The 72,089-nt window shown below is 35.0% G+C and overlaps 2 long non-coding RNA genes across 2 annotated transcripts in view; one reads left to right on the plus strand and one right to left on the minus strand.

The window, feature by feature from the left end:
• Positions 1-4,145, plus strand: part of LOC145239915 (uncharacterized) — a 6,654-nt gene extending 2,509 nt beyond the window's left edge. Inside the window, exon 2 of the long non-coding RNA XR_013862404.1 lies at positions 3,023-4,145. This is a non-coding gene — a long non-coding RNA (uncharacterized LOC145239915). The remainder of the gene's footprint in view (positions 1-3,022) is intronic.
• A 37,913-nt stretch (positions 4,146-42,058) lies between these two features.
• LOC145239916 (uncharacterized) lies at positions 42,059-54,529 on the minus strand. Its single transcript, XR_013862405.1, has 3 exons — positions 54,237-54,529; positions 53,404-53,488; positions 42,059-42,968 (listed from the first exon to the last, which is right to left on the minus strand). It is a non-coding gene; the product is annotated as an uncharacterized LOC145239916 (long non-coding RNA).
• Between the last annotated feature and the right edge of the window lie 17,560 nt (positions 54,530-72,089).

The following is a 72,089-nucleotide window of genomic DNA, read 5'->3' on the forward strand; positions in this document are numbered from 1 at the left end:
ATTTTGTATTTATGAGCAATTATATGGACTTCAACGATACGATTATCCCGGTGATACTGTCAGGTGAAAAACTGACCTGCATGTACAGATATTACACTTATATGAAACCTGACTAATCGCCGGATAAAAGTAATTATAACAATTTTATAAATATAATCTCCACTTAGAAAAAAAATACTGCCTCCCTCCAAAAAAAAACGGTAAAATTTTACTTTAAGGCCCGTCTCACGTTCGTATCGAAAAATATATATCTTTTGTAGATTTTGGTGTGCTTAAAACGAATCTGCTAACCGTTTCCGTTGCAAAGAAATAGTTTTCAGGATATGAAGAAATTACTTTTTCGAAAAGTCGGTGATCACTTTTCCATGTCAATTTAACTTAAAATGAGCACCCACTTTCTGGCAACCTAGAGAGGAAGGGAATGTTTTTGTTTCTTGGCTAAAAGGGTTTTTTGTTTGTTTTTCTGCTTTCATTTTTCAATAAAGACACGAGGATATTGAAAAATAAAGAAAAATCTATACAGATAAGTGTAATTCCTGATGTTATCAGTGGTAACCATTTCTGTATATGTAAGTGTGAATATTTTTGCTCAAAAAGATTTTGATAAAATGATAGTGAAACATATTAATATATATTCATATAAATAAACATGCTATATATTCTTTTTGCATGTTAATTATTTGCTTGGAAAATGAATGGAGCTGGTTAATAATCTTTAAGCTACACGGATTTTTCTCATTTCATCCTCATGGGGATTCGTCAGTCTACTGCATAATGTTGTTTATATTTGAATATCTACTCATTGTACTGATTTTGCTAGTCAATCAATCATAGTATTTGTTATTTTCAGATACATTTATCGTAGCTAATAATAATAGGTGTGTGTTCATCTGACAGGGGTAATTTACTTTTTAATTTTCCACTTTCTTTGACTATTGGTTATTTGGCATTTTTCCTATGTGAACGTAAATCTGCTTTAATAATAAAATATTAAATAATTGGCGCAATACAAAATAAATTAATAATAAATTAGCACCATAACAACAAAATAACACAAAAAAACGAAAATATAGTAATAGAAATTGTAATGATGCAAATCCTAGAAGAAATAAAAATACTGTAAACAAAAACATTATAAACGCGACTATTCTGTCTCATACAAATGTTACATTTTTAGTAAAAAAAACGTAATTATTTTTTATATGTTGTTCGAAATCGAGAGAGAATAGGAGTTTGTTTGTTTTTATATTTTCATCAATTTTTTTGTTGCCTGCGCTCAGTCAAAAATAATCACAATGAGAGAGGATGCGAAGAGATATATATATAGAGAGAGAGATATAGAGAGTGGACAAAAGAAGAAAAAGAAAGAGAATAGCTAACGAGCACTGACAGTAGAGGAGAAAGAAAGAAAAAAGAAAGTGAACGCTGGCAGGCTGTATAGAGATGGGGAGGTGAAAATATATATATGGAGAGAGGGGGCATTTTAACCTGTGGGCTTACGAAAGACAAAAAACAAAAAGAGAGTCGGCTCCTCACTACTGAGCGAAGCACTCGTCAACGGTGACACTGCGAACAGTTGTAATATTAGCAGTAATATAGCATTGCGGTTAATGAAGCCAAGGACGGCGCGCTTAATAAACATTGAAAAGGAGTCCACTTGATGTATTTGGAATAAGTTTTTTGCAAAAGGAAGCCGGATAAGATGGAAAAGAATTCGATGAATATTGAAAAGGCGTCTAATTAAGATATTTTGGGAACCAGTTTTTTCGGAAGGAAATCGGATAAGAAGAAGAAAGAAGTAAAGACGCTAAGACAGTGAGTGAAACAAAATCTCTCTCTCTCTCTCTCTCTCTCTCTCTCTCACACTCTCTTTTTGTTTTGAACTGAGCAGACGACAATGACCAGTACGAAAATGTTGTATTTAGGTCTGGCATATATTTAATTTGAACATTCTCTCTCGATAAAGACAATTTATTTTCTTTCACGCATTACATTTTAAACTATCAAAACAATTGCATTTTTTTTTTTTAGATATTTTTTTTTGTGTTGTTATAAATAAACTTTCATTCATAATTCCCATCAGCCTTTTGTTTGTCATTTCGGTTGTGTTTTTCTGTCTTGTGTTTTACCGTTGTCTCTGAAGAATTTGGATAATCCCTTCCAATATTCATTTTTTCTAATCCCGGAAAAAAATTATTTTTTTTTATTATTGTTGCGATCCTATCTCTACAGTTCCCAGTGGAGATAGCCGAGTCGTAACACAAAATAAATGATAAAACTCCAGTGATAGAAACCTGAATAACAAAAATCGCAGAGTGGAAAATAAATCCGCACATGTAGAAACTTCACAACCTCTAATAAACTCCAAAATGTATTAAATTGTAGGAGTAAAATAGCAAACGCATGTGTATACAAAACAAACTTTACTGTAAACAAATGAACAAAAATGATAAAAATCATATTTATAATAATAATTAACACAAACAAATTTACTTGTAGGAAATAAAATGTAAGTGTAAAAACATCCACATAAAATTTAGATTAGTTCCCAATACAAAGAAACAGAGGAAAGGGTGAATTACAGGTCAGTTACTATTGTCTGATAAACATGCACCTATTTGTTACCATAAATTGTTTGTTGAATAACAAAGAATCTGATTGGCTGAATAGCAGAACGACATCCATATATAAAACACACAACCACATCGATTTCTTGCATTAACTTTTGGGCATCCTCACAATGATGAAACATGGGAAATATGTTTTCGAAACTTATTACTGTTTTCTAACCAAGATTATAATCATACGTAAATCTTAGACCATATTCTAAACAACAACTGGTTCTCTGTTAAGTAAGAAAATATCCGGCTATTTTTCTGGTATGTATCTATGACTTCCTTGATTATATTAATAGAGTTTGTGAGTTTAATCCTAAGGTATAGACAACAATAACCAAACAGAATACAAATACGTGAATGCAAACATTTAAAATATTGATTTTTTATTTATGCTTTATTTACAGGTGTTCCTGCTTTTAATCGTCATTAAGTTTTAATGGATCGACATTTTTTTAAACATTATTCCAATTACTGACGTGGAAGACAACAGATTTTTTGTGCAAAAATGTATTGCATAAATTCTTTGCAAAAGTAAATCACACATCTTAGATTCAATTATTCTAAATTCTACTAAGAAATATATGTTAAAGACGTAACATAAGATAAATGCTATATTCTTGTGGAGCAGATAACTTTTTTCAAATTTGCTTTCAATCTTTTTTAGAATCAATTTTAGTCAAACATGCAGGTACACAGAAGGGAAAAGCCATATTCTTATAAGGTGTGTGGATATGATTACAAAAATTCAAATTCCGTAAAACATATGAAAATTAACACAAGGGAAAAGCCATATAAATGTGAAGTGTGTGGATATTCTTGTTCTCAAAAGTCAAAGTTAGTGATACATGTTAGAATGCACACTGGGGAAAAACCATATTCTTGTAAAATGTGTGAATATTCTTGTTCGCAAAAATCAATGTTAGTGAGACATATGAAAACTCACACTGGCGAAAGGTTACATTCTTGTGAAGTGTGTGGATATGCATGTAATGAAAATTTTAATTTAGTGAAACATATGAGAACTCACACTGGGGAAAAGCCACATTCCTGTGAAGTGTGTGGATATTCGTGTTCTGAACAATCGGATTTAGTGTGCCATATGAGAACCCACACTGGGGAAAAACCACATTCTTGTGAAGTGTGTGGATATTCATTTTCGCAAAAATCAAATTTAATGAGACATTTGAGAATTCACACTGGGGAAAAGCCACATTCTTGTGAAGTGTGTGGATATTCTTGTTCTGTAAAATCAAGATTAGTGACACATATGAGAACTCACACTGACCAAGCTGTAACGAGATACAAACAGCAGCCATAAAGGGAACAGCATCTATTCTTAAAAGACCCCTCGGATATAAATTTAAATCATAACAGAATCAAGTGTTAACTCCAGGAGGGAGCCTCTTGATATCTTAAAACTTACTGAAGTTAAATAAAAAAAAAAAAGGGAGAGAACTTGATTAGCTCTGGACGAACTTGAATTATACCAGGGCATCATACCAGCGCTTGCCAAAAGAATAAAGAAAAGGGAAAGCAAGAATAGAGAGAAAACTGGAAATAAACGTGTTAAATCAGTGCATGACTTTTCTACCATAGCTATACAAGACAATCAATAACAGTTGGAAAGCTGCCCAGAACAAGCAACTAAATTTCACCCCTTCACAGTAGAGATCCCTAGGTGTAAGAAATCCTTCTACTCCAATAGTTTCCTCCCGAAAACTGCTAAACTTAGGGAACTCGCTTCCGGAATTCTGCTTTCCCAACCGTACTGACATGCAGAAGTTCAAATGTAATGTGAACAGACATCTTGCCATTCATCTCCCTTTATAATACCCCTGTAACTTATGTCCACGATAGTAGCCCCCTACTTCAAAGTGGCACTGTGCCTTGTTTGGGATGAACATTGAATTAAAAAACTCCTTTTTCCTTTTTTCCCTCTTTTTTCACTTCTCTCTTTTATTCTATCCCTCAATTCCCGTACTACCCATTCATTCAACGCAAAAAAAAAAAAAATACAGAAAAAATACTTTTATTAATCTCAACACTAACTTGATTGGTAGAAAGCAGTACGAAATTAAAATAAACTAGCACATTTTACAACGTTGCTCGGACATAAAATACGTTAAAATTTAAATTCATGCAGATTTCCTATTTATTATTATAGACTCCATTCTCTATTGAACATTATATTGTACCCAATATATAATAGTCATTTCTAAAGTATATATATATATATATATATATATATATATATATAGTGCTATCAGCCAAGATCAAAACCAAAATATATGGCTCTCCAGCGTTATTCCATATGATATGAGCTACGTCCATATAGAAATAAAACATTGAAATTAACGTTGTTAAACATATATAAACACATGTGGAGAGATTACGCGTTACGTAGAAATGTGCTTGTAAAGTTCTATTTTTTAATAATTTGTTCCTACCAGCAGTTATTTTTCGGTTAAAATTTAATTCGATCTTTTTCCACATGCAAGAATATCCCATATAATAAGTTTCACGTATGTTGACCAAAAATTTACAAAGTAGATTAGTAGAGACCGTTCCAATCCAGATATAGAGATTTACTTTAAATGCAGCTTGAAAGCCAAAGAAAGGTGAAAAAATGTCATCTACCCCGATTTTTCAGTCAAGCTAAGGTGCGAAACTAGTTCGAAATAGAATGTATTATTATGTAATTTACAAGTTTTTTAGTTTCGAAAAATATTTTCTAAAATAATACAAACTCTTAAATTAATTAGTCATTGAAAAAAATCCTTTTGCCGATTTTCATTGAAAACTCTAAACCCTGTATTTTTTAAATAATTTGCTGACATTCCTTTCATTTTTGAACTGTGAAATAAAATAAGAAAGAAAGGATTAAGTAGTATATATATATATATATATATATATATATATATATATATATATATATATACTAGCAAAAGTACCAGTCGTTGACTAGGTTAAAAAAAACCTACAGAAAATGGACTCTGATTTATGAAAGTATGATAGCTTATGAAAAAGAAGGGTTGAAAAGAGATAACTTCGAATTTGGGGGTATCAAAACCAAAGCAAAATATGATGAAAGTAAAAATAAAATAGATAAACCCCATAATATTTATTATACCATACCTGTTCACACTGAAACACTTATCACAAATGGATCTATATTAAAAAACCTTGTTAAACTTTGTGACATATTTCCATTCTATGGAGGTCAGGCGCGAACAAACACCCCATAATTTTATTATACCATATTTCTTCAAACTGAAACATAATTATCAAAATATACTTAGGCAGATAGATATGAAAAGTCTTTATTAAAGTTTGTGCCTATCTCCAGTCTATGGAGGCCAGGCGCGAACACAGATCCTACAATTTTATTATATATATTTAAGTTAAAACATACTTATCAAAGTATTATTATGTACATCTATATAAAAAACACTTGTAAACGTTTTTTTTTAAATTTTTTATTTCCATACTTTATGGACCAGGCGCGTACGTAGACCCCACAATTTTAATGAATCATCATTATGCCATATCAAACATACCCATTCCTGTGTCTCGATACATCTTCCATCATTATATGTGATCAGTTTTCTATAATAGTCAACCATATAGGAGCCTATTCATGACCAGACACACAGACAGACGTTCAGCTTTATATATATATATATATATATATATATATATATATATCCGAGGTATCCTACTCAGCTTTGGCAAAGCTTATAAGTGGTGGTAAAAAAGTCTGAACAGAAAACCTCTAACAATTTCAAAGTGTTGGCGTCAAATAACTGAATTAGTGACTTCCAACTTCTTTAAAAGGGTCTTTGCTGAAGTGGATACAGAAACCAGAAACTGTCAAAAGTTCTGATTTAATTGAAGTTGAACAACATCGCATGAAAAACAGCTCCAAAGCCATTTTTCAAGTGATAGTGAACAACCGAGAGAAACAGCGACACACAACAAACTGATATTGAAGAACAATATGACACAGCAATTGCAACTTAAGCCTCGACCGCCAGTACTGCCAGTAATTTGTCAACATTCAACGATGTGTCATCATGGCAAATTCCTGTGCCTTATAGTGTCAGAATTGATATCAAAAAGGGAAGCGAGCCATTCAAGAATAAGCAGGGGCCTTTCAAGTCGGTTAAAACGTCAGGTGCAAAGGCTAAATGTAGATTGCAACAACTTTCTACAACCTGGTTTTATTCCTCATTGTCAAATGTCGGCAGGGTGTTATGATCATGTATGGCTTACTCGCTGCGTGACAGGAAGTTGTACTGATTTTGCTATTGGTTGTTTGCCGAAGATAACAAGACGACTGGAACGTCTATTTCATCAATGGTTTTGAAGGCTGCCGGAAGCTAAATCCCCAAAATTATTGAGCATGAACAATCAAAGGGTCATTTGCCACGCTGGGCAGTGTGGAAAACGCTGGCTTCAGGATTCCAGCTGCAAAAAACTATCGATGCAGTACACATTTACCTGATGAGGAAAGAGAAAGGGAAGTGCAGAGTTTTAAACGTGATAGTTTTTCTTGCACGACAGAACCTACCATTTAGAGAACATTGCGAGAATACATCTCTAGAAGTGTAAGCCATGTTTAGTTTCAGAACCGTTTCCGATGGTTCGTTGTTCTACACAAGTCATGGGATGTGACTGGTTTGCAGTAGACAGTTCTCGAGTTGGAATCAACAGGGCAAAAGATTCTTCCCGTGTTGACACGAAGAAGAAAACATATGCGAAATTGTTACGGAAAGGTTTAATATTTATGGAGCAATTCTGGTTTGTAATTGGTTGGTAGCAGAATGTGAATTAATTCGATTCGTCAGTTCCTATTAGCATCGTTTATAAATAGAATCTCCCGACTGCGAGATCATGCCCCATTATAATAAAAATATTGTAACATCCCCCCTATTTTTATAATGGGGGAAATCCATTTGGTCCATTCTGCTCAAAAATAAAAAGATATTTTTATATTCAATTATACATAACAAAATTAGAAATCATTAGAATCTTAAAATTTTAGCATGTAAAAAGACGCCATTTTTAATTTTGTTCAAATGTCAAACATAGATATAGATGTGCACAGAAAAGAGAAATAAAAGAATATGAATTTGTATTTTTACCTTAAAAGGGAATGGATATGCGAAAAGAAGCCATTTCTTAAATTTGATTATGCAGTTTTGTTAAAAAACGCATATATATATATATATATATATATATATATATATATATATACATATAAATAATATGCATATAAATAAACACACATGCCTCCTTTTAATTAAAACAATGCAAAGAAATAGGACATTTTTGATAAATAAGAAAGAAAACTAATGTGCACAAACATAAAAGTCAATTGTAATTTATGCGCGCCTTAAAATAAGCATGCAAAAAGTATTTGTCAAAAAGAAAATTTTCAAAGAAAATGTTTGCAAAAAAATGATTTTTTAACGTTTTTTTTGTGAATTAAAACAATGCAAAGAAACAAAAAAAAACGTAAAAGAAGATGTTCGTTATGTTCGTTAACGGAGCTCTCCATATTTTTAATGGAGTCGGCCTTTAAAGTCCTGTGTCTACATTGGAAATTATATGATCGTCCACAATTATAGCAAATAATGTTTGTACTTTTCTTAGCAGAAAAAAATTGTTTTTGGCGAAAAAACAATTTGTCATGATACCGAGCAAAAGGTTCAATTTTTAGGAAGAAAAGCTAGTAATAAAGATGGGGAAGGAGTGTCGGCGCTTTACATGGAGTTATCTCCCATGGAGTGTTCAAAAATCCAAACAAAATTTTTTTTAAAAATCCAAGATGGCTGCCTTCAACATGCTGTCATAAAAACGTGTTTTTTTTCCGCTCTAAAAAAACTACTTGATCAAATTAAGTGAATTTTTTTGTTCGGAGATCTTTAGTTCAAAACGGATACGTACAATATAACTTTTTTTCAATATTTTCAGGTTGATTTGATTTAATAAAATTGTGGTTGTTTACTTATCAGCGTGGTTTGCCTAAAATAACTATCCTACCTAAGCCAGGAAATATACTATATTAGGTGCCCAGAAAATTCGTACCCAGAAAACTCGTTCATTTTTGCTAGGTAGGAAAACTAGTTAATTATTGAATAAATATCGATTGAAAACACATTATGACTGTTTTTGAAGGTGACTACGCACCCCAATAATATTTTTACAAATTAATTTTACTTGTTTTAAAAAATAAACTTTATCATGGAGTCAAGACACGGAAAATTTATTTGAAAAAATACTTTAGCTTTAACACTTTGCAGCTAATTCTACCCTTTGCGATCAAGGCTGCCAACCCCCAATATTTCCTCCTGTATCAGAAAACACGCTATGTGATATACGCGTATCTGTACGTGATGTTGCCAAGCTAATCAAAAACCTTGATTCCAGTAAAGCAACTGGTCCTGGCGGTATTCCAATTATAGTACTCAAAAAAATTCAACCTGAACTAGCGCCCATACTTACAAAACTATTTAAACGTTGTCTTAAGGAGAATAGTTTCCCATCTTCCTGGAAAATCTCATCAGTATGCCCTGTATTTAAGAATTCAGGTGATCGTTCATCCCCCTCTCAGTACAGGCCAATAAGTCTCCTGTGCGTCATGAGTAAGTTGCTGGAATCTGTGTTAAATACAGAAGTAATCAACCATCTCAACAAAAATAACCTTCTTAGTGACACTCAATATGGTTTCCGTTCTGCTAGATCTACAGCAGATGTGCTTACAGTTATATCTCATAGGATTAGCAAATCTCTCGACGGAGGCAACCTTTCTAGGGCAATTGCTCTTGACATATCTAAGGCCTTTGATAGGGTATGGCATAAATGTTTACTTCATAAGATCTCTAGCTATGGTATTGCTGGAAATGTCTTCTCAATTATTAAATCATTTCTTTCTGATAGGTTCATAAGAGTAGTAGTTGAGGGGCAAAAATCAGAAGCTCACAGTATTAATGCCGGTGTCCCTCAGGGATCCATCCTGGGCCCAACTCTTTTTCTGATCTATATTAATGATCTTCCAAATCACATCCTTACATCATTTGTAGACATCTATGCTGACGACACTACCATTTATGGTAGCAGATCTAAGACAATAAACGACCAAGTTCTCTCCAATTCTCTCTCCTCTGATCTTGAGCACGTAGTACAATGGGGTAAGGAGTGGCTGGTTACTTTTAATGCATCTAAAACCAAGCTTCTCTCTTTACATCATCAACATTCTGATCCACATCTGGCATCAATTGAAATGAATGGCTCTCGTCTTCAGGAGGGCTCAAGTTTTGACAAGCTTCTTGGCTTGAGCATTACTCCTGATCTTAAATGGAACACGTACATCAAATCTGTTGCCAAGGCCGCTGGAAAAATGGTGGGATCTTTCTATCGATCCTGTAGATATCTCACTGCTGATGCTATTCTCTATCTGTATAAGAGCCAGGTACGTCCAAGGATGGAATACTGTTGCCACATCTGGGCAGGAGCTGCTAGAAAGGACTTGGCCTGCCTTGATAGAGTTCAAAATAGACTTCGTAGCCTCGTAGGAGATGTCCTTTTCTTTTCCTTGCAACCTCTATCTCACAGAAGAGATGTTGCGAGTTTGTCTCTGATGTATCGTTATTTTCATGGAAAGTGTTCGACTGAGTTTCAATCTATGGTCCCCCCTCGCCAAACTTTCACAAGAAACACTCGTCTAGCTGTAAACACTATCAAAAATTCCCCCCACTCTTTATCTGTGCCTAAACCTAAACGTAGATTCCATGAACAGAGCTTCTTTCTTAGAACTGCACGCCTGTGGAATTGTCTTCCGTTTTCCTGCTTTCCGGCTGACTACAATATGGTTGTGTTCAAGTAAATAAGTTCTTGATGAGCCGTTCCATATAAGTTATCAAATTTACCAAATTTTCATTACTAATGATTACTATATTGTCCAATTTCTAATGTACACTCTTTAACCCTTATCCTTGAGTGGCCTCTTGGCCTTGATAATGTGGTAATGCCTATGTAAAAAAACAAAAAAAAAAAACACTTTTTGTGTAGAAAGAAAATACTTATGTATTATTAAGGAAAGCAGATATTTTATTCGGAAGAATTAATGCAGTTTAAACGATTCTTGTGTTATTAATACAAAAAAAAAAAACGGTACTTATGTATTTTGGTACCGTGCTGAAATATTAACGTTATTATTTAGGAAGCCATTCTTAACATGAGGAGGATAAGGGTGTTTTGTAACTATTCTGTACTTTAGCCTAACAATTTAATAAAAAAAGATATTGTGAAAATTGAATTTAACCTGAAAAAAACTATTTTAGAATAGCGCGGTACCAAACTATTTTAAAATAGCACGGCACCAAAAATACATAAGCACCGAAAACACTTCTTGTATTATTTGATTATATAAAAAAAATTGTTGTGGTTTAAAAGTCGATGGAGTTCGCACTTCTGCAGTATAACTCCAATTTCATATTGGTCAAATAACGGGGCAAATAAGTAAAAAAAAAAAATTCCAAACAGAAAAATATTTGAAAACCAAAGTATTTATTGTATAAAAATGTATCAATATATAATTGTAAAAACATTTATTTAAAACTCTATGAAATGATAAGTCGAGATAAAAGAAGAATAAACAGGAATGCCTTTCGTAAAGGTTTTATCACCTTAAAAGTATACACGGGTTTTTGAGAAATCAATATGGCGGGATCCTTAATTCCGGACAAGGGGAATAACTACGATTCTTTATTTCCGGAAAAGTCAAAGCAATTTATTCTAACATTTTCCCTTTCAACAATAATTAAGTATGGAATTACAGAAGTTAAATTTAGTCTGTTCAGTACTAGGTTAAGAAGTCCTTATATTTACTTGGAAATCGTCGCATTCTGGACAACCTCCGCACTGACTCACAAAGATTTTGGCCTCAGCGTCCACATCTTGGAGAGCATGGATATTTTCAGGATCAGGTAAGGGATTCTTCTCCTTCACGTAGGTATTGTTTTCGTCAGTTGGCGCTTCTTTAGGGGCTTCAGAGCTTGCAGAATTGTTTTCATTGTGTTGTCTTCTTGATTTGAGGAGTTAGGAGCCAGGTCTCGCACATTGTCAGTAGTTTCCACATCAGAGGGTAGTCGTACATGAGCATAGTAGAGGTTGATGTCTAATAGGGTAACAGGGTCGAGCTTACTAGACTTAATATAGTTTCTGACATATATTGGGCCGGGATTCGCCCAAGTGGGTACAGAAGTTCCGGAGGAAGATTTACAACTATATTTGAACATTCTGTCATGAGGAGTCGTATTAGTGGCAGTGCATAGTAACGACCTAATTGAATGGAGAGCGTTTGGTAGTATATCTTCCCAAAGGGGCAGTTTCATGTTGCTAGAGTGTAAGGTCGTTTGGATGGCCTTCCATAAAGTTCCATTGAGTTTCTCAACTTGCTCATTACCCTCAGGGTGGTATCTACTTGTTTTAGAGGTGGAGATACCTTTGCCACGTAAGTAATCTTTGATTTCTCCTGCAAGGAAGTCGGCAGCCCGGTCAGTGTATATCATATCGGGCATACCAAAAATTGAAAATACTTGGTTTAGGCAGTGGATCCTGGTTTTGCTAGTCATATCCTTACAGGGGAAGGCAAAGGGAAAGTGAGTATATTCATCAATTATAGTGAGTAAGTATTTGTTACCACGCACAGAAGTAGGTAAAGGGCCTTTAAAGTCGATGTTTAATCGCTGGTAAGGTAGTATAGCCTGTATGAGTGTTCATTTGTTACAACTGGCAAATTTAGGTTTCAGATACTGACAGGAGGAGCACAAGTCCCTTATATTTTTAATTTGTTCTAAAGAGAAAGGAAGGTTTCATGTCCTGATGAAGTGGCTGAATCGCGTGACACCAGGATGGTATAGTGTAACATGCAAGTCACAGAGGTCTTGCAAAGTGTGTGTTAATGCAGAGATGCGAGAAAATGTGTCAGCAGCTGTATTTTCCGTTCCTAGATGGTAAACAATACTGAATTTGAATTGTGACAGTTCGATCCGCCAACGACACATCTTATCATTTTTAATTTAAGATTTCCTCTTATTATCAAACATAAAACTGATGCTTTTTTGATCTGTAATAACTTTGAAATGTCTCCAGAGTAGGAAATGTCGCCACTTTTGGAGAGCTTTGCTTTTTCGACAGCATGATGTCTAATCTCATTCGAGTTTAGTGTCCGAGAAAAGAATGCAACAGGTCTACCCTGTTGGTTTAAAGTAGCAACAATGCAGTAATTGCTGGCATCAGTTTCTACTACAAATTCTTTATCCGGGTCAACAGTTATAAGGGTAGCATTTCTCAAGTCGGTCTTCAGCATCTGAAAAGAATTTAGAATAAACGGGGGCAGTGGAAACTCCTTGTTATGGTTGAGAGGCAGTATCTTATCAGAAAAGTTTCGAATGAATTTACTATAGTAACAGAACATACCAATTATTCGTTTTTGAGACCGGAAATTTAGAGGCGGTGGCATTTCAAGGAGTGGTTTTAGCCTCAGGTAATCAGGAGCAATTTGATTGTTTTGGATTGTGTAACCAAGAAGTGTGATAGAAGTAGCAGAAATGGTGCTCTTACTTTGGTTGAGCGTGATGTTGTATCGCTACATTATAAAACCTTTGAAGGTTGTAGTCGCTCTTTTTGATCCTTTCCGCATATTGTGACATTGTCTGCATACACAAAATGTCTGTTGATTTTTCTCTTTCTACAATGCCATCGATGCATTTTTGAAGGCACTTACTCCATTAGTGACACCAAAAGGGATACGAGTAAGTTGGTAAAGTTTTCCATTTACTTCAAATGCTGTGTATTTCCGATCAGCGTGACTAATTGGGATTTGAGGGTAAGCAGACTTCAGGTCGAGTGTTGTAAAAACGTTGTATCGAGTTATGTCATCAATCATTTTATTAATGTTCGGCATGGGATAGGCATCCAGTTCGGTAAATCTATTTATGGTGTCGTTGTAGTCGCCAAGGAGATATAGAGGGCTCTATTATGCCTTCCCTCAACATTCTGGCAGTTTCCTCTCTAATAAATATGTTGTCAGTGATGGAGTGACGATGAGATTTGGTGTCAATAAGGGTCGTCCGTGTAAAAAGATGAGAGAAAAGGGGAGGAGGAGAAATTTTGATACATGGAAAACTGTCCCTCTTACCCAATGCTCTGATAACAAGTTCTTCCCCGGGACCGTCGAATTTCAGAGTCACAGTTTTATATTGTTTTAGGAGGTCTTTTCCGATAATCATATCAATGAACAGATCCTTAATTACTTCCACTGTCATGACATGGTGGATTTTACTGTTTAGGGAGATGTCAACAATAGTTTGCGCCGATGATTTTGGCATGATGATTAGGGTCCGCCAATGCTACGGTTTTCTGTTCGTGAATAATAAAAAGTTTCAGCTTCCTTGCTGTATTTTTGCTGATAAACGTCCCCACGTTGCCGGAGTCTACCATAGTGTTCACTACTTGCCCATTTATTTTGCATTTCGTGTATGTAATGTCTTTGGCACCTGTTCCTAATCAGGAGAGATTGGGTGATTGGGTGGGGGGAGGGAGTCCGGGGTCGTATAACACAGCAGCAGTGGAGGAGGAAGATTTACATACCTTTGCCCAATGGCCATTTTTCTTACATTTCCTACACTTAGCGTTACGCACAGGACACATTGCCCGTGAATGTCATGTGTTCCCACTGAAGAAACAAATTCCTTTTGGTAGGGCATTTCCTTTTATAGCGACTAAGAGAGTGTCTTCTGGTTTAATTACGTTCGGGTGGTTATCGAAGCTTACTCTATGCTTCTCTGCTTGTTCTAGAAACGTAGCCATTGTAAAGGTCTCTTGTAGAGTTGAGAATGGTTTTTCGAGTAGTCGCTGACAAATAGACGAGGAGGAGATGCCGCTAATGAAAGCATCACGGATATATTGCTTTTTGTTCTCCTCAGCGCTTACTACTTGAAATGCGCAAGGTTTGGCAAGAACTTCCAGTTGTTGCATGAAATCGTCAATAGTTTGTGCCAGTTTCTGTTTATTTGTCAGAAGTTGATGTCGGTTAAATATAACGTTTGCCGCTTTTATGTAAACAGCGTCTAGCGTTTTTATAGCGCCATTGTAATCCGTAGCATCATCACTTATTATTTCGAATATTGTCACTGAAACTGAATTAATCAAGGCGAAGAGATTTTGTGCATTATTTTCTATTTCCCCATTGTTTACAATGCGTAAGTAATACTCAAACGTCAATTTCCAGTGTTTATAGATTTTTTTCTGAATTCGGAGCTGTTGGTTCTATGTTGAATCTGTCCGGCCGCAGTAGTTTGTCCATTTTTTTTTTTCAAGTTGATAATATCTGAAATGATAAGTAGAGATAAAAGAAGAGTAAACAGGAATGCCTTTCGTAAAGGTTTTATCAACTTAAAAGTATACACGTGTTTTTGAGAAATCAATATGGCGGAATCCTTAATTTCGGCCAAGGGGAATAACTACGATCCTTTATTTCCAGAAGAGTCAAAGCAATTTATTCTAACAGTCTGCGGAAGAAAATATAATTTTAATAAAACAATCTTGTAATGAAAGTAACATTGGATTTTTATAAAGTAAAATATCTTCTTTTTTTTTTTCAAACAAATAAATAATTTAAATGAAACATTTTTTTTTGTATTAAAGAAACTTTGAACAGTCGAAAACAAATTGATAATTTAGATAAGCGCCAGTTAGCGACAGTTTAATGAAACGCATGAATAAAAGATGGCCACCGTCCGCATACTGCAGAAGTGTTTTTGTTGTTTTGTGAACACAAAACGTTTCAAAACTAAATTAATTTTTTTTAAATAAAATATTTATTTTATTATTTGATAATACAAGAAATGTTTTCGTAATGATGCATAAAAGGAGACACATAACTTTCAAATGGACCGAAAGTTGCCACACATACCTCTCAATTTAGGTATGGAATCACAGAATTTATAAAAATTTCAATTATATTTTATGAGGGGCGTGCAATAAGTAATGCCCCTAACCCACTTTCAGTTGTCTGATCAAGCTGAAATTGTGCATGTGCAATGATTTATATCTCTACGTGTTATGTGGCAAATTACAGCTCTGAACTAAGTGTGGTTTCTGTTTTACAGGTGTTTGAACTGAGTCAGGTGTGAAATGGAGCCTGTTGAATGTCGAGCAGTGATCCGGTTTTTGTATTTGAAAGGACGCACACCACAGGAGACTTTTGATGAAATGAAAGAAACTTATGGTGATAATACCCCATCATATGACCTTGTAAAACGCTGGTATCGTCAATGCAAACATGGCCGGAAGTCTGTGGAAAAAGCTCCCAGACCTGGTCGCCCCCCCCCTTCTGCTACTAATGAGGCATCTGTCCGTCAAGTTGAGGCTGCCATTTTGGAAGATCGGTGCATTACTATTCGCCAAATAGCCCAAGATGTCAAGATTAGTACCGGGTCTGTGGGAATTATCATTCATGACCATTTGCATATGCAAAAGGTGTCTGCCAAATGGATTCCCAGGTTGCTCGCACCATTCCAGAAGCGAGAATGTGTCGAGTGCTCAAGGATGAATTTGGAGATGTGCTGAGTCAAAGTTTTTCAAAAGACTGATTGCACAGGATGAAACCTGGGTCCATCACTATGATCCAGAGGCAAAGCCCAGTTCATGCAGTGGAAGCACTTGGACTCACCACCTCCAAAGAAGGCAAGGGTGCAGCCTTCCACTGGCAAGGTCATGCTCACAGTCTTCTGGGACCAGGATAAAGTAGTGATGACAGATTTCCTGGAAAAGGGTACCACAATTACTGGAGCCTATTATGCTTCACTTTTGAGGAAATTAAGGGAAGCTATCAAAATCAAGAGGTGGGGCTAGATCAGCAAAGGTACCCTCCTCCTTTAGGACAACGCTCTGGTCCACAACTTGCATGTCGCCAGATCAGAAGCATGGCCGTGTGGTTATTAAATTCTTCCCCATCCTCCCTACTCTCCTGACCTTGCACCCTCTGACTTTCACCTCTTCCCAGCAATGAAGTTGTTTTTGAAAGGAAAGTGTTTCCCAGATGATGCAGCCTTGATTTCTGAAGTCACGTCGTGGTTGGAGGGCAAACCTGGGGTGTTCTACAAAAACGGTCTCCAGAACTGCATCAAATGATGGGAGAAATATTTAGAGAGTTGAGTTAATGCTTTTCGGGCACTCCCTAATAAAATAAACATTTCAACACAAGCTACTGAATAAACGAACAAACGACTTCATAAAACTTGCAAGGAAAAGGTTTATTGAAGCAAGGGCATGATGCAAATTTAGATATAGCTAGGATAGAACTCGTCTCCCTTAGCCCAGTAATTAATCCCTAGTGGGAATTGTAGATACCGGTGTAGGCAGAGAGAGAGAGAGAGAGAGAGAGAGAGAGAGTGTGTGAGGAAACAGGTCCGCTCTCTTTGACGTCTCGCTGGAAAAGGGAAGAGTTTTTCTCGTCCGGGACGGAAGCAGTTATAGTTTTTTTTTTTTTTTTTTTTTTTTTTTTTATTACATTTTCACCCCAAACAAGGCAAATTGCCACTTTGGTGTAGGGGGCTACTATCAGGGGCAACAACTACTGGGGTACTATGTAGGGATTTGGGCAGCAAGGTGTCGGTTCACGTTACACTTGAACTTCTGCACGTCAGTACTGTTGGGGAAGCAGGGACCTGGAATGGAATTCCAGAGTCTTGCGGTTCTGGGGAAGAAACTATTGGAGTAAAAAGATCTTTTACATCTAGGGACCTCTACAGTGTGGGGGTGGGATCTAGTAGCCTGTCGGGTTTGTCGAGGGTGCTCGCGTCGTGGGGGCACAAGTGATTGCAGTTCATCAGAGCATTCACCACTAAAATACTTGTAGAACAGGCAGAGGGATGCAACATTTCGTCGATGGGACAGAGGCTGAAGCTTAGATGCCAGTTCAGGGCCTATCAGATTTGCGACTCTCTTTTGAACCTTGTCAAGGAGCGAGAGACTAGTAGCAGATGCACCAGCCCAGATGTGGCAGCAATACTCCATACATGGGCGAATGGTGGCCTTATAGAGGTACAGAATACTTTCGGGTGTTAGTAGTTTTCTAGCACGGTAGAGAGAGCCTACCTTTCTTGCAGCGGCCCTGGCAATGCCTTCAATGTAATTGTTCCAACTCATGTTTCCTGTGAACGTTAGGCCAAGGAGTTTGAAAGATGGACTCTCAGATAAAGAGTCGTTGGCCATTGCTATTGGTGGTAGAGAGGGTTTCTTGTAATTATTGAATGAAACTAGTTTAGTCTTGGCAGCATTGAACGCGACCAACCACTTTTGTCCCCATTCCACTACAGATTGGAGGTCTTCCTCTAGTGTTTCTGCCATTTCTTTAGAAATGTGTTCATTCGTCTTCCTGTCGTGTCTGCCATAGAGTGTAGTGTCATCAGCATATATACCCATCTCAGAGGCAATGTTGTCGGGGAGGTCATTTATGAATATCAGGAACAATAGAGGTCCAAGGATAGAACCCTGGGGCACTCCCGCATTTATATCATATTGTTTAGATGTGCGACCGTCGAGGACTACCTGGATTTTTCTCTTATCTAAGAAGGATTTAATTATGTTAAGTACTCTACCAGTGATACCGTATGATCTGATTTTACTGAGGAGACCCTCATGCCATACCCTGTCAAAAGCCTTAGATATATCTAGAGCTACCGCTCTGCCTTCCCCCGCTTTGTCCAGTGATTGGTATATACGTTCAGAGATCACGGTGAGGATGTCTGCTGTGGAACGGGCTTGTCTAAATCCATATTGTTTGTCAGTCAGTAGTTTAGCATCTGTAGGATGATGGACTAGAGCATGGTTAATTATGGTCTCAAATATTTTGGCAAAAAGTGGGAGGAGGCTAATGGGGCGATAATTTGATGGGTCTGTCCTTTCGCCAGAATTCTTGAATACTGGTACAACAGAAGCAGTTTTCCAACAGCCCGGAAAGCAAGCTTCATTAAGACATTTGTTGTAGAGTTTGGAGAGAACTGGAGCTACTTCGGCTGAGCACTTTTTTAATAGCACAGCTGGGATAAGATCGGGTCCACATGCTTTTGAGGTGTCAAGGTTTTTTATGATAGCATGCACCTGAGCAGGGGTGGTTTTCAGATCGTCTAGTGTGGCGTCTGTCCGCATAGGAAAGTCAGGTAGGGGGTGGTTGGAAGGGTCCAGTGTGGAGTTTGAGGCAAACCGACTGGCAAGCATGTTAGCCTTGTCGGTTGCTGAGGAGACAACCTCGTGATTGTTGGTTAGTGGGGGAATTGTTGATTGCCCATTATTTACTACACTGTTGTAGATTTTCCAGAAGTCTCGAGTTCCTAGTTTTTGTGCTTCGATGCGCTTTTTAGTGGTTTCCGTAAATTCTCTCTTAGCTGTCGCTATTTCTTTCTTAACGTTATTTCTAGCTTCTATATACTTCAGTCTGTTTGAACTGGACTTATGTCGGTTAAACCTACGGTATGCATGCTGCTTTTGAGTAATGGCAGTTGCACAAGTCGACGTAAACCATTGGGGAGAGTGGGGCTTACTGTAAAATTTCCGCATGGGAACATGCGCTTCGATTGCAGTTTTGAACCAGTCAGTGGTCTCGTTTGCACACTGTTCAGCAGGGAGAGAGAAAATATTTTTCCATGGAGCATCTCTAATTAGTTCCCTGATGGCTTCCCAGTCAGCCTTATTATAATATCTCGTTGTTTTGAGCACTGGCTCTTCAGTTTTGGGTCTAGAGTTTAGGGCGATTTCAACCATTATCACTGCATGATCAGCGTTCCCGAGTGGGCTGTGGGCCTTCGCTATGCAGTCATCGGGAACTGTGGTCAAAAACAGATCTAGAAGTGATGCGTGTTGTTCTTCCTGGTCAGGGAAACGGGTTGGAAACTTAACAATTTGTGATAGGGAGTGAGATATAGCGAAGCTATGGGTTGTGCTGCCCGCTGCATCTGTGTGAGTAGAGAATCCAAGCCAGTTTTTGTGGTGGACATTAAAGTCTCCAAACACATGTATTTGTGCGCTAGTGTCGAGGGACAGTGCCGTGTCTATGCTGTCAGATACTTTGTTTATTATGGAGCAGTCCTGAGTCGAGGGAGAGCGGTAGAGAAAATAATAGTAGCTAATACTGTGTTGCACGTTTAGTCTAAAGCACATAAAGGCTTGATCATCTGTTTCTAGGTTTGTTTCTCTAGTCAAGGGAAGGGTATTACGAATGTAAACTCCAAGTCCGTGCATATGTCTGTCAGAGTCCTTACGGCAGAGTGGGAGATATCCATGCATGTTAAAGTGGTTAGAGGGAATGGAGGAGTGTAGGTTAGTCTCACTTAGTGCTAAGATATCCGGGGTATTTGTTAAGAGAAATGCTTCAACATCAGCAGTTCCTTAAGAGGGTAAGGAAGATCCCTGCGCTATGCCTCTGATTGGTCAGTATGTGCCATATCGCACACTCAGGGGAGGCACAAGAAAAGAGTTCTATTTGTTTCTGCTACATAACCCCCTGCTTAGGCTGAAAGCCGACAGAGAAAAAGATAGCAGAACGAATAGCAAAAAAAAAAAAAAAAATTAAATAAAAATGTCAATTTATTCACGTTATTTTTTGTTTTTACGAAGAAAAAAAATGTTCTTAGTTTTCTGTAAAAAGTTGGGGAATTTTTCTTTTTTTTTTATAAAACGTTCTTTTTTGTAGAAACGGGAGAAAGAAAAGTTTCTTTTTTAACAGAAATATACAGTTTTACATAGTTTCTTTGGCCAATGTACCCGTCGGCCACTACGTGTAGTGGTCACATAACTGTTCTCACGTGGAGCATTTACCTCAGGTGTATGACGATGCTGTGTGTATGTTGGAGGAATGTGTGGCTCATGTATTAATGTGTCCAGAAAGGCTCTTTTTACCCTATCTATGGAAACTGTCTCTTTTTTACCACTAATGTCGAGGATAAAGTTTTATCAGTGCGTGAAAGCACGCGATAAGGGCCAGTGTAGGGTGGAGTTAGGGGAGCTTTTACTGCGTCCTTTCTAAGGAACACGTGGGTCCATGTTGATATGTCCTTTGGGACCAAAGATTTTATGGTCTGTTCCCTAGGGTGCATCAGTGGTAGCTTACTGAGATAGGCTCGTAGTCTGTTGACATGCAGAGCTGAGTCAGTTGTTGTATCCTCTATCGGGGTCAGCATCTGACCTGGCAATGATAGAGGTGCTCCATAGACTAGTTCGGCTGCAGAATATCTCGTCCTTTTTGATTGAAGCACGACAGCCAAGAAGGACGACCGGTAAGTACTCACTCCATCGCTGTTAATCAGGATAAGTGCATAATGCTGCTTTCAATTGGCGATGGAAGCGTTCTATCAGCCTGTTAGAAGCTGGGTGATAGCTCGTTGTCCGAATGCGTGCGATCCCTACGATCCTGGACAGTTCCCGGAATAGGTGGGATTCGAATTGTACACCACGATCAGTGGTGATGGTGGTGGGAACTCCATAACGAGATATCCAGCCTGATATAAGGGCTCACCCTACAGACTCAGCCGAAATGTCTGTGAGGAGAATGGCTTCAGGCCACCGTGTAAAACGGTCTATACAGGTCAGGAGATACGTAAATCCCTGATTGACCAGCCAAGGTCCAACCAAGTCTATGTGAACGTGGCTAAACCGAGCGTTTGGGGTGCTTAATGTTCCAAGGGGTGCACGGATATGCTCATCTACCTTTGACTTTTGGCAAGATACACAGGAACGTGTCCAGGCAGTGATATCGCGCCTCATATTTGGCCAGAAAAATCTAGCTGTAATCAGCTTCACTGTGGCTTTGCATCCGTGGTGTGCCAGGTTGTGTAAAGTATTGAAGACAACTCTACGATGAGTCTTTGGAACAAATGGTCGAGGTGAATCCGTTGAGGTGTCGCAGATGATCTGCGTGTCCGAGGTAGGTACGGGGAGGTATGCAAATTTGCAAGTCACAAATTCAGGTGACGATGGATCCAACGTGTCCAGACTAGGCTGGTCTAAGGCCATCTGTTGTAAATCGATATCTGATGGTGAGGACAGAGAATTAATGGGAAGGCGAGACAAGGCGTCTGCCGCTGCGTTCTGCTCACCCAAGATATGTCGGATATCGCTGGTAAATTGCGAAACAAAATCCAAGTGGCACGTTTCGCGAGGAGAATATTTGTTTGGCTTAGAACGAAGTGCATATGTAAGCGGACGGTGATCAGTGTAGATCACAAATTGATGACCCTCGAGTGAATGTTGGAAGTGTTTCACTGCGAGGTACATTGCCAGCAGTTCACGGCCAAATGTGCTGTAACGTTGTTCTGCTGGTTTCAGTTGTCGTGAAAAGTATGCGAGAAGTTGTAACTGTTGTTGGTGCTGCTGTTGCAACACTGCACCTGCAGCTGTGCCTGATGCGTCAACGACCAGTGAAAACTGGGCATCGGGTACAGGATGTGCAAGTAAAGATGTCGCTAGTTTTGTTTTCACTTCATTGAAAGCTTTAAGCTGGGCCTCATTAAGTGAGATTTGCTCATTTTTCTTCTTCCTGTTACGTAATAGGTCAGAAAGAGGAGCTAGAAGGTCCGCACAGTGTGGGATAAAGCGTCTGTAATAGTTCAACGCACCAAGGAAGTGCCTTAATTGGCGAAGTGAAGTAGGTGGTTGAAGGTCTTGCAGAGCCTTCACCTTTTCCGGTAACGGAGATATACCGTCTGGGCTTATAATGTGGCCCAGGAAAACTAGTGACGAAGCACCGAAAACGCATTTACAAGAGTTAATCCTCACCTGGTATTGCTGAAACCGTTCGAACAGTAGGTGGAAGTGAGTGACGTGTTTTTCAGGTGAGGCACTTGCCACAAGAATGTCGTCTATATAGTTATAGACAAAGTTCAAATCACACACTACTTCGTCCATGAAGCATTGAAAAGTACTAGCAGCATTACATAAACCAAAAGGCATAGTTAAATATTCAAACGCTCCGAATGGAGTTGTTACTGTCGTCTTTGGTATGTCAGCCGGATTTACTGGGATTTGATGGTAAGCCTTGACCAAATCTAGTTTGGAAAAGGCCTTACAACCATGCAACGAGGAAGCAAAATCCTGTATATGTGGGATTGGGTGATGATCAGGTACCGTCATGGTATTGACTCATTGGTAGTCCCCAGTCAGACGCCAATCTCCGTCACGTTTTGGGACCATATGCAAAGGGGAAGCCCATGGTCTGGACGAGGGGCGTATTATTCCCAACTGTAGCATATGATTGAATTCAGCCTTTGCTGCTTTAAGTTTATCAGCAGGGAGGCGACGAGGGTGTGAGAACAGAGGAGCACTATGGTGTACGTGGGTTTGCTCACCACGAAATTTAAGTTTATTAACTCCGGGTAGGAGTGTAGCAACTCGTGGTAAGGATCATTTGAAGCGGCAATGAAAAATACCGGGCTGATAGATGGGACATTTCGCATTATGTCAGGGGCGGAAAGTTTCGAACTAGCGTCTATCAGCCAGCGTCTGCGAATATCTACCATTAAATTAAAATGATGCAGGAAGTCCACACCTAGGATGGGGTAAGGTAAATCCGCTATGGTAAAAATCCATGTAAAGTCTCCATAATTCCAAGTCCAGAGAACATGAAATTTGACCGTACGTGGGGATAGGGGAGTGATTTACCGTTTGCAGTGTTATGGGTGAAACTGGCGGCTTCTTTGTGAGGAGTTTCAGGGGCCAAATTTGCAAGCTGCTCCTGTATCAACTAAGCAAAGAGCTTGGGATAAGGAGTCAATGATAAAATAGGCACGGTTGTGGGGGGTCCGTGGAGAATGTGCCATGCTCAGTTCTCCAGATGATCGTTTCCTTGGTTCAAATACGAACAGGGCATTGTACAGCACTGTGCGTCCTTGCCAAAACGACTATGATAAAAGCATAGTCCTGGCTTGCTAGAGTGACAGCGGTGATGTGGGGATGGCGAACAGCTCTTGTAGTGGCGTCGGGGCGAATGTGGCCTGCTTATGTTCAGCTTACTCACCTCTCTGGTGAGGCGTTCGATGGCTGTAAGAATCGCCACCGATGTTGCTTCTTGCGTTACCTTTCTATCTGCTGCAGGGCCCGCGGGTACTTCAGCCTGTTGCTGAGGGATCGCCGTGGTGGTAGGCCCTCTCACAAAATCCATTACCTTATCTGCTGGCGCTGCTACTACGTCGACAGAATGCTTCTTTATCATAGGCACTAGTATTGTCTTTACTTGCGCCGGCAGCCTAGAAAAGAAAAGCTGTTTAATTAGGGTACTGTCAGGGGGACATCTTCTGCCAGTTCCCTCATTCTGCGGAGTAACTCTGTTGGCCTGTGGTCCCCTAAATGTTTGTCATGAACAAACGCTTCAAAACGTTTTTTCGCCGAGACTGACGTCCGGAGCAGTACCTCCCGCTTAATGCTGTCATATGTAGCATTAAGAGGGGTGTCAGTTATTAAGTCCTTGACAACAGGGGTCAAAGATGTGGGGAAAGCACTAAAGAGTATGTGGAGTTGTCGTTGCTCCGAGATGTTATTCGCTGAAAAATAGAATTCGAGTTGAGCAAACCAAACTCGAACGTCGCCTGCGAAGGCAAGTAAAGTCATAGCCATTTTTTTTAAGGTAAGCGACAAAACAGACCAACAAAAAAAAAAAAATTAACTATACGAAATATAGGTAGGACATTGTCACAGGACCACCTGAGGAAAAAGGAAAATATTTAGACAGAGGTAAAAATAATAAAAATATTTAACAGGATAAAAAGAGAGAGGAGAAAAAAACATTTTACCAGAAAATAACCTAGAAAAATGGTTCAAACGAGCAGTGGTAAAAAAAAAAGGCCAATATGTGTGTGTGGGTGTTTTTTTAGGGCTTTTTGGGGGGGGGGCCTGTGTGTGTAACCTATAACCTGGAAGTAGATGAATTCTTTAAACGGGTACTTACGTTTTGGCCGATACATGAATGCAAGTTTTTTTTTTTTTTTTTTTTTTTAAGCCCTTGTAATAAAAAATATAAAATATGTCAACTTTCTTTATCAATTGATGTTGCGTTTTTAATCGTATGGAAATATCGGTAAATGTTACCTAACGCCACAACAGAACACCTAATTTGTTTTTTTTAGAGGTATTCGAGGTCGCTGACAACGAATCTGATAATCAAACCCGCCGCAAATTTACCGTTTGCATGGTATGAACCCCTAGACCTTGAGACTATTTTGTGCGTTTTCACCGCCTTTGGTAGTGTTTTTCTTACATGATACGTTCGCGTGCGAACAGGCGTAGTGGGGTGTCGTATCGCGTAAGAATCTTTCGAATAAGAAAGTAAAAAAAAAAAAAATGTTGTTTTTTAATTTATCAAAAAATAAAGTTTTCACGGGCGGTTTGCAAAAACATAACCAAACATATTTTCATGTTTTTCGTTCTTTTTTGGGGGGACGGGGGGTATTCTATTAACAGGTGGTGCTTGCTTAGGTGTATCAGAATTTTTGACACCTCTAACACGAAACTGCGAATAAAATCTAAAAAAAACCCCGTAATTTCTCTTTTTAAAGTGGGTTGTTTATTTTCTTTATGGAATATACTTCCAAAATAAACTATTAAAGTTGTTTAAAAAATAATAGAAATATTATTTTTATTATTTATAAAATAGTGTTTACAAAGTACAGGCGCGGCGACACGCGCCTTCAATGACGCCATTTTTTACGTAATGAAATCAATTGAAATTTATAAGTTAAATATTTCTCAATTTTAAACTTTAAAAATCTATCCAAATTTTTCTAATGGCTCAATTTTTACGATATTTGCAGGGTCAATGTAAAATTTTATGCTCTTTCCAATAAACCAAAATTTAATATTTTAGACAAACGTTTTTTTGTGAAATTCACCCACCCACCCCATTTTGAAATGTGTATTAAAATTTATATAATTAATTGACTTACTAAAGTTTTATATATGACAAATTGAAGATAAAAGATCAGTAAATAAAAGGTTGGCAACTCTCTGTAGAATACTATCCAGGAGCAAGAGACTAGTAGCAGATGCACAGCCGAAATGTGCAGCAGTACTCGATACATGGGCGAATGGTGGCTTTGTAGAGGTACTTTCAGGCGTAAGTAACTTTCAAGCACGGTAGAGAGAGCCCATTTTCTTCGCAGCAGCCCTGGCAATGATCTCAATGTATTTATTTCAACTCATGTTCCCTGTGAATATTAAGCCAAGGAGTTTGAACGAAGTACTTTCAGGTAATGTATCTTTAGCCATAACTATTGGGGGTTGGTAAGGTTTCATGTAATTATTAAAGGAAACGAGCTTTGTCTTGGCAGCTTTGAACGTTACCATCCATTTCTGACCCCATTCCACTACAGAGTAAAGGTCTTCCTCTAGGGTTTCCCCCATTGCCTTAGATGTGTGCGCATTAGTTTTCCCCACGTGCCTGCTATAGAGCTTGATGTCATCAGCAAATATACCCATGTCAGAGACAATTGTATCTGGTAAGGATCGATTCCTGAGGTACACCTGCATTTATATTATATTGTTTGGATGTATGCCCATCGAGGACAACCTGGACTCTTCTCTCATTTAAGAAGGATTTAATTATGTTAAGTATTCGTCCAGTAATACCATAGATTTTATTTTCATGAGAAGACCATCGTGTCATACCCTGTCAAAAGCCTTAGATATATATAGGGCTACTACTCTCCACTCCCCTGCCTTAATTACAGTTAGAATATCTGCAGTAGAACAGCCTTGCCTAAATCCATATTGATGGTCAAACAGAAGTTTAGCAGGTGTAAGGTAGTGGACTAGAGCTTGATTAATTAAAGACTCAAATATTTTGGCGAAAACCGGGAGGAGATTAATTGGGCGATAATTTAATGGGTCAGTTCGTTTGCCAGAGATTTTGCAGTACCACGGAAGCAATATTCCAGCTGTCAGGAAAGCAAGATTCGGTAAGACATTTGTTAAAGAGTTTAGAGAGAACTGGAGCAACCTCAGCGGAGCATTTTTTTTTAATAGCACAGCTGGCATGAGATCAGGTCTACATGCTTTTGAGGTGTCTATGTTTTTTATGATATCATGTACTTGAGAAGGGGTAATTTTCAGATAATCTAGTGTGGTTTCTGTCCACAGAGGAAAATCAGGGAGGGAATGGTTTGCTGGGTCCAAGGTAGAGTTTGAGGGAAAATAACAGGCAAAAATGTTAGCTTTCTCAGTTGCTGTACAAACAACCTCATGATTGTTGGATAGTGGGAGAATTATTGATTGCCCATTATTCACTACACTATTGTAAATTTTCCAGAAATCATGAATTTCTAATTTCTGCACTTCAATGCATTTTCTGGTGGTTTCAGTATATTCACTCTTAGCTGTTGCTACTTCTTTCTTACAATTACTTCTCGCTTCTATATACTTTGTCTGTTCGTACAGGACTTATGCTGGATAAATCTACGGTATGCATGTTGCCTCTGAGCAATGGCAGCTGCGCAAGTAGAAGTAAACCATTGGGTAGAGTGGGATTTGCTATAGAACTTCCGTGCAGGAACATATGCTTCAATTGCTGCTTTGAACCATTCAGTAGTCTCATTTGCGCACTATTCTGCAGGAAGAGAAAAGATATTTCCCCATATGATTGCTAATGGCATCCCAGACAGCCTTATTTTAGTATGTTGTCGTTTTGAGCAATGGCTCTTCAACTTGGGGTCGAGAGTTTAGAGTGATTCTATCATCATCACAGCATGATCAGCATTCCTAAGTGGGCAATCAGCATTTGTTACACGATCCTCAGGATCTCTTGTCAGAAATAGATCCACAAGTGAGGCTTGCTGGTCCTGGCGATCTGGGAGACGGGTCGGGGATGTTACTGTCTGTGTCAAGGAATGGGATATAGCAAAATTATGGATGATGCTACTATCTGTGTCAGTGAAGTTAGAGAAGCCAAGCAAATTTCTGTGGCGGGCGTTAGAGTCACTAAATACATGTATTTTGGCGCTAGTGTCAAGGGAGAGTGCTACATCTATGCTGTCAGAGACATGATTGATTATAGTGCAGTCCTGGCTGGATGGAGAGCAATAAAGAAAATACAAGTAGCTAACGCTATGTTGTAAATTTAGTTTAAGGCACAGGAAGCCCTGGTCACCTGATTCTAGTTTAAATTCCCTAGACATGGGGAGGGTGTTACAAATATAGACTCCAAGTCTGTTCCTGTTAGTCCTTATGACAAAGTGGAAGATAACCAGGCATGTTAAAGGTTAAAGATGCTAGAGGGGATGGAGAAGTGCAAGTTAGTTTCACTTAGTGCTAAGATATCTGGGGAGTTTGCTAGGAGAAATGATTCTACATCCTCTAAGATAGTTCTAAGTCCTCGGATATGTGTAAATGCAAGCCTCGAGAGGGGAGGCGTGAGTGTGTCTGGTTTGAACATTTTTTTGGATAAAGCTATCATTTCATTCTATTTAGTAGTTTCAGTTCTAGATTGAGGTGCTAGGCAAAACGCATGTGCATAGGCACCATCATGCAATACGAGTAGACCATCAGCCAGTTCCTCATCCACAAGAATGTGGTCTCGGGAACGCCCACCAGAGATGAGTGCAGGGTGCCTTTCCATGCGTGACATGGCACTACAAATATCCCGATATTACACAGCTGATGATAGAACAGCCGCTCTAAGCGCTATCAAAGGGCTTCTGTACTGTCAGTTGGAAACAGCAACCAGCAACTGTCAAACCGGTACCCTCAAACTTGCCCGACAGGAGTGGCCCAGTCCCAATCATGTTAGCATATATGGTAAATAAGCACCCCCAAGATGCCCAGTTATAGGAGAAGGGAATAAGGCAAATATAGGGGACGGCATTTATTGCCCTAGTTAGGAAACAAGGCTAAGCACTGGGCATCTCTAGTGAGTCATTGTGGCTGCACCTCTGCTCCTGGCTAATAGGAAAAGAAGGAATATGGAGTATAGATAGGCAGAGCCTATCTACTCCTTAAGCAGTTTAGGTTTGCAAACCGGTGATTTGATCAAGTCACCAGCTCTAGGGAGGTTGTCGTCCAGGAATGAGGAGGCCTCCCTCCCCTGTTTCGTGCCAAGTCATATGAGGTCAAAGGCTGTAAATGACAAAGTTCTCTCTGATTCTCTCTCCTCTGATCTTGAGCATGTGGTACAATGGGAGAAGAGATGACTGGTTACTTTTAATGCATCTAAAACTAAGCTCCTATCTTTACATCATCAACGCTCTGATCCCGATCTGGCATCAATTGAAATGGATGGCTCTCGTCTTGAGGAGTCTCCATACTTTGATAAGCTTCTGAGTTTGACCTTTACTCCTGATCTGAAATGAAACACGTACATCAAGTCTGTTACCAAGGTCGCTGGAAAAATGGTAGGATCCTTCTACCACTCCAGTAGATATCTCACTGCTGATGCAATTCTCTATCTATATAAAAGCCAAGTACGTCCAAGGATGGAGTACTGCTGCCATATCTGGGCAAAAGCTGCTAAAAAAGCCTATCCTGCCTTGACAGAGTACAAAATAGACTTTGTAATCTAGTGGGGGTGCCCTTTTCTCTTCCCTGCAACCTTTCTCCCACAGAAGGGACGTTGCGAGTCTGTCGTTTTATTGTTATATCCATGGGAAGTGCTCGTCTGAGCTCCAATCTCTGGTCCCCCCTCGCCACTGAACAAAGCTTCTTACTTAGAAGTGCACGTCTGTGGAACTCTTCCGTTTGTCTGTTTCCAACCTGACTACAACTTGGATGTCTTAAAGTCCAACATAAATCGCCCCTTTATGCAAGGCGCTTTATCAGATCTTCATTAATAACGATTACTACGATATTGTTCTATTGATTACTGTACACGCAATAACTCTTATCCCCGAGTGGCCACCGGGACTTGATAAGTGGTAACTTCTATGTAAAAAAAAAAAGACATTGAAGAAAGAAGTCTCTCCTTAAGAAAGTCGTTAAGTGACTCTAAGTAAGGTTAGGGCGTTTAAAGTCAAGTCTACTCTCTTAAGTCGAAGTCTGCACAAACATACTTATGTATATGCTTTGATAATCTTTCAAGAGCATTTGAATTAATATACTAGATTAGTTAGCCTTTGAGAAAGATTAAGGCGTTTAAAATCAAGTCTATTTTATTAAGTCGGAGTCGACACAAACATAAATCTATATGAAAGGTGATAACGTTGGGTTGTGTGAAAGATAACATATGTACAAACATTAATGGGTGAAAGGTGATAACGTAGTATAAATATTAATGTAGGAGAAGGTGAGGACGTTTGTACAAATATAATTTTATGTGAAAAGAAATCTAATTGAGCTTTTTGTTTTAAGTTATTACTTCTTTGCAACAGCGAGTTTAAAAACCCCGTTTTTTTTGTTTTGTTTTTTTACACGGTAGCCACCACATATCAAGGCCCAGAAGCCACTCGGGGATAAGGGTCATTGCGTGTACAGTATGTTAGTATTGGAGATTTGATAAAGTGTCTTACTTAAGGGGGTGGTTCATCAGGAATTTTTTTACATTGGACTTGAAGACATCCAGATTGTAGTCAGGTGGGAAACAGGCAACCGGAACAGAGTTCCACAGTCGTGCACTTCTAAGAAAGAAGCTTTGTTCATGGAATCTACGTTTTGATGTTGGCACAGATAAGGAGTGGGGACAATTTTTGACAGTGGTTTCAGCTAGACGGGTGTTTATTGTGAAAGATTGGCGAGGGGGGGGGCAGAGATTGGAGCTCAGACGAGCACCTGCCATGGAAATAAGGATAAAACAAAGACAGGCTCGCAACGCATCTCCTGTAGGAGAGAGGTTGCAGGGAAGAGAAAAGGGCATCACCTACTAGGCCACAAAGCCTATTTTGTACTCTGTCAAGGCAGGATAAGCTGTTTTTTAAGGGAGTAAGACAGATTTTGCATATTTCACTTACCAAGTGTATATTACCTTTTTAGCATTGTGACCAAACACACATATATGTAAAACGAATATAAAATTATGTGAAAAGGTTTAACATATGTACAAACATAAATGTGCCTGAAACGTGATAATATTGCACATGTGGCTTATTTAAAACTGTTAACTTCTGAAATGCCAATATCATTGTTTACATATTGTTGGCATAGTAACATAACAATGATTAGTGAATTCGGTTTCTTTTATGTGATAAAGGGTTCGAGGTTGTCACCTAAACTCAAGTGTTGCTATGGAAGGTGAGTTTGTTTTACACTTTATAAAAAATTCATTCAATAACGGTATATATGCACTTATTGTACCGTGCTAAAATAATAGTGATATTATCGTAGTCTCACAATTGCCTTGGGAAACAACGGCGAGATCTACTCCTACTCAACCAGAATAATCGCACCCAGCATGTGTTTGTTCATAAAACCCAGTTGCACACACGGCTTTGTAAAGATCGTTTCAGCTATGCACATATCCACCTTTCTACACCCACGCACATTTATTATAGAATTGATTTTTCCAATCAATTTTCTAAAGAGAGGGCCATATCGTAGCTTCGCAGTCACTCTGGGAAACAACAGCAAGATCTACTCAACCAGAATAATCATGCGCACAGCACATGTTTGCTCCCCAAACATAAACCCCAGTTGCGCGTGAGGCTTTCCAAAATCGTTTCAGCTACACGCTCATCTGGCTTTCTCAACCCATGCAAATTCTGCAGCCATAAAAAAGTAAGATTTTTCTTTTTGCCCGGACGTATTCGTAAGCACTCCACATGACACAGGCTCTGACTTTTCGTCTAATCGTTGTTAAAAAATAGATTCATTTTTGTAAATGTGTTTTTTTTTCACTATCTCCATGAGTCGGTCGAGATCTTTAAAAACTCATCACACACAAAAAGAGCAAGTCGATGCCAGCACATAAACAAACACATAAACAGTACAGAACACCATAAACAAATAGCATGCCATAAACAAATAGCATGCCATAAACAAACAGCATGCCATAAACAGCACAGCACGCCATAAACAAATAGCACGCCATAAACAAATAGCACGCCATAAACAAATAGCACGCCATAAACAAATAGCATGCCATAAACAAACACATAAACAGCACAGCAGTCAGCACGCCATAAACAATTAGCATGCCATAAACAAATAGCATGCCATAAACAAACAGCATGCCATAAACAAACAGCATGCCATAAACAAATAGCATGCCATAAACAAACACATAAAGAGCACAGCACGCCCTAAACAAACAGCATGCCATAAACAAATAGCATGCCATAAACAAACACATAAACAGCACAGCACGCCATAAACAAACAGCATGCCATAAACAAATAGTATGCCATAAACAAATAGCATGCCATAAACAAACACATAAACAGCACAGTACGCCATAAACAAATAGTATGCCATAAACAAATAGTATGCCATAAACAAATAGTATGCCATAAACAAATAGTATGCCATAAACAAATAGTATGCCATAAACAAATAGCATGCCATAAACAAATAGCATGCCATAAACAAATAGTATGCCATAAACAAATAGCATGCAATAAACAAGCACATAAACAGCACAGCACGCCATAAACAAATAGTATGCCATAAACAAATAGTATGCCATAAACAAACACATAAACAGCACAGCACGCCATAAACAAATAGTATGCCATAAACAAATAGTATGCCATAAACAAATAGTATGCCATAAACAAATAGCATGCCATAAACAAATAGTATGCCATAAACAAATAGTATGCCATAAACAAATAGTATGCCATAAACAAATAGTATGCCATAAACAAACACATAAACAGCACAGCACACCATAAACAAATAGTATGCCATAAACAAATACTATGCCATAAACAAATAGTATGCCATAAACAAATAGCATGCCATAAACAAATAGTATGCCATACACAAATAGTATGCCATAAACAAATAGTATGCCATAAACAAATAGTATGCCATAAACAAATAGCATGCCATAAACAAATAGTATGCCATAAACAAATAGTATGCCATAAACAAATAGCATGCCATAAACAAACACATAAACAGCACAGCACACCATAAACAAATAGTATGCCATAAACAAATACCACACCATAAACAAATAGTATGCCATAAACAAATAGCATGCCATAAACAAATAGCATGCCATAAACAAATAGCATGCCATAAACAAATAGTATGCCATAAACAAATAGTATGCCATAAACAAATAGTATGCCATAAACAAATAGCATGCCATAAACAAACACATAAACAGCACAGCACGCCATAAACAAATAGTATGCCATAAACAAATAGTATGCCATAAACAAATAGCATGCCATAAACAAATAGTAAGCCATAAACAAATAGCATGCCATAAACAAATAGTATGCCATAAACAAATAGCATGCCATAAGCAAATAGTATGCAATAAACAAATAGCATGCCATAAACAAACACATAAACAGCACAGCACGCCATAAACAAATAGTATGCCATAAACAAATAGTATGCCATAAACAAATAGTATGCCATAAACAAATAGTATGCCATAAACAAATAGTATGCCATAAACAAATAGCATGCCATAAACAAATAGTATGCCATAAACAAATAGCATGCCATAAACAAACACATAAACAGCACAGCGCGCCATAAACAAATAGTATGCCATAAACAAATAGTATGCCATAAACAAATAGCATGCCATAAACAAACACATAAACAGCACATCACGCCATAAACAAATAGTATGCCATAAACAAATAGTATGCCATAAACAAATAGTATGCCATAAACAAATAGCATGCCATAAACAAACACATAAACAGCACAGCACGCCATAAACAAATAGTATGCCATAAACAAATAGTATGCCATAAAAAAATAGCATGCCATAAACAAACACATAAATAGCACAGCACGCCATAAACAAATAGTATGCCATAAACAAATAGTATGCCATAAACAAACAGCATGCCATAAACAAATAGTATGCCATAAACAAATAGCATGCCATAAACAAACACATAAACAGCACAGCACGCCATAAACAAATAGTATGCCATAAACAAATAGTATGCCATAAACAAATAGTATGCCATAAACAAATAGTATGCCATAAACAAATAGCATGCCATAAATAAATAGTATGCCATAAACAAATAGCATGCCATAAACAAACACATAAACAGCACAGCACGCCATAAACAAATAGTATGCCATAAACAAATAGTATGCCATAAATAAATAGCATGCCATAAACAAACACATAAACAGCACAGCACGCCATAAACAAATAGTATGCCATAAACAAATAGTATGCCATAAACAAACAGCATGCCATAAACAAATAGTATGCCATAAACAAATAGCATGCCATAAACAAACACATAAACAGCACAGCACGCCATAAACAAATAGTATGCCATAAACAAATAGTATGCCATAAACAAACAGCATGCCATAAACAAATAGTATGCCATAAACAAATTGTATGCCATAAACAAATAGTATGCCATAAACAAATAGCATGCCATAAACAAATAGTATGCCATAAACAAATAGCATGCCATAAACAAACACATAAACAGCACAGCACGCCATAAACAAATAGTATGCCATAAACAAATAGCATGCCATAAACAAACACATAAACAGCACAGCACGCCATAAACAAATAGCACGCCATAAACAAATAGCATGCCATAAACAAACACATAAACAGCACAGCACGCCATAAACAAATAGAATTCCATAAACAAATAGCACGCCATAAACAAATAGCATGCCATAAACAAACACATAAACAGCACAGCACGCCATAAACAAATAGCACGCCATAAACAAATAGCATGCCATAAACAAATAGCACGCCATAAACAAATAGCATGCCATAAACAAACAGCACGCCATAAAAAATTAGCATGCCATAAAAAAACAGAACGCCATAAAAAAATAGCATGCCATAAAAAACAGAACGCCATAAAAAAATAGCACGCCATAAACAAACTGTAGGGAAAATTTTAGTGTGCCTGCAGTCATGGAGGCGGACTGCTAAGGGTGGCATGTGCGAACTCACAACCCGACCGACGAGACACAGAAAGGCGACAAAGCATCAGGTTCGATCACATCTTAATTTGCATGAATGAGACAATATAAGGCTGGCAGTGAAGAGATTGAGTTGAGTTGAGTCGGGTTCTTGAGAACCGGACTGAAGGGGGTTAGAGCGGAGAATGTTGCCAAGAATCCAGTCCAGGTTTTTTTTTTCTATTAGAAGGTATTTTGGCTTTAAATATGGAGCCGATGCGGCCGAGATGAAATGGGAAATTTGAAATGTTTCGCGTCGAACCTGGAAAAGTAAAAGTCGAATTGAAAATTGAAAAGCGTTTTCAAAGTAAGAATTGAATGAGTCATGTCAAACTGCGAAGGTTGAAGATATGAAGTGAGTTGGACATTTTTGTCTTTTTGTTTGTTTGTTATTCCCAGTGGGATACATTGGATTTCTTTAACTATCGTCGTCAAATGAATGTGTTAAAATGCGATTTGGACGACTTGTGTGCATTAAATTCGTTTTCCCCTGAGGAATTTAAAATGAAATCCTGTTGTGTTGAAAATAAAAAAATGTGTCGTTTTTAAACAAAAATTATTTTATGAAAGTACAATTCGAGTCGTATTTTATTTTGTTTGAAAAACGTTGTCACTGTTAAAAGAACTTAAAATGTGATTCAAACGATGTGGTATGTATCTAAAAGTTATTTTTCAATGTGGAATTTAAAATGAAATCGTGTTGTGCTGAAAAAAAAGGGTGTCGTTTTTTTTAACATGAAGGCAGACTGCTAAGGGTGGCATATGCGAACTCAAAACCCGACCGACGGGACACAGGAAGGCGACAAATCATCAGGTTCGATCGCGTCAATTTGCATGAATGAGACAATATAAGGCTGGCAGTGAAGAGGTCGGAATCGAGTTGAGTTGAATCGAGTTCTCGCAAACCGGATTGAAGGGGGTTAGAGCGGAGAATGTTGCCAAGAATCCAGTCCAGGTTTTTTTTTTCCTTTTAGACAAACAGCATGCCATAAACAAACAGCATGCCATAAACAAACAGCAGACAATAAATAAACAGTATGCCATAAACAAACAGCAGACAATAAATAAACAGTATGCCATAAACAAACAGCAGACAATAAATAAACAGCATGCCATAAACAAACAGCAGACAATAAATAAACAGTATGCCATAAACAAACAGCAGACAATAAATAAACAGTATGCCATAAACAAACAGCATGCCATAAACAAACAGCATGCCATAAACAAACAGCAGACAATAAATAAACAGTATGCCATAAACAAACAGCATGCCATAAACAAACAGCAGACAATAAATAAACAGTATGCCATAAACAAACAGCATGCCATAAACAAACAGCATGCCATAAACAAACAGCAGACAATAAATAAACAGTATGCCATAAACAAACAGTATGCCATAACCAAATAGCATGCCATAAACAAATAGCATGCCATAAACATATGGTCAACGTGTGTGCATATAAAATTACATGGCTTAATATTTGGAAAATTACTTGTTTTTCATCTAATTTTAATTTTTTGCCAATACTACACTATGACAAGGCAGTTTGGTACACGAGTGCACATTTAACAGTCTTTGTTTATGCTCATGTGTAGCTTAAATGAAGGCTAGGCTGTGAAATGGAAAATAGTCACAGAGTTAAGGAGTTAATACCATGCAAAAGAAATCAAACAAAAAACTTTTAAGCCAATAAACACACAAAAATACCCCTCTCTTATGTGGCCAGAAAGTGGGTGTTCATTTTAAATTAAATTTACTTGAACTCACTTTTCGCAAAAGTAAGTTCTTCATATCATGAAAGCTATTTTCGCGATGGAAACGGTTTGCAGATTCGTTTTTTAGCACACCGAAATCTACAAAAAAAAATATTTTGTTATATACGAACGTCAGACGGTCCTTAAAGTAAAATAATACCAAAAATATTATTTCAAAAAGGATAAATATTTCAAATTTGGAGTATTACTTTCCTATATAAATTTTATGGAAAATGATCACACACTTTATGGTCAATGAGGCCTGCAATCGTCCACAGTTATCATTTTTTGTTTCTTACATTTTGTTTTGTGCGAGGCGGGGTAAGAGCTCACATGTTGTTAAGGTAATCTCCAAAAATACTGTTAGGGCTTACAACATGGCCGCCAGAAGAGTCACGTGATCCGGTTGATCCAAAACATGAATCGTGCAAATGGAAAACGCAGCCTTGAAGGCAAACTTTGACAAACAATCACAATTTTTTTTTATTTAATTTTTTGTTGATATAATGTTGTTATAAAAATAGGCAAACTTTGAGAAACAATCTTAGGTTGTTTTTAGTTAAAACAGTGTTTATAAAAAGTATTTTATTCAGAACAAACAAGTGGTCGACTAGGTGTATCAGAATTTTAGGCGGAATTTTTGACACCCCCAACAAAAAACTGCGAATAAAATATATAAAACTCGTAATTTCTGTTTTTAAAGTGGGTTGTCAATTTTCTTTATGAAATATACTTCCAAAATAAACTATTACAGTCGTTTAAAACATAATAGAAGTATTATTTTTTATTTTTGAAAAACAATGTTTACAAAATGTCTACGCACGTTCGTAGACATTGTTTGTTTGTCAAAGTTTGCTTTAAATTTGCGTTTTCCGGTTTCGTAATACGGCGATTCATGTTTTGGATCAACCGGATCACGTGACTCTTCTGGCGGCCATGTTGTAAGCCCCAACGGTATTTTTGGAGATTGCCTGTTGTTAACTATTCTGTACTTTCACCTAATAAATTAGTACATAAAATATAGCGTTAAAATATAAAACTTTGCAAAACGTATCATCGTGACGTTTATTGGGTGCGTTTCTACCCGTATTTTGTTTAATTTTTGCTACAGAATTCCGTTTGATTTTTTTATGTTTTATTTTAGGATGAGTCCCCATTTATTGGTCATCACCAATTAATCGAAACTTAATGTAGAAAAAATATTTTGTTTAATCTTTATAATCTAGTGTGCTTTAGTGCTTTACTCCCTAAAAGAATTCAAAATTCATTTTTTTTTTGTTTTTTGCTATTACGTATCAATAGCTTTACAAAATATCTGCAAAGAAAGAATTACAAAAATAACAATTGATCACTTTAATATACGCTTTTCGTGTTAATCTATATAATTTGGTTGACTTGACTGTTTGTACAATATATTCCTCTTATTTAAATTGTTTATGTAAAATATTCAGTTTCGCAATCTTTTATATAAAAAAGTTATTTGGATTATTGGGAATACTGTTTGAAATGTTTTAATGGTGTGAGGGGATGCGAGAAAAATAGAACATAACACAATATCGATTAAGGGGCAGGTAACTCTTTTAGGAGTTATGTCCCTTTGATGACAACATTATATTTTTCTTATATTGGACGTCAATCGTATTTTGACAAATCCCAATTATGTAACATAAACATATTTTTTTTTTAATCTTCATATTTCTTATTCTTTAATGAATTGGACACACAAAAGAGAAATTTACATAATACACCGTAACAAATATAATCTGAACTTGATAGAACAGTTTTTATACGAAGAACGAAATAATGATTATACCGTGTTATGGGAGGCCTTAATTCATTATTCTTTAGTAATTTATTTTGTCTTTTAATAATTTCACATTTAAATCGAGCTTTTCATGTTTTAATTTTGATTCTTTTATATTTTCATATATTTTATTTCTTAATGAATTGGCCACACAAAAGTTGTATCAATTTACTAAAGAAATCCTTATTTATTCCTCTAGTTAAAGCTAATTATTATCCACATCTAGTTGTTTCACAGCGTTTCGGCCAACTATTCCTATGGCCTTCATCATTTTGTTTACCATGATGGGATAAGAATGCTGAATTTTCTAACTGTATCCTCAGAAATTATTGCCTTCCGTTGTTGTTGTCGTCTCACCACGTTTTGCCAACTAAACCTCTAGCCGGCTCTGGGTAGTGTAACACCTCCCTCGAGGAGGTGGTTAGGACTCTTATTTCTCTGGATTCTCGGCACGCGTAGTCTAGTCTCCTCTGAGGCTGTTACATAAAATCTGGCATGCTGAAAGCGAATATCGAAGTGCCAGGCAGGAAGAAGGACAAACGATTGTAGTCTATCTACAAAAGCTTAATTCTCATAAAATTATGTACAAAAATCTTTTTACAATTCTCGTTCAGATTTTGTAAGTTCTTTTCAAAGTTTCAACTCTCTTCACAGACAGTGACCGACGGATGGATGAGGTGGGGAGGGGTCAAGTCTCTGCTCTACTCTTATCTGAAACTCTCTGCGACTCAACTCTTCTGGAACTCTTCTCTGGCTAATTTTCGCACGACAGTCGTATATATAGTAAGTTAAGTGGCTGGGGGTGGAAATTCTCCCCAGCCAATAGGATTTTGCCACAAAATCTCCACGAAATCTAAAGCCCCAGGTCCCTGGGTGAGCACCGTTCCCACACCTGAAATTCTCTCACCATTTTCAAGGACAGATGTCAATTCTGACACCGACCCTGGGTTCATTTAAGGCCAGACAAGGTTCTAAGTGAAATTTCCTGTCGTCAACTTTTAGCCGTAAAAATATATTTCTCTGGTTTTCAAACACTATCTATTTTGACATGAAATAAAATATGTATATTTATCTTCTCTATCTTAAATCCTTGGGTTATCTGACGTCACCTGGGAATACAAAGCTACCTCAGTGTAGTTCTAACGCTCCTCAATGGGGAATTACGTTACAGTAGAATTTAAAAGGTTATCTTCAGACAATGCTCACCTGGAACCGTAGAGATTCCACATCTTTATCGTCTGAAGATCAATGTTGGATTTGTTTTTGGTCTTATAAATCCACGTTTTATTTGTTATCAGATCTTCCATTGTCGGGTCGTTACCCGGATATAATAGTATATTATTTAATTATTTTAATCATTGAATGTTGGTCGACCTCTAGCCATAATTGACTGAAAATCCTGAGGATCCGTCAAATTCTGCAAGAGTATCGAACTGTGTGTTATTTTCACCACAATTTATTTTTTTGTTGATTGTTTATTCAAGAAAAAAAAAATGAATTACAAAAACACTATTATTTCGCTTTTATTTTTTATAACCCTTTATTTACAAAATAAATACATTGTGTATAAGAATCGTTTTTTTTACGAGAATATTGACATAGTTTGTGAGGAGTAAACAGGTACAGATGAAATTTTCTGGATTATATGAATAGACCGTTAAATTTATATATACATATATTTATGTAAATATAAATATGTACATATATATATATATACATATATAAATATGTACATATATATATATATATACATACATATATATACATATATGTATGCATATATATGTCTATGAGTGCATATATATATGCATTTATATCTATTTATACATATATATATATGTCAATGTATACACTTATACACATATATCTATGTCTACATATATATGTACACATATATTTAAATATATATACGTATATCTACATGTATACATATATATGTATACATATATTTATATATATGTATGCATATATAAGTATACACATATATGTATAATTATATATATATGTATACACATATGTATACATGTGTGTACATACGTATATACATATACGCATATATATATATATGTATATATATATGTGCGTATAGATACGTATATATATATGTATATATATATATATATATCTATATATATATATATATATATATATATATATGTCTGTACATACATATGTATGTACATGTTTTGGAGAAGTAAATATGCACAAGATAGCAAGTCCTCCAAACATTATAAATCGACTGTTGCTTCATATTTTAATCCCATTTAAATTATTTTTTTCACAAACTTATTTCCAAGGAATATTAGCTAAGTGTGCAAGAATATTGCTAACTGTTTTTTTATGTTATTTGATAACAAGAATATTGCACATGGTTCTCTACATGTCGGGAAAACAATGCGGAGGTTAGAAATAGAATATAAGCAAAACTCTAAAACAAACATAATCCAAACTTATAGAAACTTGTAGAGGATTGACAGTGAGAAACGATTCTGAGAATGTAGAAGGATTGGGCATATCGTACGTCTGGAAAGTAAAAAGCCCATAAAAAAATGACAACATTAACGAAGAAAAATATGAACATGTTTATTTACAATCTCAGTATAAAGTAAAGAATTACTTTGGCGAGAATATCTGATTTCTCATACGAGTCCGTAAAACAAGAATATTCACACAATACATACTTTCAGGCTTGTTCCATATTACAATGTCTGATTTGATAACTTTGTCATTTATATATCTGCCTGCCTGCCTATATGTCTTTGTCATAGAACATTATCACTTTTCCATTTGATGTTATCGGTGATGGTTTCCAGATGTTCGATGATCTGTCAAGCAACATCTCTCCATGGATCTTTCAATGATGGTATTTACATACTTTGTTACCATCTGCTAATAGATTTTAGGTGGCTCTAGTTCTCAATTGCTGATTGGAAAATCTTCACTGGCCAATTGCTTGTAGGTCAGCTATCTTTTTAAATCCATTTTTGAGTAAGCCTGACCTGATTCTCAATTTCTGATATGAAAAACCTGCACTGGCTATTTGAAAGCCAGCTATTTTTAAACATATTTTAATAAGACATGACTTTGTCTGATTATAGTGAGTCTTTCCTTATCAAATGGAAGTTTCCCATTCTTCAGCAATTGGAGTGAAACATCCTTGTCTATATATTCCTGGTAAAAATCCTCCAGGATCTTCCCTGCTCTCTTGTGTTGTTTCTATTCTTGCTTTTTGTTTCTATCTCGATTTCCGTGAATTCTTTTTTTTCTCGCAATCTGTGTTGCTGGTTCATCATATACCTTGATAAGATTCTCTAGCACAGCACCCCCAATTTTATCAGTGACGCTGAGTGTGAGTCCTCATATGTATAACTAAATGTGATTTTCGAGAAAAAGCATATCCACACACTTCACAAGAATGTGACTTTTCCCCAGTGTGAGTTCTTATATGTCTCACTAGCTTTGATTTTTCAGAACATGAATATCCACACACTTCACAAGAATGTGGCTTTTCTCCAGTGTGAATTCTAACATGTGTGACTAGATGTGATTTTCGAGAAAAAGAATACCCACACTCTTCACAAGAATATGGCTTTTCCCCAGTGTGAATTTGCATATGTCTGACAAAATTTGATTTTTCAGAACAGGAATATCCACACACTTCACAAGAATGTGGCTTTTCCCCAGTATGAGTTCTCACATGCGTCACTAAATGTGATTTCCGAGAACAAGAATATCCACACACGTCACAAGAATATGGCTTTTCCCCAGTGTGAATTTTCATATGTCTTACTAAATTTGACTTTTTAGAACAAGAATATAGGCAAAACTCACAGGTATTTAACTTGTTCTTATTGTGTACCTCCATTTATAGCAAAAATTTGATATTGTATATTTAGTCAAAATTTACAAATGATGAAGATTTGAGAAATTTATCTAGTATTACACCTGTAATAAACATTTATTTCTATAGTTTTTCGTACTGTATGTCTCACTAACTTTGATTTTTCATAACATAAATATCCGCACAATTAACTTAATGTGTACCTACTTTTTCCACTAAAATTGATCTCCGTATGAATAATACTTAATAATATGGATTTTTATAAAAAATGTACGAATTTGAGAAACTTTACCAAAAGATTATAAGATGTACATAGTGTTACTTTTTTAATGTTTTTAATCTGTCTGTAATGTATAAAATGTTGTCTGTACAAAAGTCTAAATTTCAATACTTGTATAAAATAATGTCTGTACAAAAGTCACATGCAGTTTGTAATTCTATTTATATTTTGTTATTTGTTAGAACATGAAACATGTGAAAAACTTTACAACTTCAAAAGAATATAACATTTGCGTAGTGTTACATTTGTAATAGATGTTTGTTACTTGTTCGTAGTGTATAAAATGTTTGTACAAAAGCCACAAACATTTATCAAATTTGTGATTCCATCTATTAATACTTGCTTATTTATTTGAACATGAAACAGCCTACGTGAGAAATATTATCATCAGAATGAGTGATTTTCGTTGAATTTATTAAATATTAGTATTTAGATAAAATCAATTACATGTAGATGCTTCCGTTGTCTTCCACATGTCTCCAGGAAAAAGTGTTAAAGAAAATGATCAATTGAACATTTATAAAAACGTTCAAGCAGGAACACCTGTGAATAAAAATAAAATCCATTATTATTATTATTATTATTATTATTATTATTATTATCCTTGTTCAAATATATTTTTTATATCATAATTTTAGTGACAATCTCTAGTTTAATTCAATCGAAACATATCGAATAAGATCTACTACATTGCTTAGCATAAAGTCTAGAGCCACTTGTACCAATACCTTTTTATATCATTCGGATCATGGGACATAAAGAAATATTGATATGTACATGCATATATATATATATATACATATATATATATACACACATACATATATATCTGTATACACACACACATATATATATTTATATATATACGTATATACATATATATATATAGAAGTAAACATGTATATATATGTATACATATATAGATTTATATATTTATGCAAAGATGAGTATATTTATATAGATTTATCTCTGTATACATCTATATATATATATGTATATATATATGCATGTATACGTATCAAAATATTTGTATATTTTGGCAGCAAGTCATTATTCAAGCACGTCTGATTGAACACAGTAGAGTTATTCTTTTCCGAATTTTAGATATATTTTAAATTCGCCAAGCAGTCTTTTTTATTTCAGCTGGCATGTTATATATTATGGAACCCAAAAGCTGTACTTCGACCATATTCGTCTAAAGTGCTTATATTCCTATGTATACATATATATGTTTGCACGTGCATATATATATACATATATTTTTTATTTATATGTACATACATCTATACACATCTATGTATACACACACATATATATATATCTATACATATATGAAAATACGTATATATACATGTGTATATACATATGTATATAGATATATATATAAATACGTACGTATATATACATATGTAATCACATATGCATATGTGCATCCATATATGTATATGCATACATATATGTGTATACATATGTACAAATATATATGTTTATATATGTATGTGTATACATATATATGTATACACGGATCTATATGTATGTACATGTACTTATGTATACATATATATATGTGTGTATATATACATATATGTACAATTATATGTATACATATATATATGTGTGTATATATACATATATGTACAATTATATGTATACATATATATATGTGTGTATATATACATATATGTACAATTATATGTATACATATATATATGTGTATATATACATATATGTACAATTATATGTATACATATATATATGTGTATATATACATATATGTACAATTATATGTATACATATATATATGTGTATATATACATATATGTACAATTATATGTATACATATATATATGTGTATATATACATATATGTACAATTATATGTATACATATATATGTGTATATATACATATATGTACAATTATATGTATACATATATATGTGTATATATACATATATGTACAATTATATGTATACATATATATATATGTATATATATATATGTACACTTATATGTGTACATATATATATATGTGTACATATATATATATGTGTATACATATGTACACTTATATGTGTACATATATATATGTATGTATATATATATATGTACACTTATATGTGTACATATATATATACATATATATATACATACATATATACATACATATATACATATATATATATATAAAATGGACTATCTCGTCATATGATGTTCACACTAAGATTTTTCAGTTTCACTTAAATTGTGGCTGACATTTTAATTTGCATTTTAACCCCTGTCGACTGAAGAAATTGTTTAATGTGTAGTTGCATATTTTCATATTTTCTTAGATTGTGCAGGTAAGAAATCATTGTCAGATGTTCATTTGTAGCTCCGGTCAGATACTTTAACTTGCATGAACACCTCATGAATGTTTCTCAGATATTTACGGACACAATTTTTAATTCAGCTCATAACACTTTGTAATTTGCCATCAAAGTAAAAAATCTCAACAAAAATCGCATTAAGTTCAGCAAACATCAGATATTTTGAAGTTCTACCATAGTTCATTCTCAATATATTTGTGCTGCTCCTAATTCCAGTAATGTTACATTTGGAAATGAATTCAGGTTTGCAACCTTATAATGGAGAGACACACCACATATTCTTTACAGACAACTTTTGTAAAAGATAGTCTGTTCTATCGTCAATTTTGTGATTCATATTAAACAATGAGTTGATTGTTGCAATTTTATAAAAAATATCATCATCCCGTGTGCAAGATTAATTTATTCTGCTTTTGCTTCTAAGATCTAGGGCGTAGGCTGATGTAATTTTAATTGCCGATCTGAACACAGTTGCACCATTGAACAAAAATCCAGAAATGACTGAGCTTTTTCGTAAGATGCACCAACGAGAGCAACAATATCAGCAATAAGATCTCTGATTATGTTTTTTTTTGGACAAAAGTTTTTCCTTAAAACGCTAGTTGTTGAACCTAAAAGTGAAAAGCTACACTGTAGTTCAGAATTAAAATTTAACGCATGATTAAAAATCACCAAACACTTGATTGAGCATCACTGAAAATAAATAAGAACCCTATGTAGCTTTCATAACTTCATGAAAGTATATGAAATCTTCAATATGTTATCAAGAAATATTGTGGTGATGGATAGGGGTTACTGGATAATCTTCTATGGACCCTATCCAAGGAGAGGCTAGTGGTAAATGCTCCAGACGTGGCATCAATACTCCATACAAAGGCGAATGGTGGCTTTGTAGAGGTAGAGAAAACTTTCAGGTGTGATTAGTCTTCTAGCTAGATAGAGGGAACCTACCTTCTTTACAGCAGCCTTCGCAATGTGCTCAATGTATTTGTTCTAATTAATATTGCCTGTTATTGTTAAACCAAAGAGTTTGAAGGATGAATTCTCAGGTATATTTGTCATGGATATCGGTGGTTGAAGGGATTTCTTTTAAGTGTTTATTGTTAGCATTAAAATTTATCATCCATTCATGGTCCTATTCCACTATGCTTTGTCTTAAATTTGTGTAGATCTTTTCTTCCCTCCTGCACATTATAGAGCATGGTATCATCAGCATTTCAAATACAATATTATAAAGGAGGTCGTTAATGGATATCAAAAATAATAGTGGTTCAAGGATAAACCTCTGAGGCACTCCCGTATTAATGTTATGCTGCTTGGATGAACGTCCATCAATAACAACCTAGATAGTCCTATTGTCTACGAAGGCTTTAATTATATTTAGTATACGTCCAGTTATACTGTAGCATTTAATTTTTATTAGCAGACCTTCATGCCATACTTTATCAAAGGCCTAGGATATATCAAAGGCTACAGAGAATGGTATATGCATTCAGAAATGACTGTTAAAATATCTGCAGTAGAACAGCATCGTCTAAATCCATACCATTTGATCAATTAATGTTTCAAAGATTTTCACAAAATGGAAGATACTGATAGGGCGATAATTGAGAGGGTCGGTACTTTTACCACTTGTATCACAGAGGCAGTTTACTATTAGGGGAGCAAGCGTCAACAAGACATTTGTTGTATAGTTTGGAAAGTATGAGAGCTAGCTCAGTTGAGCATTTCCTAATTAGTATAGATCAGGTCTACATGCTTTGGAGGTGAAAAATTTTTTATGATATGGGACAGAAGAAATGGTAATTTTCAGATCATCAAGTGTGGTTTCTGTTTGAATAGGAAAATTTGACAGGGAGTTGTTAGCTTTTATCTTATTAGAAACAGATTGCCGGGCAAGCAGTTTTGCTTTTTCGATTAAGGAATTTCTGATTGTTCTTTATTCCAGAAATCAGTAGTTACTATCTTCTACAATTCTATGTGTTTCCTAGTTATTTTGTCTATTTAATGCTTACAATGATTTTTAGTATCAGTAATTTTTTTGTCTATTTGTATTTGACTTATGACAAACAAACCAGAAAAAGACTTGTTGTCTTTGTGTCATGACAATTACACAATCTGTGATGAATCAAAGGCGCTATAATACTTTGGGACATGTGCTTCAATGCCTACCGGTTGTCTCATTGGCACATTGTTCAGAGAGAAAAGATCTTCGTCAATGGGGCATCTCTGATGTTTACTCTAATGATTTTCCAATACACTCACACACATATATATGTGGTACTTGTGCGGAATGCGAGCTAGATATAACCAACTATCAGCTCGGCTTTGCTCAGAACGTGACGTTATACACTTGGGTTTGGTAATGATCCTTTTATCTTTATTAGAAAACTACCTGGTCGGTGAAGTTTCTTCCACATTCACTGTGTCTGCTCACTACACTTGGACATCGCCTGATACAATTGTAAAAACGTCTACCTAATCTGGCTGTCTTAATTTAATTAAAAAAAACACTTGCCCAATCTCAACCTACAAGAGAAAAAATTGTTCATGAAAAGAAAAAAAAGTTTTAGTCTACTTTAAATTAGTTACATCAATAAAGAAAAATGCAAAAAAAAAATACATGAAAACTACATAAAAAGGTGCTTTTTATGGTGAATTTATTATATTCAATTGTTTCTTTATTATCTTTATTGAGAAACGTTTGATAATCGGCAGTTGACGTTATGTTTCAAGAAAAGTTGAGCGACCAAATTCAAATTCTGGACAAATATAATAAATCTTAATGCAATGTTAACCGGTGTTAAAATGAGAGTAAATATGTTCATTTAAAAATCTTATTACCTTTCTCAATTACATACATATAACAATACTCAAAATAATAAGAAAATATCGACATTTTCTTAAAATGGCACTAATTTGGGTTGAAAAGGTACAGTAATATTCTATCATTTTTTAAAAAAATGATTATTCTTTATATATTTTTTATATATTTCTCAATAATGTTTTGATCGAATTTGAGAAGAAATATCAGTTCAATCCTACTTCATCTAAATATTAAAATGTAACTACAAGTGTATAACTCATCAGTGTGTGGAATGTGTAAATATTGCTTTGCACAATTTTTAAATTTCTAATTATCAAATACATTACATAATACGTTTAGGACATTATTAAGACTGCTTAAAATTTTGTACATTTTCAAAGCCAACATTTGCACATGTATTGAATATTCTTTCCACATTTGGGCTGGTGCAACTAGTGTAGAAATTTTATTTTCCTTTTTCTCTATTTACCTCTCCTTCCTTTTTTCCCACTATTATTGTCTTTCTACTCTCTCCATCCCCTTCCTTTCCCCCCTCTAATTGGTGTATTTTCTTCTCTCTTTCTCCCCTTCTTTTCTTCTCCTCTCTTGGTGTATCTGGTGCTACTACTTCTTGCTGTGTCATGCGGGATTTGATTGGCTAAAACATTGAGCGCGCCATTTTAAAAAGAGTGAAATCAGCAGAAGCTGCAGGAAGAAAAAAAAAACACCAGAGACTGGCAGGATACTAAAAAGCACCAGAGCAGTGTAGCGTCGAATTAAATTACACCAGAGCGATGTTGCGTCGAACTGAAAGAACCAGAGCGTTTTTGCGACCTTTTAATTACACCAGAGCAGTGTTGCGATGTTCGAAATACAAGAAGAAAGTAATATTAACCATCGAGATTATTAAACTTACCAAACAAATCCTGAACAGAATCGAAATCCGATAAAATTATAAATTCGAGAAACAAGCAAAACAAAGTCTTTTTTTAATTTCCCATGACAACAGTTGGAATTACTATTTTATTCCATAAAATAGTATCTATACGTTATTTCAGGATGAATATTAATTCGATGTTAACCCGAGAAAGGGTTGATATGCTGTGAAAAAAAAAAGCAAAGTAAAAGAAATAAATTTTGGTAACGGATCCTACGCCGAATTTATTTTGTAAAATTATAATTGTTAAAAGAGTTCTTAAGAACAGCCAGAGGGACTGATTTGGCAGGCCAGTTTTTTGATAAAATTTTATACCAGTTTACCGTGGTCTCTTTATTTTTTATTAAATTTCTTTTAGAACTCTTAGTCTCGTGCAACGAGATAAACTTCGTTGAACGTAACGATAAAATTTCAATTACTGGTACTACTATCTCTGTTTTTGTCAAAGTTTAAAAAGAGTGTCAAACCTAATAGGCCCTGCACCGATGTCTAAGATCCACTCTCTGTCCTATTGCATCCCTATGTTAGTTTTACAAGTGCTCTGATAAACTCATAACACATGTATCTCCTTGATGTCTCAATCAACCTGACAAACAGCAAAATCCTACGCTTCACTGTTGATGTCTCTAAATGCTAAAAAGTCTTCCACAAAATAATGTTTCCATTAAACCATTAAACTTTGGAATTCCTCCCTGCAACCTGCTTCTCTGATTGTACTGAAATGCAGAAATTTAAATTAATGTGAACAGACCTTTCAGTACTCAACTTTCCCAAATACCCTGTTAGACATGGTTGCAAATAGTAGCCCCTTTTATAAATGTGGTAATGTGCCTAGTTGGGTGAAAATAAGTTTTAAATAATGTATTGAATGTTTTATCTTTAAATATTGTTGGTTGTTTTTGTTTTACGGCATATTAACCATTTTCGGGTTATTTAATGACAAATCCAAAGATTTTAAAAAAAAATTTTTTAATAGAATATATTTGTTGTTTTCAAGTCAGTTTCTATTTAACCCATAGTTGGGACCCTAACTGGTACTACCACTCCGAGTCAGAGTGGACCTGGGAGCAATAGTAATTAAAGGGTGGCTCCACACTCCCCTAAGCCCGGGGCCAAAGCTGGGGCCTCACCACTGGATATAGTTTAAGGTCATATCCAGGACCCCCATTGAGGGACTTCTCCCTCTGCAGGGGGGCAGTCGGCATATTCTAATGCCCCACTGACAGGGCCAGTTTTCTTAAGTATTTACATTGTCGATTTTAAAACTTTTATCTGTTCTTGCAACAGGTTGGTCTCTCAGGAATTGTGTCTAAGTAATCCGTAAGATTTTTATTAGTCCACTTGCTCTTACAACAACTGAAGTGACTAAGTCTATTTAAAACTATCATTTAGTTCTTCATATTGGAATATATTCTCATTTTAAAAACTAAATTGTTACATACTATAACAAATAAGAAGCATGCTAACTAATTGAATTTCTTTATGTTTTATGTCTAAACTTCTTCTTTCCTGCAGTATTTAGTTCTTTAATTTGAGTCTTTTATTCATGTTTTATATTTGTATGTACAGCAAACGATGAGCATATGTCATAATCAATGTAACTCAGTTTGAAATGTAACCAAATATTTATTCAAATTATTATTTTAAATTACTCACATGTAAAATAAACATATGAAATAATAAAGTTGTGAAATTTTACTTTAATTTTTTTTACTTCTTAATGTTATATTTTCTAATTTTTAAGAATGCATAATCAAGCGATAATACTAATTGCCTTCTTTAAATATTTCTTAGTTCTTTGAAACGACGCGTTCCTTTTTAATCACAGGATAATATCATTGCCTTCTGTAGCGGAATTGACAATAACCGAAATGAGGGGAAATAAAGAGATTACCTCGGATAAGTCTGTTGCTGTGTTGCTGGCCGAGCAGAAGAGAGTTCCAAAATGGGGTCCATGGGTTTTTATTGGCTTTGACCCCATGTGGATCTCGCAGAATCGCGTGTGCTCTCGCACAATTATGCAAATATATAATTCCCAGCCGCTATAAAGGCAGGACGCTGGGAAGCAGTCAGGCAGTGTTTTGCAGATTGTGCGTAGGTGGTTCGGCCGGTTGGATTGGTCTTTGTGACGAACCACGAATCTGCGTGAAGCGAGTTTTCTTCTGCCTTTTTTCTGTCTCCTTCTTCTTTCTCTACAGTCATTACAGCCAAGAAATCTCTCTCTTCTAGAGGTGGGCGGTGCAGGGTGAAACTGATTATTCCTATCTTTGTTCCTGATTTTTGCCTACTACGTTTTGCTACACCTTCTTAAAATCCACTTCAATCAATTTTATTAATGAGACACACAGTAAGCTTTCTTTTACATTGAAGTCGCTACAGACGAGGTATGAAACCACTTGATATAAGAAACAAAAAATAACTAAAGATGTTCAACACAAAGGCAGCAGCTAGCTATTTAATTTAGTCTGAAAAAGACAAAGAACACAGTAGGAATAGATTTTCATAATTCGCTAGTTTATTACTGTTCGAGAGAATCTGCTGAAAACAATTCGCAGGAATATTGTGATAGTATAATATTTAAGAGTTGTTAAGTTGATAAGGATGTTGTGATAGTATAATATTTAAGAGTTGTTAAGTCGATAAGTATGTTGTGATACTATAATATTTAAGAGTTGTGAAGTTGATAAGGATGTTGTAATACTATAATATTTAAGAGTTGTGAAGTTGATAAGGATGCTGTAATACTATAATATTTAAGAGTTGTGAAGTTGATAAGGATGTTGTAATACTATAATATTTAAGAGTTGTTAAGTTGATAAGGATGTTGTAATACTATAATATTTAAGAGTTGTTAAGTTGACAAGGATGTTGTGATGCTATAATATTTAAGAGTTGTTAAGTTGATAAGGATGTTGTAATACTATAATATTTAAGAGTTGTTAAGTTGGTAAGGATGTTGTGATACAATAATATTTAAGAGTTAAGTTGATAAGGATGTTGCAATACTATAATATTTAAGAGTTGTTAAGTTGATAAGGATGTTGTGATACTATAATATTTATGAGTTGTTAAGTTCATAAGGATGTTGTGATACTATAATATTTAAGAGTTGTTAGGTTGATAAGGATGTTGTGATACTATAATATTTAAGAGTTGTTAGGTTGATACGAATGTTGTGATACTGTGATATTTAAGAGTTGTTACGTTGATAAGGATGTTGTGATACTATAATATTTAAGAGTTGTGAAGTTGATAAGGATATTGTGATACTATATTTAAGAGTTGTTAGGTTGATACGGATGTTGTGATACTGTAATATTTACGAGTTGTTAAGTTGATAAGAATGTTGTGATACTATAATATTTAAGAGTTATTAGGTTGATAAGGATGTTGTGATACTATAATATTTAAGAGTTGTTAAGTTGATACAGATGTTGTGATACTGTAATATTTAAGAGTTGTGAAGTTGATAAGGATGTTGTGATACTATAATATTTACAGGTTGTTAAGTTGATAAGGATGTTGTGATACTATATTTAAGAGTTGTTAAGTTGATAAGGATGTTGTGATACTGTAATATTGTAATATTTACGAGTTGTTAAGTTGATAAGGATGTTGTAATACTATAATATTTACAGGTTGTTAAGTTGATAAGGATGTTGTGATACTATAATATTTAAGAGTTATTAGGTTGATACGGATGTTGTGATACTATAATATTTAAGAGTTGTTAAGGATGTTGTGATAGTATAATATTTAAGAGTTGTTAAGGTGATATGGATGTTGCATACATATGATGTGTTGTGTTCTCTATGAAACTGTTTAGATGTTCTACCACCCTATAATAATACCGGTGCGGTGAGAGTGGACACTGGGCTCAGAATTGCTTGGGAAACGAGCAAGAGGAGGACACATAAGCGCCAATTTTCTTCCCTACCAAAATGCAAACACAACGCTCCCAGTGACAGGTATCTATGTTGACGTGGTGCGATGTTCACACTTATTGATACAAGATGCTCTAGGATAATTTTACATGCAGACTGGTGACGGCCTTGGAGAAAAACAAACATGAATGTCGAAACGATTGGTGGAATATCCCATGTGTGCTGCAGCGTTGGAGCGGTCTCTGTGTCCACTGATGAAGGTGTGTCTGCCAGAATCAATGTCTTGGTGGTGCATAGCAAACCGCTGGAGTTTGACTTACTTCTAGGGATCGATGCCATAAAAGCTCTCAGAGGTGTCGTTGTCGAGCCTACAGGTGGCAGAAAAAATATTAAATGCGCGGTCATTTCTGTTAATGAACCGGATTTCACCATCACCTTTGAGCATCAAAACCGAACGTGGACCGCATCGTGGAAGTGGTCTGAGGACCAACCCCACTGAAAGGCTACACAATCGAGTGTCAGCATACCCAGTGCCGGCAGAAATCTGTGAAGAATACACGCAGAAGCTCCTCACCTGAATAGATAATGGTTGGCTCATGCCGTACCTAGAGGATAAATTGAGCCCCCCCCCGGCTTAATTCCCTTAATAGTCTGTATTGAATTGATAAATCACATTATAGTGATTTATCAATTCAATACAGACTATTTCCCCTTCAAGGAATGATCATACAGTACGTATTCTTTGGCTGCACTTTCATGTTAGGTTAGCATTGGATTAAATATGCTTACTTCACATTTCTGGGCTGCCACTATCTATTTTGTGTGTGGTTTATGAAGTGCAGGCTTCAAAGATTTGAAGCCATTTAAAGTTGAGCACAAATAGTTCAGAAGAGAGACCAGTGCTTTGGATTGCAAATGGCCTCAGCGACATATTTATTATTATTCAACAAAAACCAGCCTTTTATTAATTAAAAGATTAACTTACCTCTCTGATGAGAAAGAGAACTCCGGCTTTTAGAATTTGAATTTCTTAGTTGAATATAAACGCATCTTCTCTTTTAATCCTTGTGCTAGAAAAACAAAATTGTTGTATACATAATTTTTTGTATAAAAATTATAAAAGACACTAATCCACAATATTGAACAAATAAAAAAAATATTGAATCAAACATAAAAAATCAAACGGAATTGTCAAGCGACATAATAGATAAGTGTAGACGAAAAAAAAAGTTTAAAAAGTATGTTAAAACAATTAAATAACAAAAAAAAAATGTTGTGCTCAGTTGTCGAACAATTCAACCATATTTGAATTAAATTATTTTGTTTATGGTAAACATTATTATTTTCTCATAAATCACATAACTTTTACTAAAATAAACATATTTTTAACACAAACTTAAATGTCAAATTGAATAATGATTTTTTTAGGAAATGTTTTTAATCGGAGATTCATAATTTTTATTCACGGAATCAAATATTATTTTGGTGCTAATGCACTTACTGATCCACGCTATTTTTTAAACCGTATTTCCAAGTTTAATTAAAGTTTTATGTTTTTTTTTTATTATTCAATTGTAAGGTTAAAATGCAGGATAGGTACAAAACACCCTCCCCTCCCCATGTTAAGAATGGCTTTTTAAATAACAACGTCAGTATTTCAGCAGTCAGCACGGATCAATAAGTGCATGTACCATTATTTTTATTGAATTGCCATAAAAAGAAACTTATTTTAACGTTTAAGACTATTTTAAAAGTTACTGAATTGAATTGGAGTTTTTTTTTTTCAAAAGTGTAAAATAAAGAAAGAAAAAACCTTACCTTTCATTCTAGGAATTTAAAACGAAAAAAAAAATCAGGATTAATTAGTTTTTCCTTTGTGTTCAAAACAGAAAAAATTGTTTTGTTTGTTAAGATTTGTTTGTTGTGCTCAATTCAATAAGAAATAAAATATATGAAAATATAAAAGAATTAAAATTAAAAGATGAAAAATATGATTTAAACGTGAAATTATTATTTCAAAAAATCAGCTGCTCAAGACCAATAAATTTAGGTCATCATAAAGCGGTGTAATCGTTATTCCGTTTCTCATGTAAAAATGTCCGTTCATGAATCAAGTCTGCCAAATTGTTTTCCTAAAATACTGAGATTATACGTAATAATAAATTACTTTTTTGTGTGTCCAATTCATTAAAAAATAAAATATAAAATTATAAAAATCAGGTCCATTTTTTTAAGACTGAACATTTCATTATTATTTGAATTTAGTCGAACTACTGTTAACAACCAAGATGAGAACAGTAGTCCGAATAATCCAAATGATCCTCATAAAAAAAAAAAAAAAATGCGAAACTGAATATTTCAAATGAACAACTCAATTAAGAGGAAGGAATTGCACAAACGGCGAAGTCAGTCAAATGACAATATAAATTATAGACAAAGAAGTATGATTATATTATGTGTAACTTGCAACTTATTGTTATCAGATTCGATTCGATTTAATTTACGATGACCTTTTCTGATGATTCTAGATTTAAACCTACTAATTAATCTGCCTGTCAGAAATTTCGTGAAAAATATTGAATAATTCCACCCTCTGTTTTTCCAAGCTTATAACTACTCGAAAAATGTAATTCAAGTCCTATTTTTTTTTTCAATTAAAGGAGCAAGGTCCAAGGTTTCATTAAAAAAATAAAAAAAAATAACGTGTTTTTTTAAAAAAAAGGTTTTAAACTTCAGACTTTACAGGTAAATTTCTAAAAACACTACTTTTTTTTGTTTTAAATTTGAATATATTATTTATTGATCTTTTATCTTCAATTTGTTATATATAAAACCTTGGTGAGTAAATTAATTATTTACTTTTTAATAGACATTTGAAAATGGGGGGGGGGGCGTGAATTAAAAAAATTACTTTGTCTAAAATATTATATTCGGTTTATTGGAAAGAGCATGAAATTTCACATTGACCCTAAAAACATCGTAAAAATAGAATCAATAGAAAAATTTTGATAGATTTTTAAAGTTTAAAAATTGAAAAATACTGAGCTCGTAAAATTTAATTAATTTCATTACTGTTTTTAAAAAATATATATATTTCTATTACTTTTAAAACAACTTTGGAAGTATACTCCATAAAGAAAATAAACAACCCACTTTTAAAAGAGAAATTACGAGTTTTTTTTTATATTTTATTCGCAGTTTCGTGTTAGGGGTATCAAAAATTTCTACAAAAAATTCTGATACACCTAGACATACAATCAGCTCCCAGTTTACATCGATGAAAGTGTAGTTGCTGTTACCTGTTTATCAGCAGATGGTAAGCATGTTTTGCACCCTCTCAGCCATTACTTGAGGGGAGGGAATTAGTAAAGTGTTAATAGCTGAGGAGGTGTGCTGCTACTCGGTAAAGTCGAACGTGCACCTACCTCACCTCTCGGCCATTCTATTTCTCAGCTCAGCTGGTAATTTTGCAGTTTAACCCTTCAGTCATGAAAGTAAAAAAAAAAAAAAAAAAAAAAAAAAAAAAAAATCGAAAAGCATGTTGTTTGAAAAATTATTGTCCCCGTTTGTAACCGTTCCGACGTCTTTTCACTATTGACTTTAAATAGTTAGGTTGTTTTTTTTTTAAATTTTACTTATATATTACAAAAACCTATAGCATTAAGTTTAGCTTTTATTAATTTTTTTTCCCCCCGATAAACGTTTCAACGGTATATTTGGAAATTAGATTTTTCCAATCTGCGTTTTTGGAAAGTAATTTTTTGGGGTGTACACATAGATTCGAAAAAGTTGTCAAAAAACAAATATATAACAAATAAATGTTATCAAAGGCAAGATAAGTTACTTTTCTACCAAATTGGATATATTTTTTTGTGTTTTTATTCAATGTAACATGTTTATTCAGCTCGAAAAACATGCAGTGTTTACTGATGTAATGGAAAATTCAAAATGGCGCCCGACTCTCTCTTTAACACGGCAAGTTCGGGAAAAGGGGTTATAAATAATAAACTAGACAAAATACTATTAGAAACTCGCTCAATATATGTTACCGTGACATAGTCTGACATATATTCGGTGTTTTTTTAATAGTATTTTCTCTAGTTATCATTTATAACACCTCTTCCCAAACTTACCGTGTTAAAGAGAGAGTCGGGCGCCATTTTGAATTTTCCATTACATCGGTAAACACTGCATGTTTTTCGAGCTGAATAAACATGTTACATTGAATAAAAACACAAAACATATATCCAATTTGATAGAAAAGTAACTTTTGATAATATTTATGTGTTATATTTGTTTTTTGACAACTTTTTCGAATCTATGTGTACAGTAATACAAATTTCAATGTTTTTTTTTTTTGTTTTTTTTTCAATGAAATTTTTGCAATCATTTTTTTTGGGTGGGGGGGAGGGGAAATAAAAAATTTCGGTGCTAGTGCATCCGCGCTATTTTTTTAAATCGTATTTCCAAGTTTAATTTAAGTTTTATTATATGTTTTTTTATTCAATTGTAAGGTTAAAGTAGAAAATAGTTACAAAACACCCTCCCTCCCATGTTAAAAATGGCTTTTTAAATAATAACGTTATTATTTCAGCACGGATCAATAAGTGCACTATGCACTAGTACCAAATTTTCAATCAGCTTTTTTAGAAATGAGATTTAATCATAATTTTTGTTAGGGGTATTTTTTTTCGACATGTTATTTTTCTCCATTCTTTTTTCATTTCAATATGCTTTTCTCCATTTTTCCATTTGAAATTTTATTCAACAATAAAATAATAAAACAATTTACAGTAAAAAAGTACAAACTATATTTTTCGAAATGAGATTTTTGTAACGAGATTTTTTCTAACGTGGCTTATAAGGTTTTCAAAAGTGACTTCTAAAGATATTATGAACAAATCAATAAATGCAGTAATGTGAGCGATAGAACTGGCAACAGAACGAGCAAATGTGATTTGATTTCAGTGATTTGATTCAAGGGTTCAAGTAAAAATTAGATACCCCGTAGCAGATGATAAAAATAGGCGAACAATTCAAGGGACACCGGTTGTACGACCTTGACATTGCCGTTGGTTGTTTCTAAACTTGTAAACAGGTCAAATAGCAGACATATTCGAAAGTTCGCGAGCAAGATTTTTAAAAAATATATTTACAAAAGTTTTAAAGATTTAAAAGAAAAAAAAAATATTTACAAAACATTTAGACACTGACATGCCAGCCCCAGAATCTATTCGAGAGCTGCGATGATGTCTCGGCATGATAAACTATGTTGTGCAATTAATCCTTAACCTCACGACAATCTTAAAGCCCCTCCAGGACTTAACAAAAAGGACGTCCACATGGATGTGGTCAGAGGCACAGCATTCAGCCTTTAATATGGCTATGGGTTGTAGTTGGAGGTCACTGCCGCTTTGCTTATCATGTGATAAGCAAAGCGGCAGTGATCTCCAACTACAACCCACTTAAGGAATGCACACTTGAAAATGATGCATATGAGTATGGGTTGGGAGCAGCCCTGATCCAAGAAGGGCAACCAGTCGCCTATGCACGCCGTTTCCTATCGAACACAGAACAAGGATATGCCAAAATTGAAAAAAGAGATGTTTGCAGTGGTATATGATCTGGGAAAATATCACCATTACAAGGCTTGTGAATGCCCTCACTGACAAAAAAACAACTTTTGTCGATCTGCCAGAAGCCACCAGCAAAAGCACTTACACTGCTCCAAAGCACTTACACTGCTATCGGCTCAACATTATGATTTCTCTATCAGATACAAGCCAAGAAAAGAAATCCCATCAGCAGACACCGTCTCATGTGCGCCTACAGACAAACCAAAAGTAGAAAAACTCATGACAGTGAATAATTTGACTATCACTGACCATAGGCTTTCTGAGATCAGATCCCAGATACTGGAGGATCCTATCATGAAGACATTGGCCGCGGTTACTGCGACAGTTTGGTACAGCAAGAAAAGACTGTTGTCTGATTCAGTAAAACCCTTCTTTGACTAGATGGAAGAGTTGACAGTGCAAGGACCAAGAATAGTCGTACCTTGTTCTATGAGAATGGAAATAAAACAAAAATGTCCTGCTGGCTATCTAAGCATAAACTCTTGTCTCAGTAGAGCGAAGAAGCAGTTTGGTTGGTCAAGTATGTCCACTGAAATATGCCAATACGTTCCAGCCCGTGCCACCTGCGCCACATATGCAGATCATCAACCAGCAGAGCCACTCAGTCACAGAATTACCAAAGAGACTCTTGCAACGAGTTGATGCCAACATTTTCTAATGAGTTGGAAGTGAATATCTTGTCACGATGGACCAGCACAGCAGTTTTTTTAAGTGGTCAAGCTGAACAGCCTAACCTCAGATACAGTGATCAGACATCTTAGAGGCCATTTGCCGGGTATGGTATACCAGACATTCTCATTTCTGACAATGGACCCTAATTCTCATCTAAGATATTTCGAAAGTTTGCAAAAGATTGGGCATTTACTCATGAAACAATATTCCCCAGCAACGGTCAAGCAAACGGCGCTGTTGAGGTGGCTGTGAACGTCTTATGTGGAAGTGTAAGGCCTCATGAGAGGACCTACTAATTGGGCTACTAAACATGCGAAATATATCAACCGAAGGTCTTAGTACTAGCCCAGCACAAAGGCTACTATGCCGACGGACAAAGGCAACAGTACCAACAACAGAGGCCTTATTGAATGCCAGTTACTCTTACTCGCATCATGACATGCAAAAGAAAGAAACTAGGGCAACAGGGAAAAGGCAGAGAACTGAGCAAACTTCACGTGGGCAGCAATGTATAGGTCTTACCTCTAAGACCTCATGAAAGAGAGTGGGAAGAAGGCACGGTAAGGAAAAGGTTGACTGGTTTGCCATACGAAGTGTAAAATGCAAGCGGACAGTGATACTGCCGCAAACGTTGTTTTATACGCGAAACATTACAGTTAAAACACTTTCCCAATACAACAACCAAGAGGCAACATCTACAACCACTCTGAAATAGAAAGTCTCACCTCAGACAATGAAACAAGCAAACACAATGAGAAGCAGCAGCAAACCAACAAGAGCCAAACGAGAGACCAGTACACAAACAAGATCGGCCAAGTCATAAAAAAGCCTGCCAGATATTGTGAATGAATCCAACGATCTATCCCAATTTTAGCAAAGGACACATCTCTCCCCACTAAAAAAATAATAATAAATAAATTAAAATTTCTCTGTCCTCAATCCCCCATAAGGAGGGAGAATGCAATAACCCTTATCCCTGAGTGGCTTCCGGGCCTTGATAAGTGGTGATCACTGTGTAAAAAAAAAGAAAAAAAAGAGATGTTACATGTATGAACAATACAGTGCTCTATTGCCTGTGTAATTCCGGTGTAGAGCCCCCCCCCCTACTGACTTACTCTGGTTGGGGTAATTCACCTTAGTTTATTATTATATATCAAAAGTATCTCAAATTCAGTCTGAACTTTTTATAGAAGAAAATCAAAGTTTTCATGTGTACTTAAGCCCAGTTAAATAAATATGCCCTTAGTGTTACAGCAAATTTAAATTAATGAAACTTATTTATTACAATTTGTGTGATCCATATAGTGTTTACGTTTGAGTGAAAATGCGTTAAATATGAAAACGCTTTAAATTTCTATGTATTTTAATGGATTTCCTTTTATTCGTTTATTGTTACAATTATAATTCATAAATTATCCTTTATAATAGTTTGATATTTATTTTTAATAAGAATAAAACATACAATTAGATATGCTCAAATTCCAATCATTGTAACGACTATCACGTGATTATGAGTAAAAAGCGTTACATCTTTATCTAAGACATTCCAAACGGTAATTTTAATACGATTGTCGCGGTTTCAAAAAACCACTGTCTCCATTTTACTTCGTTTTTCTTTGTTCATCACCCTCGCTGTTTTCTCCTCACTTTCCCTTCCCTTAAACAAAGGATGCGACCGGCTATCACGAGTGAAACGCATGAACATATCCGGGCTTAGTGGATTCATTCACCTACCCTTTCTCTTTTCATCATCAACGTCGCTACGCACGTCGGAATTTAAATAAGTCAAGAAAACGCCAATAAAACTGGCAAGCGACTTTTTACCTTTTAGACAAAATAATTTAAATGGAATCAACAAACTCATAATCTACGTTTGATTGCATAAATTTCATTTTAAAATTAATTAGAGTCGTTTGTTTGTTTCATTGAGAGCGACATCACTAACATCACACCGGCCAAATGAATACAGCTCCTTTGGCCCAGTCTGGTAATCGTCCAATGAGGTATTCATTGATAATTTTGATGATAAATAAAATCTCACCCGCAGAATATTCTACTCTGCGGCCCCGCTTGACTATCATGTCCAGTGTTACTTCTTTGGGGTTTTCTTCAAGGAAGGATCTCTCTTGCTTTCCTGGTCTGTTTGCCCCCCTTTTTGGGGGCCACGAACTGTCTCTTTTTTTGTATTCTTTTCAGGTTCTTTGGGTTCTCTTTCCGGGCTGACTTCAGCAGCTGGCTGGGCTATGTAGGGCGTGGTTGTGAGTAAAATCCAACGGAATCACCCTTTACTCCAAATTGGCGGGTCTAGCTCCGGGACGAAGAAGAGGAGGGAAGCTGGTCCAGGCTCCAGCGCAGAAATGCCTAGCCTGTGGTCCGCTTCACAGAGGGGGTCTTCGCGGTGGTCAAATCTGAGCACTGGATCAGGGTCTACTACAGTTCCACCCATTCCCTGCGGTCCAGGCTCTGCTACTCTGCCTAGCCCGGTTCTACCATGGACATGGTCGTCGGAACAAGGCCCGTAAAGAGCACTGCCCCTAAGGCAAGCACAGGTGTTGCCCCCCGCACCTTAGAATCAGAGTTTCAACCATTAGGCTACTCCGATAATTTCGATGTTGCTGTTCCCAGCAGCAGTAGGGCTAGGCCAGCTGGACGAGGTGATCCGGCTCGGTGGGAGCGACCCAGGGCTTCAACTGTCAGCCCCCCGACCTAGAGGAGGAGTGTACTCCCAGGGCCGGGATTAAAACATTCAAATTTGCTTGAATTCTCACAATTGAGAACCACCAACCCGGATCAGGCAATCAAAAATGCGGTGCCCGACGAGGGGGAGCAGGCTGTCAACAACATCATCGGCCTGGACTTGGAGCTGTCACAGACCCTGAAGAGGAATATGGAGTTGAGAAGCAGCGGCAATTCAAACAACTATGACAGTTGCAATGATGACGCTAGCAGCAGGAAAGCGGTCCAGGCTGGAGCTAGACGATCTCGCTCCAAGAAAAGGAAGACGGGGCTGCTCAGACTGAATACAAAAGTGGGGTAGTTGGTGCCGTGAAGCCATCTGATTGGCCTTCGCTTCACAGCACCCAGGGCTCAATAGACAACTCGATTCCTCCCAGACAACTAATGCCACCGATCAGTAGGACACCCCCTAACACACCGGTGCATCCAGCTACACAAGAGAAGACCTAGGGACCCCAGTCTCAACTGGCGCCTGAGGACTACCATCAGTTGTATTACACAACATATAAAGATCTTACTGACAGGAATATCATCAAGCTGGCGCCACCTACAGTGGCTAGACTAGAGAGAAGAATAGTATTTCTAGTCACCACTGACATAAAAAAGAAATCTCTAACTGGGGTCCCAAAGGAAGTAATGGCACAGTTGCTGGGGGAGCTTAGTATCCCAGCAACGTATATCTGCAGACGAAGCTATGCCATGTGGGATCTACTATTGCCCACGGAAGAAGCCGAAAAATTGTCCAGGACCGACTTGGGGTAGGGTTACTTATGCCTCAAGCCAAACTATCTAAGTAGGAGACACACTAATGTCTCCATTTCTGGCGTCTCCTGTTATATCGACTCAAAGCAGCTCAGGGCTGTGATGAGACAGTATGGGGACGTCGAAGCCGTGCTGCCATTGCTCCCTGCAACCTGTTGTTGGGGGACTACAACATAAAGATAAGAGTAGACCATGCCAGCTTCCAGAAAATCCCCGCCTTACTTAGATGTGACACCTGGACAATGAGCGTCATTGTAGAAGATCGGCGGCCTCACTGTTGGTATTGCCAGCAGCAGAGGCATATGATGAGGGAGTGCCCCCAAAAATATCCCATGGGCCCCCCCTGCTGGCATGGTCCAAAATACAACCAAGAGAACTGATGCAGTGGCACTAGCAGTCCCTAAAAATCCAGCCGGAGGGGCCACAGAAGCAAGCCAGGGCTGGAGCAAAGTTGCAACAAGAAAACCAGCAAAGACGCCCTCCAAACTGAAAGAACAGCCCCCGCAAGAACAATATCAGCAGACTCCCACAGGGTCGTCTTGTGGCTCCTCCACCAAGAGTGCAGCGCCACAATCCTCGAATAAGAAAAAGGATCTGCAGTTGTCGTCCTTGAAAAGAAAAAACCCAGTCTCCTCATCAGATTCCAGAGGGGAGCAAGTAATCAGAAGCAGTCTGGCAGTCCTTGTAGAGTGCTGGAAACAAGACTTCAAGAAAGCCAAAAAGACCAAGGAGCCTGGGTCCCGTTCCTCATCCCCTATGCATACAGAGAAGACTATCTCTACGGTTCAGTTCCCCAAATCCCAGACCCCCTCTGCTGAACCGAAATTCCCACCCCTATTTGATACACCCCCAGTTGGCACCCGTTCTTTGTCAGGGAAGAGGCCAGCAACACCAACTAGCCGCAGAGCAACATAGGCCTTTCCAGTAAGGAGAGAAAAGACAAGAAAGCTCCCTTTCCTCCCCAGAGACTGGATCTATGTGGTAGATCCTCACCATGTAATCGATAAAATCACCCCCAGGCAAATGGGGCTCTTGAAGGCACTCCAGAAGTTGGAGACAGTGGACGGCTTAACAACTGCAGATCCTAGACTGTTTAAAAATGCTCCTTTTCTCATGACCTTTGTGCGTCACACGAGAGTGGGATGCACCAAGGCCATGTGGACATAATCGAGGCGGCAAAAAAGGCAATTGAAGATGTAAAGTTGGTGGGAGAGGGGCACGACTCCCTCAAACAGCTGGCAAATAGGTGTGAGGGGAGGGTCACATTGTACGTCCACCTTTCGTTCTATAGAGCCATAAAACTAACGTTCCCGCTGGATGTCAGGGAAATTGCGCGAGATGACTGAGTCACGTCCGAGTTGCTTTCGGGCAACCTCGCCCAATCCTGTGGCATCCTGACTGCAAAAGATTTTAAGCCGGTGGTTGACACTGAATAGGCATAATGGCTGCGTACTTGAGACTCGCTAGCTTGAACGCAAGGGCATGAGGTGCCGAAGCAAAGCCACTAGGGTACTGAGGGACCTCCTGTCCATAACTATAGATGTTCTTGTGAATCCTTTGACTTTCATAGAATTATCATTATTATTGAGTTTTTATTGAATTAAATAGGATTTCGTATGATTATAATTATCATTATGTTTTTAATTGAATTAAATAGGATTTAGTGATTATCATTATTATTGAGTTTTTATTGAATTAAATAGGATTTCGTATGATTATAATTATCATTATGTTTTTAATTGAATTAAATAGGATTTAGTGATTATCATTATTATTGAGTTTTTATTGAATTAAATAGGATTTCATATGATTATAATTATCATTATGTTTTTAATTGAATTAAATAGGATTTAGTGATTATCATTATTATTGAGTTTTTATTGAATTAAATAGGATTTCATATGATTATAATTATCATTATGTTTTTAATTGAATTAAATAGGATTTCATATGATTTTCATTATTAAGGTTTTTATTAAATTAAATAAGATTACATATGGCTATTATTATTCAGTTTTATCGAATTAAATAGCATTTCATAATTATCATTATTATTGAGTTCTTTATTGAATTAAAGAGGTTTCATATAATTATCATTATTATTCAGTTTTTTATTGCATTAAATAGGATTTTATATTATTATCATTATTATTGAGTTTTATTTTGAATTAAATTGGATTTCATATTATTTTCATTATTATTGACTTTTTCTTGAATTAAATAAGATTTACAATGATTATTATTATTATTGAGTTATTTATTGAATTAAATAGGATTTCATATTATTTTCATTATTATTGACTTTTTTCTTGAATTAAATAAGATTTACAATGGTTATCATTATTATTGAGTTTTTTTATTGAATTAAATAGGATTTCATATGATTAACATTATTATTGAGTTAGATGTATTGAATAAGATAGGATTTTATATGATTATCATTATTATTCAATCTTTTATTGTAATAAATAAGATTTCATGATTATCATTATTATTCAGTTTTGATTGAATTAAATAACATTACATATGATTATCATTATTATTGAGTTTTTATTGAATTAAATAACATTACATATGATTATCATTATTATTCAGTTTTGATTGAATTAAATAGGATTGTATATGATTATCATTATTATTTAGTTTTTATTGAATAAAATAAGATTTCATATGATTTTCATTATTATTGAATTTTTTATTGAATTAAATAAGATTTCATATGATTATAATTTTTATTCAGTTTTATGTATTGAATCAGATAGGATTTTATATGATTATCATTATTATTAAATCTTTTATAGAATTAAAGAAGATTTCATACGATTATCATTATTATTGAGCATTTTATTAAATTAAATAAGATTACATGATTATTATTGAGTTTTTATTGAATAAAAATAGGATTCCATATAGTTATCATTATTATTGACTTTTTTATTGAATTAAATAGGATGTCATGATTATCATTATTATTGAGTTTTTATTGAATTAAATAAGATATAAAATTATTTGCATAATTCTTGTGTTTTTTATTGAATTAAATAACATTACATATGATTATCATTATTATTGAGTTTTTTATTGAATTAAATAGGATTACATGATTATTATTGAGTTTTTTTTAATTAAATAAGATTTCCAATTATTTTCATTATTATTCAGTTTTTTATTGAATTAAATAGGATTTTATATGATTATCATTATTATTGACATTTTATTGAATTAAATAAGATTTCATATGATTACCATTATTAAGTTTTTTATTAAATTAAATAAGATTACATATGGTTATTATTATTATTATTATTATTATTATTATTATTATTATTATTATTCAGTTTTCATTGAATTAAATAGGATTTAATGATTATCATTATTATTGAGTTTTTATTGAATTAAATAGGATTTCATATGATTATTATTATTATTCAATTTGTTGAATCAGATAGGATTTTATAAAGTTGTTAATTATAGGTGGTTTCTACCAAGACAATCACTAAGATATTTTAGGACACATGGATTTTTTTTATCAATTTTTGTAGATAGCATTTGTTGTTAGAATCTATTAAGACAGCAAGGAAATTGTTTTTTTCTGTTCATAATTTTTGGGTAAACTTTAGTAATGACTTATTCTGTAAAGTTGACTGTAAGGTGTTAATTTCTTTTTTCTTTTTTGAAACAATCAGGGGTTTTTTTTGTTAAGAATCATTTGTTATCTTTCATAAGAGTCATTTTTATTTTTGGCATGAGTCATTTATATTTTTAGCATGAGTCATTTATATTTTTGGTAAGAGTAAATTTTTTTTATTTTTGGTAAGAATCATTTTTTATTTTTGGTGCGAGTCATTTTTTTATTTTTGGTGAGAGTCATTTTTTTATTTTTGTTAAAAATCATTTTTTATTGTTGAAAAGAATCATTTTTTATTTTTGTTAAAAAACATTTTTTATTTTTAGCAAGAATCATTTTTTTATTTTTGGTAAGAATCATTTTTTATTTTTGGTAAGAATCAATTTTATTTTTGGTAAAAATCATTTTTTAATTTTGGTAAGAATCTTTTTTTTTAGTAAGAATCATTTTTTACTTTTGGTAAGAATCATTTTTATATTTTTGGTAAGAATCATTTTTATATTTTTGGTTAGAATAATTTTTTAATTTTGGTAAGAATCATTTTTATATTTTTGGTAAGAATCATTTTTGTATTTTTGGTTAGAATAATTTTTTAATTTTGGTAAGAATCATTTTTTATTTTTGGTGCGAGTCATTTTTTTATTTTTGGTGAGAGTCATTTTTTTATTTTTGTTAAAAATCATTTTTTATTGTTGATAAGAATCATTTTTTATTTTTGTTAAAAAACATTTTTTATTTTTAGCAAGAATCATTTTTTATTTTTGGTAAGAATCATTTTTTATTTTTGGTAAGAATCAATTTTATTTTTGGTAAAAATCATTTTTTAATTTTGGTAAGAATCTTTTTTTTTTAGTAAGAATCATTTTTTATTTTTGGTAAGAATCATTTTTTATTTTTGGTAAGAATCATTTTTATATTTTTGGTTAGAATCATTTTTTAATTTTGGTAAGAATCATTTTTTACTTTTGGTAAGAATCATTTTTATATTTTTGGTAAGAATCATTTTTATATTTTTGGTTAGAATAATTTTTTAATTTTGGTAAGAATCATTTTTATATTTTTGGTAAGAATCATTTTTGTATTTTTGGTTAGAATAATTTTTTAATTTTGGTAAGAATCATTTTTATGTTTTTTGTAAGAATCATTTTTTTTATTTTTGAAAAGAGTCATGTTTATTTTTCGTCATCAACACACCATAAGAAGATGCTGGTGTTTTATAAGAGTAAAGACTTTAACATTTTCTTATCTATGTTGCACGTATAAAAGTTAGCAAATGTTGGACACAAAACAGAATCCAGGATTTTTCTATACATAAATGTTGCAATAATGATCATTACACAGAACTTTACTTTTTAACAACTAACAATATTTTACGCAAAACATGAGGCTTAATTTCAATGTAGTTTGCTTGAAGGATTGTACGTAGTGTGAAAGGAGTTGTGTTTGAAGGCTATATCAATGCAGTTCATAGGAAACATCATAGACATGAGTTAGCATATAAAAGAATAATGTATTACATTTATTACCAACATAGATGGTAGGTGTTGATGTCCCTAATTTCCGAGAGTAGTATTTATTCCTCAGTAGGGGAAATGAAAAGAAACGTCCAAACTGTTTGGCGAGACTTTCCTTCATAATTCTTTTTTCCGGAAATCAATGTTGCAGGCTGGCTGTAAAATCAATTTCCAGGATATAAGTTGTGATGACTATTAAGTATTGTTGAGAATTTTTGTAGCTTTTTATGTATGTAAATAATTTTGCATATTACACTTCAACTATGTATTTGGAATGTTTATGACTGCTGTATTAGTATCGTATAATATCCAGTTTGAGTAAACACATAGTCTAAGGGAGATCACTCTTAGTGTGCTTAAATTACTTCCCCTACCAAAGGGTATACATCCAAATATATATATATATATATATATATATATATATATATATATATATATATATGTACACGCTTTGATATATGTGCATACACACATGCACACAAGCGCATGTACACACATATATATATGCATACATTATTTCATGCTACTAATCGAATTCATTTATTTTTTACATATTTATTTATTTATTTGTTTTCTATATGGTTATTTATTTATTCTCTTTTTTGTTTATTTATATGTTTATAAACACGTATATTTTTCTGTTCTATCTAACCTTGTTATATATAATATATTGTCATTGATTGGTGGTCAAGAGCTACTATAATTATTTGTTTGTTAATTTTAGTATTGAGTGCCTTAGTTTAGGTGGTCAATGGTGTAATATAATTATTGTTTTGATTTGTTGATGACTGATGACATTTTCTCACTGAAATGTGGTAGTTTTAAGAAGCAGGTGTTAGAAAGTGTATATTGTCGTTTTCTAAGTGATTTGAGTTGGAGTTTAGTGTTTGCAGTATATCCATTTTGTCCAAGTGTTTGTTTAAAACACCGAATGGAGGTAGCCTTGTCGATGTCACTAGTGCATTTGCTAAGGATGTGGTCAGCCTCTTTCATAACATATCCTATTATAGATTTGATGGTGATATTTTATTGATGATATTTTGTCACTGAAATTATGATGATATTTTGTTGATGAAATTTAAGAAGCTGGTATTGGAGTGTGTGTATTGTCGTTTTCTAAGTGTTTTGACTTATAATTTAGTGTTTGCAGAGTTTCCCTTTTGTCTCAGTGTTTGCTTAATGGATGAAGTCATGTCTATGTAACTAGTGCATTTGCTAAGGACCCGATTGACCTCGTTCATAGCATGCCCCATTTTAGCTTTGATGAGCAAGGCCGATTCGTAATTTCTGCAGATGCTCTGGAAGTGCTCTTCTTGTAAACACAAACATACACACAATTCTTGGTGCATCTTCAAGTATAACAAAGTAAAAAAACAAATGTTACGTGATAAGGGCTGTCCCCTTTTCATGTAAGTATAAAAATAGAGAGATTTAGTTAAAATGAAAATGAAATAGCATAGGCGAAATTCGAACCTCGTAATTTAGGTTTAGAAATAGATTATGTGTGAGAATTAGAGAATGGAATGTAAAACAAACGATTTGTTTAGAATAGAGATAAAATAGTTTCAAGAAAAGAATGTGCACTGTCAATTTTGTTATGAAAATTCAATTGAAAGAATGCAGCTACAAGATAATTTAATAAACATGTTTTTAACATATTGGAAATATAGGTTACTGAGAATATAGGTTAAAATTTCTTTTGTAAAAAAAGGAAAAGTTTTGGACACGCATGTCCAGAACACGTGAAAGAAGAGACATGTTTTAACATGTGTATGACGTCATGGAAAAATGGGAAGTTCCAGATATAGATAGAAAAACTTTAGAGTTAAGCAGTCAGAAGCAGGGGGAGAGACGGAGAGGGAGTTTGAGAACGACAGACGATAGTCTGCAGTTTGACATTCGAACGTCTAGAAGCAAGACGGTCACTTGTGAAACTTAGAATGAAGCTTTGAATTCTTGATGATGAAAACCACGGCCGGTCGTGAGAAGAAATAAACCCATCATGTGTTTTTAATAACGTCGTCTTTGTGTTGTGATTCTACCAAAAGGTAAAGTGAATTGTTATTATATGTCTATATGTCTGTGTTATAAAATGTCTTGACATACACATCCCATATCAACACGAAGACTGTCTGAACAGTGAACTCTATCTCCTCACTCCAAGAGCTTCTCATATCAACACTTCTAAGTAATGAACTTTTAATATATATGAATCTTCATAAAACGAACAATCTCTTCATAACAGAAACAACGACATTCTTCATAACACGAAGCTCTCTCTTAATAATACATCTCTCACTAAGACTCTCACTATTAAAAAGTCCTAACAACAAAACGAACAATAACAACAAGAACAATAATACTAATAAGAATAATGAAACCCCTATATGTAACACAAACAATAATGAACAAATGTTAACTACACAGATAAGTTTTATTTGTGTTTTAACGTATTTTGAAGCGTTTATTTACTTTGAAAAATAATTACTCTCGAGTGTTACTTTAGAACAATAGAAAATGCCTGACATAAGATAATTATCTGTGAGTCCTGATAATCAATCAAAAACCGAAGATTAAACAAATTGCTTAAAGAAATTCACCCGATAAATTTAACAGTGACACTTTTGCAAAATTTGTTTATGACAAACGATATTTTAACGATATCTTTTGTTTATTAAATTGTTAGGTGAAAGTATAGAATAGTAAACATGTGGGTTCTAATCTATCCTCCCAAAAGCAAAACTTGATAGGAGGTATTCCCCCTTACCTGACACAAAAATCTGAAACTGCAAACATGCCTCGTCGACTTTTAAATCACCTGAATTAGGTGCTCATTTTTCATCAATTTATAGAAAACAATCTTACATATGTATAATTTTTTTTTTTTTTTTTTTTTTTTTTTTAAGATCTGCAGAATTGTTAAAACCTGGAAGCCATTCTTTATATTAAGAGGTTGGGGGTATTTATTCTGAAATGGTTCTTAATATGAGGACGTTGAGTGCGTTTATTCTGAAAGCCATTCTTAGGGAGGTGATTCTGGTTGAGCTCCGTCTTTAATTCTTTGTTCAAGATATTTTTCAGACGTAGATTTTTATTTTTTTTATTGTTAAAATTGTTGGTGGATTCAATCGAAAACATTTACAAATTATTTTTTCTACATTATATTTTTGCTATTTGGTGATTGCTAATAAATAAATAGTGCCCATGTAAACTTTATAAAAGAATGTGATCCCCATTCTAAAACCTATTATGAGTTGTATTTTTGAATTTGGCGGATCTAAAGAGAATTCGAAAACTTAAAATATTGGATAAAATATCAAAATTCAAACGTAATTCTCTAGCGACATATTAGGTAATTGAAGATAGAAAATGAATTTTAAAAATATTTTTTTAAAAAAATTAAATATAGAAAAAAAAACAGTTTTTGTGCTCCGCCGTTCGCCGTTGTCAAACAATTCGACCAACTTCGAATTAAATTATTTTGTTTATGGTAAACATTATTATTTTCTCAAAAAGCACGTAAGTTTTTCTACAATAACACATTTTTGACAAAAATCTAATCGTCAGATTGGATACTATATTGTAAGGAAGATCTTTTTAATCAGAAATGCATATATTTTTTATTCAAGTTTGTTATAAAGCATGGCGGAATCAATTTTTTTTTTATTGGATTGCTATAAAAATAGTTTAAGATTTAATGTTTAAGATTTTTTTTAAGAATCAATATTTCTGAGGTGCAAAAAGCAAACTGCTTTTCTTTTTCAGATTATTTTAAGTTTTTCAAAGAATTTTTTAAAAGCGTAAAATATAAATTACCTTTCATATTGGATTGCAATAAAAATAAACTTATTTTAATATTTAACATAATTTTTAAGTTGTTAAATGATTTTGTAGAAAGTGTTTAAAAAAAAAAAACGGTGCAAGTCTATAAATGGTCCATCCACTAGTAATCTTTTTTACTATAAAAATCTGGAAAAAAAATCTTTATAATGTACGTACTTGTCACTGTATGAAAATGTCAGATTCCCAAAATCACGTAAATCGATCAAGTAGGTATTTTTTTTATTTAAGAAAATCAAATATTATGAAAAATTTTATCGAAAAAAAACTTCCCACCATCTTGTTTTTGAATGATACACTGCTAGCGACACCTGTTGGGAATGTTGGGAATATAAGCTCGGCAAGGGGGCAGACAATCGACTTTCCACACTATAGAAAAAAAAAAACACTTGGAAAATTAAGACATTTCTAAGTTTTTGAGGATGTTGAAAACGAAAATAACGTTTAAAATTCCAGCAAACGAGTAGTTTCCAAGATATGAAGAAATGTTAGTTTAAAGAAAGTGGGGGATCACTTTTCTATAATAATTTAACGTATAATGATCACCCACTTTATGACCACCACTAGTGTAAAACTTGAATTTACGCCGCTGAAATACACATTTGCCGAATTTTTGTTGAAGGAGCGTCAACGTGTGGGTGCTCAATTTATGTAAAATTCTTCATATCTTGGAAACTACTTTTATTTAAAGGAAACGTATTTATTTACTGACCTTCCCATGCGGACAAGTTCGACATAGGTCGAATTTAAAGATTTATTATAAGGAAATAGGGCGTCATATATTAGACTGAATCCAAGTTTAGCGTTACAAATTCGATAATTTTTTGAGGATGGGCACTATTTCCAAACGAATTGTTTTGCGCTAAATAGTATTTTTTTTTTT

The sequence above is a fragment of the Euprymna scolopes genome, chromosome 19 (genome assembly GCF_053919585.1).
Source record: "Euprymna scolopes isolate OS-2025 chromosome 19, ASM5391958v1, whole genome shotgun sequence".
Classification (NCBI taxonomy): domain Eukaryota; kingdom Metazoa; phylum Mollusca; class Cephalopoda; order Sepiida; family Sepiolidae; genus Euprymna; species Euprymna scolopes.